The 72,089-nt window shown below is 47.6% G+C and overlaps 1 long non-coding RNA gene across 2 annotated transcripts; it reads left to right on the forward strand.

The window, feature by feature from the left end:
• Nucleotides 1-20,144: 20,144 nt before the first annotated feature.
• LOC306665874 lies at nucleotides 20,145-39,901 on the forward strand. 2 transcript variants are annotated; one of them, XR_013765129.1, is made up of 3 exons: nucleotides 20,145-20,295; nucleotides 27,031-27,108; nucleotides 39,770-39,901. It is a non-coding gene; the product is annotated as an uncharacterized lncRNA (long non-coding RNA). The 2 variants fall into 2 exon arrangements; XR_013765130.1 differs by having other exon boundaries at nucleotides 20,146-20,295; nucleotides 27,034-27,108.
• The last annotated feature ends 32,188 nt before the right edge of the window (nucleotides 39,902-72,089 follow it).

A 72,089-nucleotide genomic window follows, 5' to 3' on the forward strand; every position in this document is an offset into this window, starting at 1 on the left:
GAAACTCTTCTGTCTTTCCTTGATGCCCACATTTTTCTTGTGCTGGTAGGAGTGGAAGGTTTGCTTCTCGCCCTGAGGAATTTGTCTTATTAGAGCTGGCTTCTCATCTGGTCCTTTGAGATAATGGGAACAGCTACCCATTATTGAGCGCTACCCGTGTGGGTCTCACGTCGTCTGGAATCCTAAATCACCCTGGGAGGCAGGCGTTATCATCTCCTTTTTACAGACTCTGCAGCTGGGGCTTCTAGAGACATGAGTGGCCCAAGGCCTCACAGCTGGGAAACGCCAGAGCCCCGGAGGCAGCTGGGACCTGGATATTTCTGCTCTATTTACTGCTCCTGGATGTTTCGGTCAGTTCCTGCCACCAGTGTGTGTCCCTGCCTCCTAGATTTAAGTGACCCACACGTGGTGCCCTTTGTCTAAGTCCCTGCTAAGATGCCCTGGGAGCTCCAGACAGCATCTGGTAAGGGTGAGCCTGAGCAGGCTGTGCAGAGGGAGCCTGGAGCCAGGCTCTTCGGGCAGGAACTCCTCCTTCCAGCTGTGGGACCTCGAGCTCTAAAATAGGGAATAAAACAAGAGCACTTCTTTATGGGAGGACTGTGAGGAGCGAGGGAAGGACTTCTATGAAGTTTATAGTGCAGAGATCAATCAATATTAGCCATTATTATTACCATGAGTCTCCAGGCATGGTCAGCGACGGCTCCTCCTTCACCTGAGGCAGAACTGAGGCACACGTTGGCAGACCGAGGGGTGTGGGAGCAGGGTCTCTGTCCCCTCCTGACCATCACTCCTGGCCCCCGGGCCCCTGCTCCCACCCTGACACCTTGTCTCCCGAACACGCGCACTTCAGAAATGCTGCAGGCGTTGCCAAGAAACCATCTTCTCCATCTATTTTAGAACCCCGATAAACTTTCTGTTTAATGTTTTAAAAGGTTAGATACTAAAGGGGGACATGGTTAAGTAAATTACGGCACATCAACCTGATGGCATATTGAGCAGCCATTAAAGTGATAATTATGGAGATTGTGTAGCAACATGGAAAACACTTATGGATTCACACAAAATGGAAAAAACAGAATAAAAAGTTACACAATGATTGCCACTAGTCAAAAACATGTCCCTACCAACAATCACCAGGGATTCCGTAGCATTCTTTTTACTTCTTTCATTGTTGCTCTATTGTTTCTATAATAAATACATAAAAAACAGCAGTGCGGTTGGAATCGTGACTTTACAAATCAAAAAAAAAGGCAGAACCCTACAATCTGTGTGCCTTGTAAAAGGCTCCGGTCCCGGGTCACTGGTGCTGCTGTATTTACATCTGTGTAGGTCTCTGGTGGGCGTGGAGGGAGAAGTTTCTTTTTTTTTCAGGTAGAGCAGGTAATTCTCCTCCGGGCACCCCGTTACAGATGCTCGTAGGAGGGGCCAGCTCTCAGAGGAAGGTGCCACCTCTAATGTTTCTTTTGGCTTCTGTGTGGGAAGGGTGAGGGCAGACACTGGGAGGGACCTGCAGCCTTTTCTGCCCTCCTGCCTGATGCTGGAGGGCAGGTGGGGAGCAGGGAACGTGCACTCTCAGGCACCCAGGAGACAGGGACCCCAGGAGCCTCCGGCAGCTGAGGTGGGGGCTGGCTGCAGGGTGGGACTTTCTCTAGAGATCCCCAAGGGAGAAAAGGGCTCAGGACCGCCATTTTTTTCTTCCTTCCATTCCTCTCCTCCTCCCTCCTTTCCCTTCCCTTTCTCTTTCCTTCCTGTCATTTAGTGGCTGTTTATTGTGCTATGACTCTGCAGAGAGACTAGATGTATTGCCTAATTTAGAGAGGCCAAAAGACAGTTTCTGCCCTCCAGAAGTCTAACTGGAGGGACAAATCTGAAAACAAACACCCTTGATAGGTTAGAATGTAACTAACCCAAGGTGACAAGGAGAGGAATTAACTCTGCTCAGAGGACTCAGTGAGGCTTCCCCAGTAGGAATCAGGAGAGCAGGGGGGGGGGGGGCTGCCGGGGGAGGGCCAGCACGTGCGGAGGCGTGGAGATGCGGGAGAATGGGGCTCTTGCCTCCTTGGACCTGTGGCCTCTGAGTTCCGTGTCCAACAGGAAGGTCATCAGATTGCATGTCCACCCTCAGCCAGACTTAGGATCCCATCATGGCGCTCCATCCAGGAATCTACCAGTCACTGTGGATTCATTTGGCGGTTTCCTTAGGATCTGTGGATGTTGGAGCCTAGGAGCTCCAGACGCTCCCGACCAGGAAGCCGGCTGAAGTCGAGGTGAGTCAGTTCAGAGTGTGGGTTCCTCTGTTTGGGTCTGCTGCTCTCATTCCAGAGGTGAGCAAATGGTAGCCCAGAGAGGGGAAACTGGTGATTTAGTCAAAGTCACAGCAAATTACTGGCTTTACTTCAGTTCTTCTGGCCCCAAAGTCTGTGCTCTTTGAAGTTCATCAGGCTTCTCTCCCAGGGAAGGCCAGCCTTGCCTCTTTCCCCTTCCATGCATCAGTAATTCCCCACTTACTCTCTCAGCTTTTCTCAACTTCAAGGATGTGCAGCCCTTCCCAATACTCGAAGATGTGGCCAACCAGCCCTTCTCCTGCCCCTGACCTTCAGAGTTGCATTCCTTCACAGCGTCTATCTTTCTAGGCGTCCCATCAGGATAATGCCGATCCCTGTGGTCTGCTTGGGGATCTCAAGGTCATGTAGCCCGTCCCTTCTCTACCTCCTTCCTCTCCCCTAAGAAACTGGATTTAGTAAGACCTTATGACTAGAATTAGGAAAAGTGGCAAACTGGAAAGAATCTAGGTATCCTGTCTTCCAACAAACCAGCCCTGTAGTTACCCAGAGCGAACCTTTCCTGATTCTGGCCTCCTTTACTTTATCTGGCCATGCTGGGGTACTAGACAGTTTTGAACCATTGGCTGTCAGGCCTTGAGGGGATTGGAAGTCATTGGTGCTAAATTTGCATGAGACTACAAGTAAAAGGATGGGGACTAGTTATTGCAGATGACCCTGTGTGTTAATCAGCTTTCATCAAAAAGTGACAAAAAACCTAAGAAAAACAACTTAAGGAGGAAAGATTTATTTTGGCTCATGTTTTCAGAGATACCAATCCATAGTCAGTACCAGTCTAACTGGCTGCATTGCATTGGGCCTGAGGAGAGGAAGAATATGAAGAAATGGTACAACAGAGCAGAGCTGCTTACCTCATGGCAGTCAGGAAGTAGAGCGCAGAGTGGGTAGAAGGGGTCAGAGACAAGGCACGCCCTCCAGGCATACCCCCAGTGACCGCTTCCTCTAACCAGGCCCCACCTCCTGCAGTCTCCACCACCTCCCAGTAATGTCATCAGCTCTGAAACATCAGTGGATTAATCCACAGATGAGGTCAAAGTCCTCATGACCCAATCCCTTCCCAAAGGCCTCCTCCTCTGACCACTGCTGTGCTGGGGACTGAGCCTTCAACACATGAGCCTTCGGGGTCCATTCCAGATCCAAACCATAACACCCCACTCTCCTCCATCTTGATCCGGATGCTCCGAGGGTACACAGTAGTCACCTGGGGGCATGATGTGGGCCAGAAGTCGAATGTCGGGGCAGAAACAAGGCCAATTTGGACGACAAAGAGCTTCTGGGCCACTTGCCACTTGCTTTCCTGCTTTTCCACCTATAAATCCGTTCAACTTGCTTTGGCATTTATGTGGTTTCAGAAGGCTATTATCTTGTCAACATTGTTCTACGGCATTGACATTATCTCTTAATTACACAATTACTTTGTTATGTACTGTAGACCTAGTAATAAAATATTTGAAGTGTTCAAGCACAGACAGGATTTTAAAAATATGATTTGAGTCAAACCATCTTGTAAAAATCACTAAGTGTCACAGAGAGGAAAAACCTCAGCTCATTCCCTCACTGAAGGGAGAGACTAAGGCCCTCTGTTGGTCACGTGGGAAGGACGGGTTCTGCAGACATGGAGCCCGTGCCAGACCAACCACACAGCGACTGAGAGTAGAGTCAGGGTGAGAGCTTGGGTCTAGTGGCTGCCGGGCCTTTGAGCCTTTTCGTTTTTCATGAGTAGGTTACATGACTTTCCTTCGCCCTGTCACTCGCCAGGTTGTCCAGATCAGTCAGTGGACATCACGCTTGGAATCCAATCCTTAAAGAACTGCTGACTCTAAGGACCGGGTCCCACCTCTCAAATGCTTAGTGATTTCAGAAACATGATAAACCCCCACGGAGCCAAATCTTGCCTCTGTGTTAAGGAGTTGTGTCCCTAACAAGCTCCTGTTTATTAGAAGCAAATGGTCAAATGGCTCACCAAACCATTTGTGCCATTGGAAACGATTAGTTTATTAGCTAGGTAGATGAGACCGAGGGAGCAGCCCACAGGAGGGGGAGGTGGTTAAGGGAGAGGGGACATATACAGAGTGATAGAGTGGGTGATCTGGGGTAGGCAGGGTGATTTGGAGCACCATTGGGGGGTGGTGTAGAAAGAGTTTCCAAAGGGATGGGATCTACCCTTGGTAAAAATTCTCCTGTTCCCATTGTTTATGACTCAAGTCTGAACCAGGCACAAGCAGGCACTTGGCATGACTCGCTGCTAAGATTGTGGAGGCCTTCAAGATCAATTACTTTCCACCTCAGAGTTTGGTGGCAGCCCCACAATTATTCCTTAGCTAAATCTCCACAGTTTTCTCAGGAAAGGAAACTTATTTTCCATCAGTTGGGGATTGAATTGTGTCCCCCCAAAAATATGGTGATGTCGCAGTCCCTCTTAATTCTGTATGTGACCTTACATGAAAATAAGATCTTTGCAGATATGGTCAAGTAAAGATGAAGTCAGTCATATTGAATTAGAGTGGGTCCTAACTCCAGTGACTGGCATCCTTAAGGAGACATGGGGAATTTTGATGTACAAGGAGATTTCTGTGTGATGACAGAGTGATATCTTGGTAAACCATGGAGAGCCTAGACTACTGGCCACCACCTAGGGAGCTATAAGAAAGGATTCTCCTCTAGAGACTCCAGAGATGTCAGGGTGGAGAGTGTGAGAGCGAGCAGGCTCTGCTGACCTTGATTGTAGACTTCTGGCCTCCAGAACTGTGAGTGATTAAATTATTTTGTTGGAAACAACCCCATGTGGTATTTCACTATTGCAGCCCCAGGAAGTTAATATGTCACCTCTGGAAATTGCCTCCTCTGGCCCAGAGTTCTATCGAGTTGCCTTCTTTCACTCTAAAGACCTCAGTGTTTCCCACCCTCTCCATTCCTTCCCTATCTCCTTTTCTGACATTTGTGTGGGGTTGTTTCCCTGCCCCCAAGATCTTCTACCCATTCTCCATCTACTTTAGCCAGTTTTCTGGCTGCTGTGGTCAAAAGACCTGAAAAGAATACTTTTAAACACTTTTAAAGAATTTTGGGGCTCATAGTTTCAGAGAGGTCTTAGTCCATAGATGTAGCTGGTTCCATTGCTCTGGGCCCAAGGTGAGGCAGAAGAAAGAGTGTGATGGAGGAAAATGGCTCAGGACACGGCCAACAGGAAGCAGAGAGAGTGACTCCACTTGCCAGGTACAAAATATCCCCCCAAGCACACCCTCAGTGACCCACCTCCTCCAGCCACACCCTACCTGCCTACAGTCACCACCCAGTTAATCCCTATCAGTGGATTAACACACTGATTATTAAATGCAATCATTTCACCTCTGAACTCTCTTGCACTGTCTCCCACATGAGCTTCTGGCGACACCTCACATCTGATCATTAACACTAGCCAAATCCTCTTGTTCTCCAGGCCCAGCCCAGAGGGCCCTTTCAGTAACTTCTTCCTTTCAAAGGGCACTTACCCCTTATCTGCTGTGGTGTTTTTTTGCTTCTCTATTTAACTCCCACAGCAGAGGGGGAACCAAGAAGGTGAAGGTGAGAGAGAATGTAGAGAAAGACTTCTTTGGTTCCAGAATTCTGCTGTTGTTCAGCCCCGCTGTGGCTGGGAGTGCTGGCAGAGAGGACACATCACTCTCTCAAAGCTTGAAGCTGTTTCTCCAGATGAAGTCCCTAAAACATCACAGTTGCATTTTAAGGGTAGAGGTTGTTTACTCTCTTCTTTCTCTCAGTCATGGTGTTGCTAAGTGAACCAATAATCAAGCACAGCTGGCTCTACCTCTGAGCCCGATGGTTGCTTTATTTACCATTTTCCATTTGGATTCTATTAGAAGGACAGAACTGCTCCCACCTGGGAACATCAAAAACCTGTCCAATGTCAGAGTCCATCCTGGGAACATTTCCTCTGTGCCTTCTTACAAGCCTGTGGAGGTGTGGAGAGGCTCAGAGAGATGCGTGGAAGCACACCTTGACCCCTGACCTCTGCTCTGATCATTGTGTTTGCTCATCCAAAACTGGAGTTGACTCATTAGGACTGGACTTGAGCTGAGGTTCTGCTCCTTATCTGAGGACCCCAGTTTGGGGAGCCAGGAACTAAACTGAGCTACCAGGATCATCTCTCAAAATTATGCTACAGAATTAGGCCACCAATTCTGCTGTCTCCCTCTCAGCAGGAATTCTCAGCATCTGACATTTGCACACAGGGCTGTTGGTGACAGAGCCTGTGCTTCTGCCGTGATACCCATCAGAAAAGTGAATATCCATTTGCCACCTCTCTGCTCGGTGGCTCAGTTCCAAATCCTGCAGGATGCCTGGGGAATGTAGGTTTTAGCTTTGCAGACTCGTACCTGAAAGAGGGGTTTAAAACAAGCAGCTCCAGTTTTGGATCCCCCAATTGGTCCACATAGTCATTCAAGATTGAGAAGTACTGGCTTAGACCCCAGTGGATGTCGGCTAAGGCCACACTTGGAATTAGCTGGGGAAATTTGAATACTTCAGATGCTAAGACCATGCCCAGATTGATTAAATCATAAGCTCTGGGGGCCAGGCCCAGGCCTCAGCATTATAAGAAAACTCCCTGGGTGATTCTAACATCTCCTTTCTTTGCTGGTGATTGGCTTTCAGGTGAGCATGGGCTTATAGGGGCCTAGTGGGGCCCTCCTGAGAAAGTTTCCTTGCTCTTAGGACAAATATCCCATTAAGCAAAGCCTTATTTCAGCCTCTGGGGTCACCATGTCAGGATGTGAGGTCTGGAACAGCTGCCAAGGATGTAGAGGCAAAGTCCTACTACCTGCTGTCTCCTTGTTACATGAAGAGTATAGTACCTGTTTGAGGTTCAGAATTTTCTGTTAATTGCAGAAAACTCCTAACCAGTATACCTTTATTCCTTCATTTCTTCATTATCCACCTAGGCCCTTCTACACTCAAGAATTGAGAGAGTCACCATGCCATGAATCATGATTGTTTCTCATGATCCTTATGCATCCCTTATGGCTCACCTCGAAAATATACATGCCTACGTTTTTCCTTCTCTGTGAATCTGCCATTGCTGGCATCCCTTAATTTAGCACCATACCTACTTTTCATACTGCATTGACAATGTCGTCAATCCCAGACTCAGCCACAGGACCTGGAGCACGATGTTTGACCAGGAAGCTGCTATTGAACCACCCCAAGGGCAGGGGGACTGTGAAGGCAAGTTCAAATATGGGGAGAAAGAACACATTTGCTGCTGTTTAGGGGTAAGGGCAGAGGAAGCAGGCGGGACCTGAGCCACAGGAAGGGGGACAGCAGAAGGGGAAGGAAGACCTAAGTGGAAAAGGACAAATCCCTGTCTCTTTCCAGTGGGCCCTTTCTCTCATCCCCCAATTCCTCGATTTCTTGTCCCAGAGGTCACTGCACACCAGAATCATACCTAACCGGAATGTGAAGCTTCCATGTGGGTTTAGTTGGTTGGGCTTTCTTCTTGTTCTTTTTATAATCATAGTCTAATTATGCAACTCTCTCTTCCCTTTCTCCAGCTCTCTCTACTCCTTTGCCCTTTCCTCCTTGATTTTCACACCCACCATGCTCTGGGCCCTGTCTGCCTCCTTTGGGACCCGGTCATCTCAGCCAGTCCATTGGTAATAAGTTTCCCTGGCCACTTCCTCTCAATAGGTTTTCTTGAAAGCTGTTTGTAAATCAAACGCAGAATCTAAGTTCCAAAATAAGTCACCAGTACCAGTCACAGGAGGTTGAATGTGGCAGGATCCATACAATGAGAAAGATGGGAGGTGAGCCTGTAAAGAGATTCTGGGACCTTTCATTTAACTGCATCTTATTCTTTGAGCGTTTGCTCTGACCACTGATGTATAATTCTCCTTGCTGCAGATTATCCTTCTCAAAGCAGAGCTTCAAAATGTGTAAGTATTCAAGCAGTTGAAAAATCTTCATGTCACTTTTGATATTTCAAAGAATATTTTCGATAATAAATGATAAAGCTTTGTATGAATCTTTTTTTTCCTTGGCAGTACTGGGATTGAACCCGGGGCATTCTACCACTGCTTATATCCCCAGTCCCTTTTTACTTTTTATTTTGAGACAGGGTCTCACTAAGTTGCTGGGTCTGGCCTTGAACTTGTGATCCTTCTGCTTTAACCTCCTGAGTAGTCAAGATTACAGGTGAGTGCCTCTGTGCTTGGCCATATGAATCATTTTTTGAAAAGGTAATAGATTAACTTGGTAAAAACAAAATAAAGATACAAAGAAATTTACCATGAGATGTAACCCTCCTCCCATCCCTGTCTTTCCTTTGCCCTAGCCCTCCAGGACACCAGTCATTACCAAGGATTTCTTATGTGCCTTCCAGGAATATTTTATACATGCTCAAACAATACACATCTATATTTACTATGTACATATGAAATAAACAGTATGCCCTGTCATTCACCTGCTCTTCTAAACTTGAATGCCTCTTTAAAAATCAACATTTCTGGCTTTTATTTATTTTCTTAAAGTGGTAAACCATTAACTCTAGATAGATTAAAAAATTAGGGTGTATGTTATACTTTCTAGAATAACCATTAAAAAATAATATAAAGAGATGTGCCTAAAGGCTAAAAGGTAAATTAAAATATAATCCTAAAAGTATTCAAATAATGCAAAAGAAAGAAGGAACTGGAAATGGTCACAAAAAACAAAGGGGAATGAAGACTAATGGTAGCTCTAAGCTCAATCATGTCAGTTAGATTATATAAAATTACATTAAATGTAAGTGATCTAAACTCACCAATTAAAAGACATTGTCAGAAGGGAGATCAGTGGAGTGGAAGAAGGGACTGGAGGAGGATGGAAGTGGACGGAGGAGGGATTAGAAGGGGGGGAACTGTTGAATCAAATGACATAATTATGCTATCTATATGACTCAGTGAAGTCCAACTTTATATATATATGTGTATATATAGCACTGATTTAAAAGAAACAATAAATAAATGGAAGAAAGATCAGTGAAGAAGAGGAAGGGGAACAGAGAAAGGGAAGAGGGAAGATAAAGTGGAAGCAATGGAGCTTGGAATGGAGCAAATTATATTCCTTGCATGTAGGAATATACCAAAATGAACTTCTTCACTGTTATGTAGAACTATAATGCATAAACAAAAACATTTACAAAGGGGGGAAAAAGAGATTATCAGATTGAACAACAAAACCAAGAAGTGCCCACTGTATGTTGACTATAGGAGACACCCTTATATAAAGACACAAATGTATTTAGGTTAAAAGTAAATTATGAAAAAGATATATCATATAAACAATAATTAATATATAACTGAAATGATGTAAAATGGCACAGTCACTGTAGAAAACATTCTGGTGGTTCCTCAAAAAATTAAAAATGGAATTATCATATGATCCAATAAATCCACTTCTAGAACTCTAGCCAAAAGAATTGAAAGAAGAGCTCTAAAGAGATATTTGTATGCCCATGTTCATAGTGGCATTAGTCACAGAGGCTGAAGGGGGAAGCAAACTGAAATGTCATTGACAGATAGATAAACAAATAATTAGACTATTATTCTGCCATGAAAAGGAAGGAAATTCTGATATATACTATAATATGGATAAACATTAAAGCCATCGTGTTCAATGAAATCAGCCAGTCAAAAAAAACACAAACGGTGAGTGATTCTACTTATATAAGAAAAGTGTTTTGAGGGAGTATTTTTAAAAAGAAAGGAGAAAAGTAGAACAGTTGTTATAGGAGCAGAAATTAGACTGGTCATTACCTGGACCTGGGGTCGGGGGAGAAGGAACTGGATGGGATTCTGTTTAATGGGTAATGTTTCGATTTCACAAGATGAAAAAAAAAATTCAGAAATTGGCTCCACAGCAATGTAAATATACTTAATGCCACTGAAATGGTTAGGATGGTATATTTTATATGATCTGATTAAAAAAAAGATAACTGAAGTAGTTAGTTTAATATCAAAGTAGACTTCAGAACATGGAAAATTACCAGGCAGAAGAGGAACATTACAGAAGGATAAAAGGACCAATTCCCTAGAAGACATAACAATTCTAAATATGTAGATATCTAAAAAAATAGAGCTTCAAAATACACAGAGCAAAAACTGATAGAACTGGAGGATGAAAAAGAAAGTTCATGTTTATCATCAGAGATTTCAACATTCCTCTCTTATTGATTGATGTAATTACATATAAAAGCATTGGCTGTGTAGAAGATCTAAATGACCTTAGTAAACAACTTGATCTAATGTACATTTTGAGAATACTCCAGAGCAGAACAGATTCTTTTTTAAAAGTGACATTCCTGGTATCTTCCCAACCTTGCCTTGATTTTTAACTCTTCATTCATGGAGTTCTCTTTTCCTACTTTTCTATTCCTGTTTTCCTCCTTCCCCATCCCCTCCTTTTCCTACTTATTTTCCCTATGTTCCTTTTCCTCCATTCCTAATTTTTTTCTTTCTTGTACCTAGCACCAATCTATCTGGCACTAAAATCATAAAATTAGATATTTCCTATTCTTAATTTAAAAGCAAACTAATCGAATGTTTTCTTTCCAAATAAAAAAAAAATCAAACAATTTTATAATAAGTCCCTTTTTACATAAGATGTTCCAGTAATTTCTCCCCTTAGACGCTGGTCCTGGATATCTGCCACCGGTTACTTCGGAAATCACAGCAAAACCATTGGGAACTGTGATTGTTGGGGAAGGAAGGTTTCCTGGAGGAGGTGGCATTTGGATCCAGGCAGAGAACTTAGATTGCTAGAGAGGTGATCCCAGGGAAACTTCCTTTTAGTTTGTCTTGATGTCTTCAAAGCATCATAAATGATCTGACTGTGCATATGGCCTCAAAGGAAGAAGCGTGTGCTTACAGATGTCCCTCTGTAAGCACAGAGATGTTTCTCCATTGTACCTTCCATAGCACTTACAGTTTGGGGCAAGTCCCTCCTTTCCTCTTAATTGCCTTTTCCCCTCACTTTTCAGAGCCAGTCTCCATGATAACTGTAGGTTTTTCCTTCCTGGAACTCTCCATGTTAACCTAATGCCTCATTTTGTCTGGGATTTGTGATTAGCTTACCACTTCTCCTGGATCCTGCCAGCTCATTGCTGGGTTGCCCATGGATGCCCTATAACCTCTCTGTTTCTTTCTCACAGGCCTTGGACCAGGACCCCATTGTGAACTGGTGACTTGCTGCTTGCTTCTGAGATAACCTGGGGACTTCCTCCTATTGCTCTGTCTCTTTAGGTGAGTGACACTTTCCTCTTGGAGTGGGAGGATGCTTTCTGAAGCATGCTGTGCTGCCTGTGCTGCTTGAGAAAATGTGGGCCTGTTTGCAAATGCCAGCATAGATGGTCATGCCATGTGTGCATGTGGGTGTCAGAATTTATGGGAATGTGCCTATATGTGCCAGAGGAGGACATGCCCATGAAATGGTCTGTGGGTTGATCTCTGATCAACAGCGGGTGCTTGGTGTTACAAAAGAAAGACAAATGCAAACCCATCTGAATCCTCTGCACAGCCCGACACTCCCTTCAGGACTGCTCTGTCCCGTGGATTGCTTTATAAAAGGTTCACACAGACTCTGAACTAGGAAGTGAAGGGATCTAGAGGCCCTCTTCTGCTCCCAAACTCTTCTTCTCATGAGGCTTGGAGTTTTGCCTTTTGGCATTGCTTAATTTTATTAGGAAATGTCCCTTTAAAAGTGCCTACAATTTTGGAAGGAGGAACCCAGAGCCAGAAAGATGGAATATTATATAATTAATCCCCTGTTATAGTTTAGACATGAGGTGTCCCCCCAAAACTCATGTGTGTGACAGGTGTTCAGGGACTGAGACCTCTGAAACTGTGAGACAAATAAAATGTCCTTCTCTTTTTGTTCTTGTCAGATCTTTTGGTCACAGCTACATAAAAACTGAATGGAACAAAAATTGATACTGAGAATTGAGATTATTGTTGTGATTAACCTGATCATGTGGTTCAGAAACCTTTGGAGCTTTTTGGAATTTGTGGGAGGAATTTTGAAAAGTTTAGAGATGCAAGCTGGGAAAGTATTCAAATGTCCAAGTGGAGTTTAATGGGTGATTCTAGTGGGAGCTCAAAAGACCAGAAAGCTGATAGGACTGTGGACAACAAGACTGGGCTTGTGAGGTTTTCAGAGAAGAAGAAATCTATTGGAAATTGGACTAGAGGTCATTCATGTCACATTCTGGCAAAAAAAATTATCTACATTTTTCCCATGTCCAGAGATTTTCTGTGAGGCTGTATTTAAAGGTGATGGACTAATTAATTTGGCAGAAGAAATTTCTAGGCAACACAGCATTCAGGCAGTGGCATGGGTTCTGCTGGCAGCTTTTGGTTGAGTTTATTGTGATTTGGAGGAACAGAGAGCAGAGCAGAAAGATTTGAAAAACTTGCAGTTTGGCTAGAAAAGCGCAAGTAAAACTGTAGTTAAAGAATGTGTGGTTATTAAAGAGATTACAGCCACTAAAGAAATGCCAAATACTTTTAACCAGTCACCATAGTGAGAGTAGAGATAGAAATGTGTTTGGCAGACAGGGTTTACCCCATCACACCTAAGGAGTTTACAAGTGGAGTAGACAGCTGTGACCAGTGACTCCTTTGGAGCCTGAAGGAATGCACCAGAATCTGGAGCCAGACCCTGAGGTGAAGTGGTGTATGATTGACACTCTATTTTGATGGGGCACATGAACACTAGATGCCCTGGTATAACTGGACTCAAAGACCAACTTCTGTGAAATCTCTGACCTATGGTTTTTAAGGCCACTAACTCCCCTCCAACATCATGTAAACCCCTAGACAACAGACACCCATCAGCAACCCTCTCTTGGGGACCCCTTCCACTGTGGGAGCTCTGCTTTTTATTACTTTAATAAATTCTGTTACTTTGCCTCCACCCTTTGTGTCTGGGGAGCTTAGTCTTTGAGTTCACAAGACAAAGAACCAAGCAATCCTGGCTTATCAATAGGAAAGATGACTTGAGGGTATCTCAGAAATCGACAAGACCACACCCATCCCAGACTCAAAGATGTAAGAATAAAAATCTTGAAGAGACTAGGAGAGCATAGAAAGGTTTTTCACCATGCTCAGCCACCCGAGAATTCAGAGGCTGCTGTAGCCTGGTCCCAAGAGGCTTGGCTACTGCTCAAGATGGTGACAGACCTTGGTGTTAACCACATGGTGTGGTACCTGCAGGAATGCAGGATGACAGAGTTGGGGTCATTGAGGTTTCAAAGGAAGGCCTGGGAAGCCAGACAAAGTGCAGTAAGTTTACCCCTGAGAGTGTGGTGCATGGAGATGTGAGAAGGAAGCCAAAGTTGCAGTGGAGACCCCCTCTCCCAAATTAAAAGACACCATTAATGGGGAACGTCTGCCTAGGAAAGTTGTAGAATTTGAGCAGAGACAAGTCAAGAGAGGGACTGTTTGGGCTGCAACCAGCAAGGCTGTAGGGGTGGATGTACAAGCCTTTTGGAGAGAACATCACAATGCCATGTACCCTCGATGCTGGATGTGGAGTTGCAGGACTTGTTTTCCCAGCTGGGTTTTGGTCTTTCTTTGGCCCCATCCCTTCTTTCTATGCCTCTATTTCTCCCTTGTGGAAAGGAAGTGTTTACTCTGTGCTATTATATCTTGGATATGTGTTACTTACTTTTGATTTTTAGCAGGGCCTCATTCTGAGTTTGCCCTGTGTCTCAGAGACTTTGGGCTTGGACTTTTGGGAAATGCTGGAATGATTAAGACTGTGGGGACTCTTGAGAATGAATACATATTATGTGCATTGTGAGATAGGCATAGATTTGGGGGCCAGGGGCAAAATATTATGTGTTAGACAATGCAAGAGAGTTTGGAGGTGAGATGATTGGGCTAAGGGAGCCTTGATCTAATCGGTGCATTAATCCACTTTTATGGATTAACTTGTGGTAACTGTAGGCAGGAAGGGTGTGGCTGGAGGAGATAGGTCAGTGGGGGTGTGCCTTGGGGCATATATTTTGTCCCTGGTGAATGGAGCGTCCCCCTTCTCTCTCTCTCTCTCTCTCCCTCTCTGCCCCCCTCTCCTTCCCGTTCGCCATGTCCTGAGCTCCTTTTCTCCACCACACCCTTCTGCCATGGTGTGCTCTGCCTCAACTCGGTCCCAGAGCAATGGAGTTGGCCATCTATGGACTGAGAACTCTGAAACCATGAGCCAAATAAACTTTTCCTCCTCAAATTATTCTTTTCAAGTCTTTTGGTCATAATGACAAAAAACTGACTAAAACATCCCCTTTACATTTTACAGGTGAGGGAGGCAAGCAATGTGCTGGTGATGCTTCTGAGATCACTTGGCAAAGGGGTGGCACAGCTGGGTCTTGAACTCAGGGCATCTGACTCCTGGTCGAGACTCGTCACCTCCCTGGATTGCAGGTCACCACCATGGGTCCTTCACAATGTGCCACAAATGTGCTTCACACTGGCGTCCTTACTCAGTAGTGCCAGTTTGGGGAATATGGTGGGCAAGACCAATTGAAATAGAGGCAGTGGTGATGATAATAAGTTTGGATTTTTCCACAACTTGGGGTAATAATTTTTCTTTCAGATCAGTATTGTTCAGTGGAAATGTAAGTTGAGGTTCAGATGTGAACTGTACATACATGCTGTTTATCAAATTTTCTACCATCGACATTAAAATGAAAAGAAAAAAAAGAAGCTTGTAAAACATTTCATTTTTACCTTTAAAAAAATTTTATTTGGTGCATAGTGTACATATTTATGAGGTTCAGTGTGATGTTTTGATATATGTATGCATTGTAAAATGATTAAATCAATCTACTTAGCATAACTACCACCTCATGTACTTTTATTTTCTGTGAGAACATTTAAAGTCTACTCTGTTTGAAAATTTGAATACACAACACATTATTGTTAACTACAGTCACTGCTGGACAACAGACCTCAGAGGCCCATCCTTCCTCACTGAGACTGCACACTTTGACCAATATTTCCCCATTTTCCTCCTCCTCTCCATGAAACGTAAAATTATTTTTAATATTATACTGAATTTAATCCAATATTCTCTAAAGGTCAACGTTGTAAAACATATTCCAACATGCACTCTGTATTAACACATATTAATGAAGGCCTTGGTTTGTTCCCACCAAAACTCATGTTGAGCCTTGGTCTCTGATGTGTCCCGTTGACTGGAGAGGTGAATCCAATGGGGGGCAGAGCCTCATGGTGGACACATGCCCTTCTCACCGAGTGAGTGCTTGCTTGGTGGAGCCAATCTCCTTGCCAGGGGTATAAAGCCAGTCTTCCCGCCCTGCCCTCTGTCTTCCAGGTGTGTCTGTATGCCCTTCCACTTTCTGTCATGAGTTCAAGCAGCATGAAGCTCCTTCCAGAAGCCATATGGAAGCATGCTCTTGGACTTCCCAGCCACAAGAACCATGATAAATGGTTCTCCCTGATAAATTCTGTCACAGCAACAGAAAACAGACAATGATATATTTTACTTTATTTTGTCATTGAGTCTTTGTAATCTACTGTGTGTGCTGTGTTTACAGCTCATCCCAATTTGGACTAGCTGCCCCAAGAACTCAGCAGCACCGTGGCTAGCGGCCCCCATCTTGGACAGCAGCTCTAGACCCTCCCTGAGCAAAGCCCAGGATTCCGCATCCACTGCCCCAAGGGAATGTGGACGTCCTTCCCTCCTCCAATGGCATCCTCACGGGCCTGAAGCATGGGAGCCATGCAGGCTAGAGGACTTCTAATCGCATTCCATGGAGTCCTCCGAGCCTCTAGCCAGGGGCGGGTGGTGCGAGGGCGCGTGGAGGCTCCGCGCTGTTTGCTTTCAGCTGGGTGCATCCTCCTCAGGCCAGGGCCGCGATGAGCTTTTGCAGATTACCTTATCGATGTTAACCGGACTAACCCCCAAAGGGCAAACAGCTTAAAGATAGCCCGACAAAGAAATCACAGATTGGAGATAATGCCTGTAAGGCAAGCACACGTGAGCGCCCGAGAAGAGGCTGCGCTGACATTTTCCTGCTCCCCCGACAAGCTCTCGGTCAGTCACGTGGTGCGCTTAGAACAGCGGCAACCACCTTTCAGAATTATCAAGAAGGCTATCTGAAATGGGAATGTATAGCCACTGCCATGAACAAAGAACTTCATCCTAAGAATATTTTATGGCTCGAGATATTAGCTTGTGATAGTTCTAATTTTTCACATGTTTTTATCAGGTAGGCAATAAATTTGTTCCATAGTGTGTGGAATCATTTAGAAATACCTTCAGATGTTAAAAACCGTTGTTCAAGTCACGCCTCTGCTAGAAACCTTGCTGAGGTCCTCAGAGCAACCCCCAAGCCCGGTGATGGCCAGCAGGCCCCCACTCCAACATACTGCCCCTCAGCTTTCGGATGCCATGTTCTCCATTTTCACTGCCCTTCTCTCTGCTCCAGCCACGCTGACCTCCTCTCTGTTACTCCCTTTATTATACACACACACACACACACACACACACACACAAACCATTTGGCTTTGCACATTTTTCAACTTTGTATAAACGGAATCATTCTGTATGAAGTTTTCTGCCATTTTCTGGATCAATCCATGTTGAAAGATTCATCCATGCTATTGCATGAACTGCGATTCACTCATTTATCACTGCTGCATAGTATTCCAGGATATAACTATACCCTATTCAAGAAGACAGCTTCTTGCCGTTTCTTATTTTTCTTCCCTTTTTCCTGATCACAAAGAGTCACCATGAGAACTTTGTGCAGATATGCTGGGGCTCACATGCCTGCATGTGGGTCACAGGTGAGCACACTGTCGCCAAGCCTTTGGACACTCAGTGCCTTTGTGTTGACTTTTCCCTGGAACAACCTCACTGCCCTTCTGTTGCCTGCCAAACTCCTGCTGGTATTTGAAGACCAGCTCACATGTCATCCTGAGGAGCCTTCCTCCCCAAGTCTTGACACCATTACCTGGTACCTGATCCACACTGGGATGCTGCTCTACAGTAATGATGGTGGTATTTCTCTCGCTTAACCTTGGCTCTCTTAGTGCCTTCAAACTGCTATAATGAAATACCAGGCACTCATTTCTCACCGTGTGGAGGCCTGGGAAGTCCCAGACGAAGGTTCTGGCAGAGAAGGTATTTGGTGCGGTCCCCCTCTTTGGCTCATAAATGGCATCTTCTTGCTGTGCCCTCACATGGTACAAGGGGCAAGGGGCTACTCTTCGGCTTCTTTTTTGAGAGCATGAGTCTCATTCATGGCCTTGTGACACAGTCACCTCCCAAAGGCCCCACCTCCTAATACCAGCACCTGGGATTATAATTTCAGCACATGGACCTTGGTGGATACATACATTCAGACCAGAGCATCTGCTTAACCCCAATTGCTGGGTTAAGGTGAGCTGTCCACCTTCTGTGGGATGCACAAGAAACCCTTCCAGAGGGCAGCTATCTTTTCTGCCTGCTCCTGCCCCCCAGGAATGATACACTTACCAGCAGCTGTCTAGCTTTCTCCCAAGCCCACCTAGGCTAATTCCACCTGTGACAGTAGCTCTGTGTCTCATTAAGTGTAACACTGAGCTAGGCACAGGGCTCAGGCCTGTAATCCTAGTGGCTCGGGAGGCTGAGTCAGGAGGATCTCAAGTTCAAAGTCAATCTCAGCAACTTAGCAAGGCCCTGAGCAATTTAGCAAGATCCTGTCTCTAAATAAAATATAAAAAGGGGATGTGGTTCAGTGGTGAAGGGCCCCTGGGTTCAATTCCTGGTACCAATCCATCCATCAATCAATCAATCAATAACAAAAACAAAGCATGACACCTATCAATGAAATACAGGTGTGGAAAGAGCCAGCATTGTTCCCATACAACCTAAGTTGCATAGGAAAATCTGAGGCAGGAAGGAGTGTGAGACGCAGATGCTAATGAGATGCTGTCATCTGGCCCCAGGGGTGCACCCTCTTCAGACAGAACTAAAGGGCAGAGAGCAGGGTGACCCCGCCTTAGCGCCCAAGGCCTGAGACAGAGTAGGAGTGGATGGATATATGTTGGCCCTCAAAGATGAATGAATGAATAAATGTCAAGGTTTTAAAAGGGGAAATAAGCTTCCTAAATGTGAGTCGTGAAAACAAACTGCTGGAAAATTAGGTGTGGGTGGAATAAGTGTAAAGGATTAGAAACGACCTGTGACAGTCTTCAAGGATTCTACTCCTGGATTGCTTTAGCAAGTGCCCTTAATTCTTCACTGCGATTTAAAGAAAAAGAGACTGGTGAGCCATCATCTACACATTATGATTTTTTTTTTTTTTTTTTTTTTTTTATGCATGGGAGATGATGTGGAGCTTCATCTATGAGACCCACATTCAAAGGAAAGGCTTTGGCCTTTTAAGTGGTGGGAGAATTCGTTCATTCGTATGGTTTTTATTTTAAAAATATTTAAGGGATGTGTGTCAGTAGGATCCTAGCAAGAAACAAAAATGGCACGCTCACATTAGATACTTTGAAGATAGTTTAATAAAAGAATTGTTTCTAGAACTGTGGATAGGAATGAGGGAGACCCCCAGGGATGGGGCCTCAGGGTAGCGGAACACAGAGCAGCTCCTGCCAGCAGCTGTGGGTCTGCGTGGTGGCAGGGTGCCCAGCACTGCAGGAGGTGCCAGGGAAAGTCCTGCCCTGACCTCCCACTCCTCTCTCCCTGTCATCTCCTGCTAGTGTCCCCTCAGGACCAATCCCACCAGGAAGGCAGAGGGCACGGAAGCCCACCAATACACTCTACGCAGGTGAGCCACCCAGGGAGACAGCTGATGGAGCACAGCAGAGAAGAACGTTCCAGCGTGGTAGTATTTTCTATGATGCTCCACACTGACATTTTTCTATTTTCTATTTTCTGATGAGCTGCGTGTGAATCCAAGTCCTACAAGGTGGGAGGGCTTCGGCTAGATTGTGGCTCTCTCGAGGCAGGGGCACCTTCTTGTGCATCGCTGGATTTTTGAGTCTGGCCTGTGAGTTTGCATATGGAAAAGACTCAATATTAAGTTGAATGAATACCGATGACACCGTAAAAACAATTATTTGTCAAAAAATCGGAGACCTGTGAGCTATTCATTCATTTAACAGATGCGTAACCAGCATCCACTGTGGGCCAGACTTGCTAGCTGAGCTAAGAGGATGTGATGGTAAACAAGGGGGCGACAGGCTGGTGGGCAAGACTGTCAACACATTCTTCCCTCATCCCACAAATGTTTATGGAATAACAGGGGCCCTGTCTTAGGTGCTGAGGGTCCCCGTGAAGGAGATGAGGACAGTCTTTGATCTTGTGTTGGACTGCATGTGTTTTGCCCAGTCTGGTTGTCTGTAGAGCTGAAGGGACGCATAAGAATGACATTTTTGAAAAAGCAAATTTAGTCCGTGGCTCCCGATAGATGAGAAGCAAACAGAATACCACTTTAGGTCATGGAAAGACAATCCCCTGGGCTGGATGGAGGCCAGAACTTGGAGTGAATGTCCCTATGGGGCCAGGTTGTCCTTGCTAACCGCATCTGATCCCTTGGCCTTAGATGATTGGGATTGGTCCCAAAGTAGGAGGATCTGAGTTCTTCACATTTTTCCAATAAGGGCACCTTGCACACAGTAGGCCAATTAACTTCTGTGGAATCAAGTAGACTCTTACCAGTCTTTTACCAAGAAATGGTTCTTGGGAGACAAAGGGATAGTTGGCAGCCCAGGGAAGCCCTGGCCGGGGAAGGGGATCACATTGCCTTGTTTACATGCTCTGGATGTTTTTAGAGCATGTGTCATTTGGCTCTGAATGCTAGAGCTAGTCTTTCTGGGAAGTCACAGAGTGGACCAAGCCTAGCGTTCCATCATCTCACTACTCCCCAAGATCCTGCACTTCTAAGCTCCGAGAGTCCGTCTTCCTCTCATGTGTAAGTACCAAGTTGCAGAGAGAGGTTCCCTCTCAAAGGCTGGGAGGCTGAGTTCTGGTCCCACTTCCCTCCCACCTTGGCATGAGGCCCTCAGGACCCTGTTGGATGGAATGATCTTTTTGGGTCCCTTCCAACTTGGCCATTCCCTCTTCTGAGACCTTTTCTCCTCCCAGGACTGTGGCTGCTTCCGTGAGGTTGTCCTCTCTCACTGGTGCATCCTTGGCACCAAAGGAGCTGCTGTGAATCAGCAGGATTGGTTTCAAACTCTGGATTGGTTTTAAGCCTTGGTCTTTGGAGACAGCTGCTTACCCAGTGTGGTTCTGCAGGCTTGGGGAAGGGCCTTTCCTCCCTACGCATGTCCCAAAATACCTCCTCCATCAGCCTTTTGATGTCTGGGATTGCTTTGCTGTGGACAAAGCCTTTCATTCCACAATGAAGGATCAAAAATAGAAATGAATGCACATGTGTTTGGCATTGCCCATAACAAGCTGTTCTTGGCCTCCACGCTGTGGCTCGTGCTGTTCCCTCTGCCAGAAATATGCTCCCTGTGGCCCTGGTCCCCTCCGACTGATCCTTGAAGAGTCTGTTCAAGCATGTCCTGCCCTAGGGGAGACTGCAATTGATTTATCTTGATTGCAGGCAACAGACTGTTCATATTAGCTCAAGTAAAGACTGGTGGGAGACAAGTGTGGCAGGGACAGAGTCAAGGAAAGAGATGGGGCCCTGGACCTTTGTGAGAAGGAAACCTAATGGTTTGCTTCTATAGTTTGTCTCCCCCAAATAGACCGTAAGCTCTTGGTAGTAGGGACTACGCCTTATTCGTTTGGAAAGCTCAGACCTAGCACACAGCCCAGGATCTCGGATATACTCCATTGACATTTACTGAATGAAAACATAAATCACTGAATCCCAAGTATGGATAGAAGTGTGGACTTGGTCTCTGAGGAACTTGTAATCTAGTTGCAGAATTAGAAAACAAGTGAAAAGTTAAACAAGATGGGCTATAAAAAGTGCAGAATAATGGTTAGGAACTGACACAAAGCTTGCAAGATGAATGCATTAAAGGCCTCTTAGGGGAGATAAGCTTTAGTTAGCAAAGAGTCCTGAGGTTGACGTTCCTTCACACTAACCTGCAATTGACTAACCAGACCTATTTCTGAGTGCAGAGTTCAGATTTTCAATGGGGAAAATTATGCGAACTTTGAATTGATGCATAATTTCATATACAATGTTGCAATGGGTGACTAGGGATGGGGGAGGGGCTGGCCCGCAACATCAGGTGTGTTAGAGTCCGTGCTGACTCCCCAGGGACCCAGCAAGCAAGCAAGACCCTCCTAGCGTCTCATGGGGGTAGCAGATCTGACAGGGAGAGCCAGGCTCAGTTATCATGAGCTACCTACAGTGCATGGCCAGAGAGGCCCTGGGTGCTGTCCGACTCCACAGTGAGGAATGAGTCCTTCAGATGCCTCCTCATTTTATTGACTCAAATCCAAGGCTAAGAGAGAAGAGGCCTTGGTGGTGGAACTTGCTTGGAGACTGGGTCCTAAATGAGTCTCTGCCATCCTCCCTTCTGTATCTCCACTGGTCATGGAGGAAGCGGATCCCAGTGAAACCCACCGAGGCCAACCCCTCGAGGACACAGGTGCGGGGAGACCAGCCCCTCAGGGCTTTGCGGTGACCTGACTTCCCACGTTTGCCCACACCATGTTCACATTTTGTGGGTTGAACAGCCCTTCCTGAGGGGCCTGCCACGTGTTGGGCACTGTCCTAGACAGTGGGCAGTATGGGTTTAGCAGTAAGAAACAGAACCTCACCCACTCGTGGTTTAAAGTGTACATTTGTTATTCTATCAGTAAGGAGGAAGTGCTGGCTGGGGCTCCTGAGGCAGCAGATCAAGGACTCCACGCTGCCTTCAGAAACCTGACTGCTGGAGTCCTCCTCCTCTGCTATTCTCTGTGTGTCTCAGATGGTGAGGTGGGACCCCAGCCTGGCAGCCTCTCAGGTTCGAAGGCAGCAGTAAGGGGCTCAGGAACCCACGCTTCTCTGTACCGGGGAGGAATATCATCTTTCCTAGGCGTGCCCAGTCCACTTCTGTTCATATTCCACTGGCCAGACCTGGGTCATGTGACCCTAGATCTGTTTGCAGACCAGCCACAGGCAAATGGCAAGGGTCTCAGGCTAGTCTCGGCAACCCAAGATGCACTGCTGGGGGAAGGGCATCTCTGTTAGGAGCGCTGGTCTGGAGCTAGAGCGCCCCTGTTCAAATCCTGACTCTACCACTTCTTAGTCACATGACCTTGGGCTAGAGCCCAACCCCACTGTTCTTCAAGTTGTTCCATCTGGGGATAATAACTCCTCACAAGTTGATGTAAGGATTAAACATGTTCCTGTGTGTAAGGAGCTCATGGTGTCAGCTATTAATATAACCACCTTCCCAGGCTCACTATAATCAGGATAAGGGCTGACCACCCAGAGGCCACCCTCCAGTTTGCAGACAAGGAAACAAGTGATGTCTAAATCCTGTGCCATGGGGCTGGAGAACGGGACTCCAGTGAAGGGTAGATGTCTAGATGCTGAGGACACCAGGGAAGCTTCTCAGAGGAGGGGCTTCCCAGGCAGTGGCAGGTGGGTGGGAAAGGAAGACAAGTACAAACAGCTTATTGCACCCAAAGAATGAAGTGGGGGCCGGGGGTGCTCCAGATGTCTGTGTGACCAGGCTGGGGAGGGCCTCCGGCCCCGATCGCAGGAGCACTCTCAGGGGAAGGGCAGTAGCACCTTTTCCTACCAGATGTGTGACTTAAGTTGCAAGTAGCTGTAGCTTTGCTGGTTTTGCTGCTTGGGATGGGTGGGTAGGGAAGCTATGGAGATGCAGGTGACAACCTGACTAGGGCAGGTATAGGAGGGCTGGACAGGAGGGAAGTTCCTTCAGCAGGATGTGGTCATCAGATGTGGGGGGAAAGGGGCAGCCCAGCAAGACCCCAGGATTCTGGCTTAGGTTGTCTGAATCAGTGGGATGTGGGGAAGACACAAGGGATGCTGGGGGCTGGGAGAGGGAGGATGCAAAGAATATAGGGGTGAGGCATTCCATTGGCCAAGTGGGTGCAGCTGGGCTATCAGCAGACCAAGTCTGGAGCTCAGGAGAGAGACCCATGCTGAGGACAGGGTACTTCAGAGCTGTCAGCATGGAGGAAGTAGATAAATACTTGAGATAGATGAAATTGTCCTGAGAAAACAGAAGCAGGAGCAAGAGGGCCAACCCCCAGTGCTGAGCACCATGCAGACTGCCAGCAAGCTTGTTTGGCTCCGCGCTGTGTCGCGCCTGATGTGATTCAAGGCCTGTGGGCAGGATCTGGTTGCTGCGCTATTGTTTAACACTCAGCCTGCTGTGTGGATTTCTGCACACCTCCTGCTGTTATTGAAATTTGCAGCCCTGATGGAGGCTGAGAAGAGAGGTAGGCTGAAGATAAGGACCTGAGAGCAGCCACCTTCCTGGGGCAGATGGGGATAGGAGCAGCTGTAGGAGAGCGAAGGGAACGATGGGGAGGGTGGGTGCTGGAGAAGGATGGCCCAAGCCCAGGGAGGCCACCAAGCCCAATTCATGTGACTCTAACCCTCAAGGGGACTAAAGATCCTGAAGACATATCACATATGTCTCTTCTGTCCTAACAGAGTCCCAGTGATAGGTGTTTATCACAACATAATTTATCGCAATAAATTATATTAAGAATCTATATTAAATTATAGTAAGAATTAGTTATCTGAAGTGGAGTGGATGGGGAAGTAGGTTATCTTCCTGACTGTACCCTGTGGGTGGTGTTCATGCCAGAGGGTGTGAGGGTGAGAACTGGCTGTTTGACTCTATATGTTGACAATGGGCAGTTTACTCAATGACTGAGTCTGACTCATCTATCAAAGAGATAGAGAGAGAGAGAGAGAGAGAGAGAGAGAGAGAGAGAGAAAGATTGAGAGAGAGAGAGAGCCAATATCTCCTGTAAGGATTTGGAGAGGCTTAAATGAGATACTGCATGCTAACAGAATGTATGGGACCTGTCCAGCCACAAGTGTTCCCAGTGTGGTCCCTCACCCCTCGTCCTGTACCCAATACATGATTGGAGCTCTGGCATTGCATTGTGAATGAAAATGGGAAAATAATTTTGCTAGTGGAAGAAAGCCTGGAGAAGTGCAGGCTTGCAGAGAGCATAGGGAGCAGCTTGGACCAGGATATGGGACAGATAGCACCACGGTGGGGATGGCTCCCCACGGACTCTCAAGGGCAGAAGCAGAAAGCAGTGGAAGACAAGACTGGCCTCAGGAAACCTGGCACAGAGAGGTCCAGAATGGAGGACAAAGCCAGTACTAACCCCCAAGTCTGGGTTCTGTGACTTTTCTGTGTCTTTGCAGTTTCCAGTCTTGTGGTGTCTGCTCCTCACACGCCCCGTGTTTTTAGGTCATCAGCATGATGGAAAGAACATGGGTACATACTGGAGTCCGAGGTCTCTGGGCCCAAGATCCTGCTCGATCCTTTTACACCCTGTGTGATCTTGTAAAAGAGGTTTCCTCCGTCTGCGTCTCGGTTTCCTCGTCTGTAAACTGGCTGGCCCATTCATCTGATTACTGCGTGGGATAATTAGCGTGCGAAGGCTGAGGGTGCTGTGCCTGGTGCTCGGTAGGTGTCAATCATTACTTTTGTCTTGCTTTTCCTTGCGCCTTGAGTAAGGCAGTTTTTACCACCCTCAAGAAGAGGGGTGACAGCATTTCATGACCACTCAAGAAAGTCTATTGTGGGAGGGAAAGAGCTGCTGAGGGGAGAATTTGGGGACCTTATTTCTGGTCCCAAGTCTGAAAGAAAGGCTGACCCTGGGGGAGGGAAAAGACAGCAGGACATCTGCTGGAGGTGGTGACCGGCAGCTGTGGGTCCTTATCTCCTTCCAATGACAGCCTCAATCCTTGCCTTCCATGTCCCCTAAGACCCTGGGTTGGGAGCAACCCTGGGTCTTGAGCATTGGCCCTCCATAGCACCTCCTCTGCTGCCTCCCAGAGGTCACTTCCGGGATGGCCAGCCCAGCCAGCCCAGCCCAGTTCTTCCAAATCACAAATAGCCTTGGCCCTTCTTGTTCCATCTGGCCCAGGGGTCAAACCTAGACTCTCTAGGCTCTAGAGGAAGGATCTCACAAGGGTCTCACAATTGAACGGCACGTGGCAGTTTTAAGAAAGTGTTCCTATCCTCCATATTGCTGGGGGGTAGCTTTTTTACAGAGAAAGGAAATGGAACCTCAGAAAAGTGACCTGTTGAAACTCGCCTAGTCGATGAATGGTGGACCCAGCACTAGAACCCAGGAACTCCCAAGCAGGGGACATTCTGTGTGATAAAATATTGGGGGCCCATGTTCCTTCCCTTGGACTTATCAATGGGCCGGTGGTTTGCTGCAGTTTGTATGGATATGAGCTTCACTCCCTGTTTTTGGTACCGGGAGAGAATCTGCCCTCTTTCCTGGACCTTTCCTCTTGCAGCATCTTCTTGAGCCCCACACCCGTGGACACCTCCATCAAATCCTCTGGTTGGGGGAAGTGAACAAAGCTGTTGGCAGCCTGCTTAGTGGCATGGCTCCCTGCTCGAGGGCTGCGCTTTTCCTGTGATGCATGGTGATACCCATCTCCGCAGACATCCCGTCCCCGTCCCCTCTCATAGCATCGCCACAGCGGCAGCCCAGCTCCAGTGGCAGGGAAAAAATTGCGTCTGTTGCATTCCATTAAGGAGCAGGGAGAAGTTACCAGCATCGATTGAAATTCTCAGGTAGAGCGAATCCGGTGGCATTTGAAGAGGGGAATTTAATTTGATAGTTTATATTCCACTTAAGTTCCTCCTCTCTCTGACTACCAGTAAACAGCTGCAGACTGCCACAGCTGTCTCTGCAGCGGAGAGGAAACCCAGCGGGGTGGGGATGGGGAGGCTTCGGCAGGACCCCACTCCTCCAGGGAGGAAGGGCAAGAGGCGTCTGGCTGCAGGAGACCCCTGTATTCCTTTTGTCCTTTCTGGGCCTCACTGTAAAATAATGGGCTTGGAAGAAATGAGCGTCAGGGTCTCCCTTGACCTTGGACTTCACACTGTTTCAGGGGGTTTGGTGGTGGAATGGAGGGAACCGAGAATTCGGGATAAAAAAGCCAGGGCTCACCGTAGTCCTTAGCTTCCCGCAGGACCCTGGGCAGTCACTTGACGCTCTCTGAACCTCTGAGGATGATCTGAGGTCCAGGATGCTGGGAGGTGGAATGAGAGAATGTGGAATCAGCATCTGAGGCCTGGAGGCCCGGCCGGAGGTCAGTAGGTACTGTCATCACTGTTTCTGGAACAGAGGAGCCCCCACAAGCCCTGCTTGGTCCCCTTGTCTGAGGCCGGGGCTCTGGTTGGCTGGGCAGCCCCTCCTGCCCAGGAAGGCAGGCCTACAGGTTGGAAACTAGCCAAACTGTGTCCCCTACCCCCAGCAAAGCTCTTCCTCAGAAAGGACCTATTGAAGGGGCAACGGGACCTCTTGGTCCCCAGCTTGACACCCGGGCTTCCTCCTCCCTCTGGCCCCGGGGTTGGTACTCACCTCAGGAGGCAGAGAGCCAACCCTGGGGAGTGAGGTGAGGACGGCCCGAGCGATGGCCCTCAGTTGCCCCCTCCGTGTCCAGGTGCCGTGCTGGGGCGGGTGCCCTGTGCTCCCGGGCATCTCTTCATCTCTTCCTCTGTTCACTTAGCAGGTACCACAGGAGCATCAGCCGACGCGGGAGCCGGGTCCGTTCCTCCCGCCTGGCTCCGTAGCTCCTCACCTGCAGGTGAGTCTGCGGCAGGAATCCCGCTAGGATCGCTCTTGAGCTCACTCCTGTGAACATCTGGACCCTGTAGGAAGGAAGGGCCGGGACATGCTTAATGCGGCATCTAGCTCCACGCCCCGCGGTAGGGGCCTCCCCTGCTCCTCACGGTCCTGTGGGTCTGAGATATTTCCCAGGATGGCAGCCCCATGCTGACAAAGTCCCTGGCTCTTTCCAGAAGCATTGCTTTGGTTAAATATGGGGAAAAGAGGGCAGAGAGGGGCTGGTGGCCTTGCTCGAAGGCCAGTATGCCTGCTCTGGCAGCCTCGATGGCGGCGTCCGGTCTCTTGTGTGCAAGGCTCTTGCTGCCTTGAGTGAGCATGAGCTGGTGGGCCGAGTGTGGCTTGGAGATGGGGAGTCATGAAGGGAGCGGGAGAGCCGAGGTCAGAATCAGCACAACGTGAGCTCTTCTCACCACCCACGGTGCCACCCCAGTCTGAGCCACCACCTCACACTCCAGGTCTGTGGGACTGCTGCTGGTCATGTCCCTGTTCCACCCTCACACCTCATGATCTGCACCCTGTACGTGAACCTGAACTCTTTCCTTTCCTTTCTCCCCTTGCTCATTCTGCTTCCCCACTCAGTCTCCTTTTGCATTTCAAGCCGGTTGCAGCCTGCCCCAGGCCCTTTGCACCTGAAGTTCTCTAGTTGCCCTTTCTCCTGTTTATTCAGGGACTGACTCAAACGTCGTCTCCTCAGACTTTCTCCGACCACTCCATCATTTAAAATCAGATCCCCTGTCACCATGATGTCCCCAGAGCTTAGAAAGATGCCTGACTGGTAGTTGTATTTCATAAATATTTGTTGAATGAATGAACATGTGAATGGGTGAAGTGCAGTAGCTGGAGGGGAGTGAAAATCTCCGCACCTCCCAGGAGCGCGAGGCTGCTGCAGGATGGAGAACGGGGCCTGGCCAATGCCTGGCTGTCCTCTGGGCCCCGAGGGGCAGCTGGGGTCACTGCAGCGAGGTGAGGATTGGTGGGGCGGGGACGGTGGGTCAGTGTGGCCCACAGCCCTGCTCTCCCTGGGGCCCTGCTGGACAAGCTCCTTCTCACGGTCCCATAGTGACAGGCTTGTAATTAGACTGACATCTGAGCCACAATTGTCCCTTGAAGCCAGTTCTGAGAGTCCAAGGCTGGCTCTCCACCCCATCCTGGCACTGGTGGCCTCTCCCTGAGGGTCTTGCCCAGGGTCTTTAGGATCCCGAGAGGTCTGAAGGGAGCCAGGTGGGATGTCTTGCCTGAGGAGAAACCGGAGAGACAGGAACGCCTTCCAGCTGGGGTGGCACGTCAGGTCCAGGTTGGCTGAGTGAGGAGCCCGGCTGGGGCGTCGCCTCCCTGTCTCCGATTTTCTCCTCCATAAACCCTCAGAGAATTGGACAAGATCAGTGACTTTTATATTAGGTCTGGCTCACGCTGGGGAATGCAGATGCCATCACTTGGATTCTACATGGAATGAGAGAGGAATGACCGAGAACTTGGTCAGGAAGGGCTCCCTGGGGCTCCTGAGTGGACTGAAGGGCAGAAGGCCCAGTGCCCTCCACCGCTTGGTCCAGAGAAGCCCCCACCTTCTGTTCCATGGTGTGACCCTTAAGATTTCACTTGCAGAAAGTCTTCTTTACTAACATTTGAGAAACTCCAGAGGAGACCGCTCCCCAGTGCCCCCCTGGGGCCGCCAGTGTCTTTATTCTCTTAAGAGCAGGTGTCATAAGACGTTTGGTTTCTTCCACCGAGTGGTGTCCGCGACAGCTGCTGAAGTGTACTGTGAGCGCGAGTTGGTAAGGGTGGGCGGGTGTGTCCCTCCAGGACAACCCAGTGCCTGCACCTGGAGGCACCCACTCCTCGCTGACTCCTGACTGGAGAACCAGGGGAGGCCTCAGCGTGAAGAAGCATTTCAGTGCCAGGAGGCACGACAAGGGCATCAGGAGCCTGGGGCCCTGTGTCAACAGCGAGGGTGGGATCAGCTCCCTGACCCTGGCAGCCTGCTCCCATCTGTCCCTCCTGCAGAGGCCTGGCAGCAGCAGGGAGCAAGAGGTCTGCTCCACTGCACCCCTCCCCCAGCTAAGGGACAGACGGTGCCTTGCCTGAGTGACAGCTCACTCAAATGGGAATGAGTCCTCAGGTCTTATCCATTATCCCCTGATCCTAGCATGAGACCGTCTCCGTCTCTCTGATGAGCCCCGTGGTCCCGCCTCCATGGGATGCTACAGCTGAGGCTCAGAGGGCATCAGTGCCGCCTGGAACCAAGAGGGAGGGGCCGGAGGGGACCCCGGGAAGAAAACAGGAGTCATGGTGCCGTACACTGTGCCATATGAAAATTTTTGTTTCACTGAGGTGACAGGAACCCTGAGGGCCACTCTCCTAGGAATGGCGCATCTCAGGTAGTGATGTAGAGTCCCCGAGCCCCTCTGGCTGAACTACCGAGAACACACGTATTCTCGTCACAAAACGTCCAGATCCAGGGCAGGATTCAAGGCCACAAGGCTGTGAAGGAGCAAAGGCAGGTCGCGAAGCTGGGGCGGATCTGTGGCCCTGCTGTGTGCGGGCAGGCCCAGGAAGCCTTTGGTGGCTCACCCTGCCCAGCAAATGCCTCCGTGTGGCCTCAGTGGGCTCGGGCAGGTGGGCCTCTGGGGCAGTCAGGCTAGCCGACAGGGTGGGCCGGGGCTGGTGGCCTGCACTGGTGGCTGGAGGGCTGGGCAGAGCGGGGCGTGCGTGGGGAGAGGGAAGGCGGCCTTCATGGAGGAGTGGGGTGCAGAGACCTGGCTCAAAGAGATGCCCCGTCTGGAACAGGGGCAAGTGCATTGTTGGGATGGGGACGGAGGACCCAGGCAGCAGGGCAGGCCAGGGCCCTGTGGCTTCAGAGACCAGGACAGAAGGAAGCAAGCTCCACAGAGGGGGAGTGTTCACTGTCTGTCCATCATCTCTTCAATACTTATGGCGACCTTGTCAATTAACAGGAGACAGAGAGAGAGAAAGAGAGAGAGAGAGGGAGAGAACCAATCCATCATTTTCCCACTTGGCAGATGGCAAGGTCCTGGGGGAGGCGGCTGCACAGTGTCTCTAGGTGCATCTGAAACTCCCCCCAGGAGCCATAAAATAAGGCTGTAAAACTGATTCCCAACTCCGTGGCTGCTCTGTGGGAGCCGGCACGGTGCAGGCTGCCCGCTTGCTGTGGCCAAGGGCCTGCACAGGCCTGCAGACTGCAGGTCCTCACCCTCTGGGCAGAGCCAGCTGAAGTGGCAGGAGCTCTCTAGGCCGTTTCAATACAGCAGTCTGTGCGTTTGGTAAGCTCCTTGGCACGATGGAGGCCTGGATCCAAGGCGGGATTTTATTTCTTCTCAGCCACCATGATCGGTTTTTTTACTTAATTGTCATCCTGAATGTGCCCTGTCTCTTTCTCAAGCTGCTTGCACAAATGTCACCCAGCCTTGGCTCCGTGGTGTGCTGTCATTGTTTGCCTGATTTCTCAACACCTTTCTTCTGTCTAAAGTGCTGCCTGACAAGGATTTAAAAAAAATTGTATGATCCTGATTTCCTTTGCCCTTTTATGCCTCCTTCTTTTAATAGGAGAGGAAATATGCCTTTGCTCTGCCTCACCTCGGTGGGCTGCTTCTTGCCAAGTCATAGTCGTCTCACACCCACTAAGGCTTGGGCAGAGTGGCGGGAGGCCAAGGCCCCCAGAAGGGCAAGCGTGGATCTCACATCCTCTGTCTGAGTGTGACCTGCCACTCCAGCAAACATGCCCATCCACGCAGAAGGCACTCGGCTGCTCTAACGTGACTTCCTGTAACCCAGACACAACCTCCAACACAGAGAGATCATGCACGGAAAAACTAAACTTCTCCAGAGTAGACTGTTTTCGGAAGTCAGCCATTTACTGCCTACCGCATATGTTTCGAGGCTTCCCAGGGAAATAATGCTTCTGTAGCTGTTAGAACATAAAAGAGCAAAAACTGTGAAGTAGGGGTGGGGGGCAGCGTCTGTGATAATTTGTAACAAAGACACTCAAAGGATTTAAGATTTCAACAATTTTACTGTAGTAAAAAATGTATTAATTAGGGTAGAACCTAGGCTGCTGCAATGAAGAAATACTCAAAATGCAGTGTGCACACTTTTCCCTTATGGGATCATCCAGAGATAGGCAGATGATCTGTGAGGGGCAGGTGACCCGACTCTGGAAGCCCATCAGGGACCCCTGCCTCCTCTAGAATGTGACCCTCACCCTCACGGTCCTTGCTGCTTCATGGGAACCACGTCCACGTGACACAGAGCACCAAAGGGCAAGCCCCAGAAGTTGTAGATGTCATTTCTTCTTCTATTTTTTTTTTTCCTGGTACCAGGGATTGAATCCAGGAATACTTAACCACTGAGCCACATCCCCAGCCCTTTTTTGTATTTTATTTAGAGTCAGGCTCTCGCTGAGTTGCTTAGGGCCTCCCTAAGGTGCTGAGGCTAGCTTTGAACTTGTGATCCTCCTGCCTCAGCCTCCTGAGCCACTGGGCATCATTTCTTCTTGACTCTCTTTGGCAAAGACTTGTCCTTGGAGTCACAGACAGCCAGCAGAAAGGGAGGCAGGGGAATGTGTGCTTGGTGGGAGACCAGAGCTAAAGCATGGGACATCATCAGTAGAAGGACAGGAGCATAGACCTAGGGACTAACGTGGAGATTCTACTCTAGGAAAAAGTTTCCGTGATGAAGCTTTTTCCAATGATCCAAACATACCTTCAAGTCGATCTTTAACAACAGCAAAAATCCTCCCTCTTCTCCCCTAATAGACCACTGCTGTGAATGAAGATGGCTTCAGAACAGGCAACTCATGTCCTTCAAGCTAAATGCCAAAATAATGCAGCCTCCTTGTTTGCTGACTGTCCCGAGGCCAGGATCTTACTTGCCTCTCCCCAGAAGCGAGGGGAACAATAAATAGCAGCACGCTAAAGAATACACATTTTATTCTGTAAAGGCATAAAAATTCTACCTGGAGGCTTCCCTGACAGGGCTTTCCAATCTTTCCTGAGATTTAATACAGGAGATAAATTCAATTTCAGCACTGAGTGGCTGCCCGTGGTGGGCTCGGGTAAACGGTTGTTGAATAATGCTTCAGGAAGTGGCCGTCTTCATAACATCCTGAGGTCTGATGGAGGAGGGAGTCAGCTTTCGGGAGCACGGATGGATTTCTTATCTTGTTTGTGCAGAGAATGGACGGTGTGGCCTCCATGGCACCACCACGCTGTGCCACACAGCCTGTCCCCGGAGCACCTCCATCCCCAGTTGGCATGACTCCTATTTTTCTATCTGTGCAAAGTCTTCCTTGATTTATTTCTCCAACACTTTAGTGGTTAAAAGTGGAGGGAATCGGGATCACAAACGCAGCTGGGTAGGGTTAATTTTTGACAAGCATTATTAAATGCTTTGACACCACTGGAGGCGTCTCCTGGGCTACGTTCTCAGAAGGTTATTGATTCAGGAAAAGAGTGAGAGAAACCCAGCAAGCGAGAAGCTGAGGAGACCGCCCTGGAGGAGTTCAGCAACAAAGGGGATGAACAGGTGGGCTCGACACCAGGAGAGCAGGAGGTGCTGGGACAGGGCAGGTGGGCTTCCTCCGTCCAGGTCATGAGGCTCTTTATTTATGTTAATTTTTACATTTTATTTGTTCTAATTAGTTGCATGTGACAGTAGACTGCATTTATACATTTTGATAAATCATACCTGAATGGAGTATAATCTCTCATTCTTCTGATTGTACATATTGTAGGATCACATGGGTCATGCAGTCATATATGGACATGAGGTAATAATGTCGTTTCACTCGACTGTCCTTCCTACCCCATACCCCTTCCCCTCCCTTCACTCCCCTCTACCTAAAGTAACTCTATTCTTCCGTATCCTCCCATCCTTATTGTGAATTAGCACCCGCGTATCGGAGAAAACATTTGGCCTTTGGTTTTGGGGGCTTGGTTTAATTCTCTTAGCATGATATTCTCTAACTCCAATCCATTTACCAGCAAATGCCAGAATTTCATTCTTCTTTAAAGCTGAGTAGTATTCCATTTTCTGTATCCATTCATCTGTTGAAGGGCACCTAGGTTGGTTCCATAGCTTAACTATTGTGAATTGAGCTGCTATAAACATCGATGTGGCTGTGTCACTGTAGTATGTTGATTTTAAGTCCACTGGGTATAAACTGAGAAGTAGGATAGCTGGGTCAAATAGGCACAGCCTCCAATACGGTGAGCAGTGCAACCCACCTGGCTTGGAGCCCTTGGTGGTTCCCACTGTCTGGTGGGCTCCTGGTCAACCCCTTCACGACCCTTCCCCAGCTCCCCAAAGACGCCCAGACACGTTTCCACGCCCCTTCAGATTTCTGATCTGCCAGAAAAGCCAGCTTCCCCTCCCTCCCCTCCCACCTGAGGGCCGTAGCTTTGGTATTCTCCTTTAATCGTTATTTGTTTGTTTATCTTTCCACTGGTTTTTCAACCCCAGGGACAGTTCTCACCAAGCCAATTGAAATTAATTTTGCAGGGACAATTCCACAAGACAATGTATCAATTGCTGTATTAAAAATCAAGATGTATTGCAACTCTACCCTCCTTCCCATCCCTTAATTTCTTAGTTCCCTCAAAGGCACAATCAAGTGTGTCTGGCATAATTTGTTCTTTATAAACCCAGACTGCTCATTGCATGTAGTTGTAATTTTAGAATGATTTTTGGCAGTGTTTTATTTCTATAATACTTTTCTTTATTGCACTCGGTGATTGAATCTTGGTGATTAAGGTGACAGGGAGGTGGACCTCAGGCCCAGGCCCCTCGCCGAGGCCTGCTCTCAGACTTCATCTATCCAGCCTCCTCTGCCTCTGGATCTATGATCCGGTCACAATGTGGCCTGCAGGGTAGGACCATCCAAAGCAGCTGGGGACACAAGCTAAAGGACTCTTTTCCAGGACATAGTGGTCAAGCTCAGAGGATTACAAAAGGCATGTAGAATAAGCGTCTGCATAGCATGGAGGATAATAACACCCATGGTGCTGGGTGTTGTGGGCTGAGCTGTTTTCTCTGTTCACGTGGAGAAGTTCTAACCCCTAGTAATGGTGGATGGACCTGACTTGGAAAGAGGGTCACTGCAGATGTAGTTAGTTAAGATGAGGTCATTAGAACGGGCCCTCGTCCCAGCCTATACAGCGTCCTTATCAAAAAGGAACAAGTGAGTCCAGTGCAGTGACTCACACCTATAATCCCAGAGGCTCGGGAGGCTGAGGCAGGAGGATCACGAGTTCCAAGCCAGCCTCAGCGACTTAGTGAGACCCTAAGCAACTCACTGAGACCCTGTCTCTAAATAAAATACAAAATAGGGCTGGGTGTGGCTCAGTGGTTAAGCACCCCTGGGTTCAGTCCCTGATACCGAAAAAGAAAAAAAAAAAAGTGAAATAAAAGAAATAAGTAGGCACAGACACGTGCAGAGGGCAGAACGCCAGGTGAAGACGAGGCAGAGACGGGGGATGGGTCTCACTAAGGCAAGGGACACCTAAGATCGCCAGCAGCCACCAGCAGTCAGGAGAGGCATGGGACAGAGCCTCCCTCACAACCCTCAGAAGGAACCAGCCCCACAGACAACTTGGTCTCCCCACTCCAGCCTCCAGGACCGTGAGCACGCAACACTCTGCTCTGGCAGCTCTAGGGAGCAAAGACAGTGGTTATGGGTGGGCCTCTGTAGCAGGCAGACCTGACTCTGAATCCTCGTCCGGCACTTTATGAGCCATGTGACCTTGGACAAATTAACATGACCTCTCCCACCCCTCCAGGTAAAGTGGAGCCATCCTAACACCTTCTTCGCGGTGTTTGGAGACATACTGGATGCCATTGGAGGCCCCAGTTCATTCTTTCAGCCAATGTGGAGTTGGCTACACAGCTTCCCTACCTGTGGCTCTGAGCCTGACAGTGTTCTCTAGGCCTTGGAAGTGTCTGGGCAGCAGAGAGGAGCAGTCACTAATGAGGGGCAAAAGCTTCCTCCTCTCTGGGAAGGACATAAACAGGGTACATGACACAGAGTCTCTCCGCAGCTCTCCAGGGGCCCAGGCCCCCGGTGCCTGAAGTAGTCACACTCACATACCTTTATGGGCTTTTCTGCCTGGGCTTCCTTGCTCCCCATTCCCTCATGTGACTCGTCAATCACCTCCCAGCCCAACTACCTGCTCCCAAATTTTCGCTTCAGGGTTTGTTTTTGAAGGAACCCATATGAAGACAGGCTGGTTCCGAGAGACGGTGTGTGGAAGCACTCACAGCGTGGCACATGGCGAGCTCCCAGTCCATTTCAGTGAGTGTGGCGCTCCATCTGTGCAGCATGAACGACGTGCAGTCGGCCTACGGTGTTTGGAAATGGGGGCTGGTCAAGGTATCGGGAGCAGGCAGTCCCCACTCAACAGCCCCATGCAGCCTGAGGGCGGCCATGCGGCCATCAGGAGGGCGTGGAACTGCATGGACACGCGGGCATTGAAAACTCCCTCTGGAAGTGTGTAGGAGCAATGTTTTAGTCACTCTTTGCCTGTACAGACTAGAGGAAGTGTGTGTGCAGGTCACCTCCTGGCAACTCCAGCTGTTGCCGCCCGCAGCAACAATCCTGCGGGAATTTATCGAAGGTGGACTGGGAATGAACTACTTCTATTACTTTATCTGGACTACTTCTTTGCTCGCTTGCTTATTCGCTAGTTTATAGAGGAAGATAGGCTTTGCTTAATTTTAGAGGTGCTACGCTTTCAGAGGTCTGCTTCTTAGAGGTGAGTCGCTTCTTGGAGGTGCGGAGTGCGGCCTACGGCGTGCAGCCTGCGTCCTGCAACCTGCGACCTGCGACCTAGAGGTGTGTTCTTAGTTCCGCGTTCTGCGATCTTCATTCTGCGATCTGCGACCTAGAGTTGTCTGCTTAGTCCTGCATTCTGCCATCTCCTCCCAGGTGAAGAGAATGTCTTATATACCTAAGGCAGCCAATCAGCTGAGGATTAAGTAGCACGGTTGGAGCATGCACCATGGTACCAATTAAGAATGAGGAACATCTGTTGACCACTAGCACAGAAGAGACATTAACTAATCAGGCAAAAGTAGATCACCCCGTGTTAACGCTAATTATGCGCCACCTCTTGGCCCAACGTCAGCCGCCATCTTAGGGCTACTTAAACATGTCTCTGCATCCAGCCTCAGTGCCCAGACTTGGCCAGAGCCAGGCTGTCTGCAGTAGTCAACATGCTGTCAGAGATTGTCTGACCTTTTGGCCCCCTGCCTGGCTGCTTGGACACTGGAAAACACACAAACAGCCCCTGAAAGGTGGAGAGAGCCACTGAACAAGTGATTTCTACCCTCCACACCCAATCGCTAGTTTGCTTTTTATTCTGTGCTGCCAGGATCTGCCTGGCTTTGTGGTGGAACGAACTCAGGGCTTGCTTTGAAGAACTCCTGTCTCTGAGGCAGAGAACACACTTAGAGACAGCTAGAAGGAGCCTCAGATTTTGTTTGAGTCAACCCACCATTGTCCATGTGAGCAGCTGACTGTGTTATCCCCTGCAGAGGGGTGATGACCTGTGGGGACAATTTGTTGTTGAGGGAGCTATCCTGTCCTTTGCAGGATGTTCAGGAGCATCCCTGGACTCTAGATTCCAGTCGTGTCTCCTGCTCCCAAGTTGCATTCACCATCAGTGTCTCCAGGCATTGCCCAACGTAGCCTGGGGGAGAAACCCTGCTGCGGAGGGGTCAACACACGTGTAGACCCCTGGGATGAGTATTCGTGGACAAAGCTAGACAGGGCCTGGCTTCCTAATCCCGGATGAAGTCTGCTTCCTTCGTAGTTGAGAAGCGGGCTCTGAGGTGGTATATATCTGACTTCAAATTTCATTTCTCATTCACCAGCTTGTGACCTTGGATATAAAATGAAAATCAAATCATACCATTGCCTTGCTTAAAAACCTCCTCTGGCTTCTCACTGATCTTAAAACAAAATCTGTGCTCCGTACCACAGTCTTCCAGAACTAAGCCTCCTGTTATTCCACTCTCCACTCTCCAGCGCTTTCCTGCAGCCACGTTGAACTCCGTTCTGTCCCCTGAGCACACAGAGCTGCTTTCTGTTCCTACACAAGGTTTCGTGCCCACGGTGCCCTGGGCTGGAGCATCCCTCCCCAGGTGGCTGTGTCTGGCTCCTCCCCTTGCTCACCTCTCAACTCAGGTGTCTCCTCCTCAGACAAGCCTTTCCTGGCCCCTCTTGCTTAGTAGCACCCACCCCTCTTGGTGGGCTTGCCCGGTCCTCACCTTCACGACTCTTCATAGCCTTGTGGTGAAGACTTAATGAGACAATCATAATGACAAACTTGTAGCAGTAGTAGGAATAAAGCAAGCACATGGCCTATAGTGAATGCTCAAGAAACAGTGATTAAAACTTATTTTTATGGCACAGTTTAGAGATCATCCATCATCCTGGCTTTTCTGAATCATCTCATCTCCTCTTCACAGGTGGGTTGTTCCCCACAATGTGACTCCCATGTTCTCAGCATAGACTCCCCCAAACTCACTTAGCTAGGGTGACCAACCTGTCCTGGTTTGACTAGAGCTTTCCTGGTTTAGCACTGAAAGTCCTGCATCTTGGGAAAGCCCCAGTTTGGGGAAAACTAGGTTGTTTGGACATTCTACTCCTGGCTTCCAACGTGACATCTAATTAGGGGCAACTGAGGCATTGGTGGGGCATGAGCAAACGGAGAGACCAGTCCAGGTGGTTTGGGTTCTTTGTGGGTGTGGTCTTGGGGTGTAGTGACTGGGACGGCAGCTTGCCCGACATGACACAGGCACAGGAGTCCCTTGGAAGGCCAGGTCCGGGCTGTCCCAGTGTTGGTTGCCAGTGGCTGAGCACAGAGGCTGTTCCTTCTGCAGTTCCAGTGATCTCTGACCTCCCCATATCCTCACTAAACTTAAACAACCTAGAAAGGATTCTGTTGTCGGCAACTGGACTCAACCAATACACACAGTAATCGTACAAGTAGTGGAGTGTAGATTCCAGCAAGCCGGCACTGTGTAAGAAAAGTCTCTCAGGGATGCTGAAGATGAATCAATACCTGGCCATCCAGGCGACAGCTTATTACCAGTGGCTTCACCTGATGAGACAAGTACCTCTGTCGGTTGCCTCAGAGGCTACGAGGACAGGGTCTGCTGTACTGTAGAGCAAGCTCTCCTGCTCCCTCCCTGCCCTTCGGTGTCCTGTGCCTCTATGTCCTGGGCACCAGGTCGGGTGGGCTGTCAATCACAGTGGATTGTGGGCATCATTGAGCTAGCCAGTGGGGTGCAGACACTCCTTGGGCTCGGGGGTGTGCTTGGGAAACTGACCCAATACCGAAGGCTGCCCTGGATAAGACTGGGAAGTCCCCAAAGGGGGCGTAGGTCTCGCAAATGGTCAGGACAATCATGGGTATCAGAATATCCAGACTGAGCAAAACACATCCCCAGAGGACGTTCAGTTCAGAAGGCAGGTGGGTCTGACCCAGCACCAGGAGCCCCGTCCATGCTCAGGGGGACGGGACCTCAGAGAGCTGGATTTGGCTTAGCAGAATGAGCTCAGGTGGACGCTGAGTAAATCAAAGCCAACGGGCTCCATCTGGACTTAGGGAAGAACTCAGATCAGAGGCAACAATTTAGATTCCTTGAGCGACTATCCATTATGTATCCTCGAATTAGCATGCATCCTCAGAGAAACGTGGTATTGCTTTGTACATACATGATTTTGATTTTGCACAAATAGTATAGTATTATGGGCTTTGTTCATACAAATTTAATACTAAGTTTTTAAACATTTGTTTTTTGGTACATTTATTACTTTTTATAACATATAGAATAACATGGAAAATCTTGAGTGTATCAATCAATACTTTTTTTTTCCAGTACTGGGGATTGAACCCATGGTGCTCTACCTCTGAGCTTCATCCCCATGCTTTTTTATTTTATTTTGAGACAGATTCTTGCTAAGTTGCTCATGCTGGCCTCCAACGTGTGATCCTCCTGCCTCAGCCTCCTAAGACACTGGGGTTACAAGCACAGGCCACTGCACCAGCTCAATACATTTTTAATAACAGATTTATTAAGATAAAATTCACACACTACGGAATGCACAGTTTCGATGTTTCAGAAGTTTTTAGTACAGTCTGAGGTGTGCAACCATTACCACTATTCAGAGCACAGTCATCACCCCCAAAGGAGCCCCAAACCCACCGATACCACTGGAAACCACCAATCTTCTTTCCATCTCTGTGGATTTGTCTCTGTACACACAGACGTTGGAAATTTCATATACACAGAATCATACAAGGGTGTGACCTCTTGTCTGGCTTCTTTCCCTTAGTGTAATATGTCCGAGGTTTGTCCATGGGGCAGCTCATGTCAGCCTTCACTTCTTTCTATTGCTGAATAACAAATCATTGTGTGGATAACCCACATCCAGCTCGTTCATGGGGATGTGAGTTGCTTTCCACATTTGAGCTGTTCTGAGTAACATTGGTATGAACGCATTTATACAGGTTTGGGGCAGACAGGTACTTTTGATTCTCTTGAGTAGATACCTAGGACAAGAATTTCTGGGTCTCATACTAATTTTATCTTTCATTTTTTAGGAACTGCCAGACTTTTCCCAAAGTGGCTGAACCGTGGCACATCCCCACCAGCAATACACAAAGGTTCCAATTTCGCCACCTCCTCACCGACGCTTGTTATTGTCCATCTTTTTATTATAGACATCGAGTAGGAGTGAGGTGGCCACTCATTGTGGTACTGACTTGTACTTCCCTAATGACTATTGATTTTGAATATTGTTTGACATGTTTATTTTATTAGCCATTTGTGTATCTTCTTTGGAGAAATGTCAACTCAAATGGTCATTGAATTGACAAAAATCAAGTCCCTGTGGAACTGAATTGACAAAAATCAAGTCCCTGTGGAACTATCACCTGCATCAAGGCATAGACATTTCTAGCACTCTAGAAGACTCTTGTCCAGTCACAGGGTGACTACAGACTAGGCTTTCCTACTTCATTGAAAAGGAACAGTACTTGACACCCTCCTTTTTTTCTGGTTTCTTTTACTCAATATGATGCCTGTGAAATTCATCAGGGATGTTTTTCTTTGTTCTTTTTCATCACTGTATAGTATTCTACCATTGGGTGGTTCACACATTCTACTGTGGAAGTTGACTTGGGTTGTTTCAAGTTTCAGGGTAAACACAAATGTATTCATTCAATACAACCTCACAGTACGCCTCAAAGGATAGAGTGGTTACCCAGAGTGGTTGCTATGGAGGTGGTGGGCAGTGGGGGTGGGGGCGTGTGGCCAGGCAAAGGGTCCTGCACAGGCTGATGAAGAGGCTGCCAGGGTGGTCTGAGAAGGATGTACCTTGAACTCTGCCTGAATACACAGGAAAGGAAGGGAGGGAAGAGGAAAGGAAAGAAGAGGAAGGAAGTCTGCTTCTGTTTTCCTGACGTGCTCAAGGACATTCCCAGAGGTCAAGGCAGCTGGTCTACTGGCCCAACTGCTGCCGTTCCCAGGAACCTCTGGTGGTGCTTGGGAGGGCTGGGCAGTGCTACTCCTGCCCAAGGGGACGGGAGTGAGCGCCCCTCCCTCCACTGGTTGGTCACCCCCACCCAGGAGGGCCTGGGCTTTAGGAAGTGTCCAGTTCATCAAGGTCATGGCCAAGATGCCTCCCTTGTTTGGGTCTGGCTGAGATTTATATAGTGTTTCAGGCAAAAGACTCTCTGGGCTTCATTTTCCTTTCTGAAGTTTAGGTTTTTAAAAAAAGATTTTTAAAAAGGCGGGTTGGTTGGGCTCTGTTTTCTAGAGAAATTCCCCAGTGAGAGTCCTGTCCACCCTCAGCCCTCCCCAGCAGGAGCTGTCCCCTCCTTCAGTCCCAGGTCTCTGCACAGGCCCTCCCTCCCTCCTTCCTGCCCACCTGTCTCATCTGCCTGGTGAGCTCAGGTCCCTGTCTAGCGGGAGAGGCTGGTGCAGAGGCTAGACAGAGAGGGTTACCTCAGGCACACGCTGTCCTGACTACTGCTCTGTGTGTGTGTGTGTGTGTGTGTGTGTCAGGGGGGGAGAGAGAGAGAGGGAGGGAGGGAGAGGGAATGTGCGTGGATTCTATTCAATCTGCCCCTGTCTCTTCCTGCTTCGAAGGAGTCCCTACTTCTCAGTCAGGTCCTGCAGCCCACGGGACTAGATTTTCTTTAGGGACAGAGCAGGCAGAAAGCAAATGAAGTCAAGAGGCAGAAAAAGATGCAAAAATAGTGACAAAAACCTCCTAGAGTACAGAAATAGGATGGATAGGGCAAGAAAGAGAGAGAATAGACGTGGGGATGAAGAGGGACCAGCAGGACAGGGAGGAAGGGTGGCCAGCAGACCCTGGCAGCGGGCCTCTTTGCAGGGACTGACTTCCTCCCCCTGCCATGGCTGGTCTGGGGACGCCTGTGCCGGGGGGTCCAGCTGTCACCAGGCTGGGCCTTGCTTGCTGCACCACAGCTCTGCCTGGCTAAATGACAGCTCGAGGAGGGGCAGGCACGTGAGCCGTGCCCTGGGAGAGCCCCCTTACCCTCTTCCTACACCTAGGCCAGCGCTCAGGCAGGCCAGCTTGGCTTTGGTTCAGAATCCCTGCTGGGGGCAGCCACGGAAGCACAAAGAATGGAGGGAAGAGGAAGCATGGTGTTAACTAGCCTTTCCCCGTGCTTCTGCTGAGCAGTGGTTAAGTTAGTTCACCCAGAAAGGCAGAAGCAAAAAGCCCTGAACTTCAACAGTAACGCTGCTGCCACAAGCTAGCCAAGGGGGCAGCATGGTGAGCCCAGACAGGGCACCTTCACGTGCAAAGAGCCAGAGGCTTCAGATCATAGACCCAGCTCCACCACTTACAGGCCATGGGAGGGTAGGCAAGCTACTTTAACTCCCGGACCTCAGTTTCCTCATCTGTCAAATGGAGCTAAAACTACTGAAATAATAGCCTACGAAGATTGTAGCTTTTTAATAGGCTTTTCCAACCCTGCTCCTGCTCTCTAGCTAATGTGCAATTCGTAGTCTTTCCCTGTTCCTATGAGAAGGCACCGGGGTTTCCAGTCTCTGGGCAGAGCCTGGGCACAGCAGCCAGGACCCTCAGACAGAGAAGCAAATCCCGGACAGCTCTCTGCAGCAGCTGGAGCCACCAGGGATGTTCAGAAGGCAGTCAGAGCCCTGCAGAAACACAGGGACACCTGGGGTCATAAAGGAGGAGGCATCAAGCCATTTGCTGTTCAACTCAGGTGTTCTGAGTTTTCTAATCCGAGGGGCAGATAAACTGAGGCATGCAGCAGGAAGTGACAGATTGGGCAAGGTGAGCCAATCTTCCTTCAGAAAGCAATTTTCCTGGTGAGAGAGGAAGGAGGAATCATGCCGTCACCATCAGCCAACCCGAATGTGGCACTAGAGGGGCAAGAACCCCAGGTGGGGCCAGTGCAGCATGAATCACCTGGTTAGGTCTGACAAGCAGCTGCCTGTCGCCAGCCGGGCCTCTGCCGCTGCACTCGCCCAGCCCCGAGCTACCATTCCTCACTCCTTTCTGCTCGCACGCTCTCTGTCTTCATCCCCAGCTGTCAATTCATATGTCTCAAAATGACGCCAGTTAAACGTCTTAAAGAACTCGAATTCATCATGTGGCAATGCCAGCTCAGAAAGCAGTGCTTCTGGGAGTCTGTGGCACTTCCAGGGCTTCTATCTCGGTGGCGGGTGGTCAGGGTCCCTGGTGCTGTTGAGGACTGACTTCCCATGCCTCTTGACTGATAGGCAATGTTATGGTTTGGATTGCGTTCTCCGAACCGTATCATGGACCCCGAGTGCATGTGAATGTGACCTCATTGGAAATAGGTTTTGTTTGTTGGTTTGGGTACTGGGGATTGGACCCAGGGCGCTCTGACCCTGAGCCACATCCCCAGCCCTTTGCATCTGATTTTGAGGCATGGTCTCACTAAGTTGCGAGTCTGAGCTCAAACTTGTGATCCTCCTGCCTCAACCTGCTGAGTTGCTGCCATTACAGGCGGGGCCACCACACTCGGCAAACACAATGAGGTTAAGCTGAGGTCACGAGGGTGGCCCTTTTGGCAGGACTGTTGTCCCCTTAAGAGAAGAGGACAAAAGAGGAAAGTTAGAGAAGTTGGGGGCAGAGATTGGAGAGAAGGAGCCCAGAGGCATGGGATGCCTGGCGCCACCAGAAACTGGAAGAGAGGAACGACCCTCCCCAAAGTTTTCGGAGGAGGCAGGGCCCTGCCAACGCCCTGATTTCAGCCTTGTGGCATCCAGAACACTGGAGGGGAAAAGCGTATTTAGGAGGAGAAGCTGGAGCGGGAGGAAGCACCTCTTCTTCTCTACACCTGAAGCTCAATCGTTCCCCGTCTCTGCCTCCCTCCAACTCCTCAGCCAGTGGATCCGGTAATTCTTACGTCTTGGCAGCCTGCCTCCAGGTGCTGGAAGCTGGAGGCTGGAGGGTGGAGGCTGCAGGGCTGCGACTCATCAGAGTTGGTTTCGCCTTCGCTGTCCTCTTGGCCTCTGGCAGGAAGTGTACTGAGGGGCGAGAGGTGAGCTCCCAGGTCAGAACTTTTGGACACAAAGTTCACAGGTCATGTGACCTGAAGAATGCTATTACCTTGTCTAAGTCTGCTCCTCCTGTGAAAAACTGGGGAAGTAACGCTCCTTCTTCACAGGCTTCAGTGTTAGCGAACTTTCCATTACTATGACAAATACCTGAGATAACTGACTTATAAAGAGAAAAGGTTGATTTTGGCCCATAGTTTTAAAGAGTTCAGTCCATGATCAGTTGGCACTGTTGCTTTGGGCCTGTGGTGGCACATCATGGTGAGAGAGCCTGGTGCAGAATAAAACTGCTCAATTCATGGCTAGCAAGCAAGAGAGGAGGAGGAAGGGGCTGGGGTTTCACTGTCCCCTTCAAGGACATGCCCCCAGTGACCTGAAGAGCTCCCGCCAGGCCACACTCCTAAGGATGTCACCACCTCCCCATAGGATCACCCTGGGGATCAAGCCATTAGCACAGAATGTTGGGTGACACTTAAGACCTGAGCTAAGCAGTCTTTTGAGAATTAAATGAGATGATACATGTCAAGTGGTTATCACTCATATTCATCATAGTCATGACTATTATTAGTTGCTCAGGAAATAATGTGAGTGAGTCTCAGCGTGTTACAGGACAGTGTGGCACATGCTGGCCAAAGTTACCAACAAGGCATTCTGAGAAGACAGAAGAGAGCGGGGCTGTTTCTCTTCAGGCCCTGGGGAAGGCTTTGTAGAATGGTAGTGTTTGAACGGAGGCTGGAGGAGCAAGCAGATTTCACCCAGTGGAGTGAGGGTGAGGGTGTGCCGGTGTGCAGGTGGAGAGGGGACCTTGGGAGGCGGGAAGGGCTTTCTCCTACAGGAAAGCACACTAAGCTGCAGCCAAGAGATCGATAGGTTTGCAAAGCCACGTGCGTGCAGCATACTGTATGTTAGGGTTTGGATCTGAATTGTCCCCTGAAGGTCAAGTGCTAAAAGAATGTTTCCAGCCTACGGCACTGTTAGGAAGTTGTGCACCCTCTAGCATGTGGCATCTCGTTGGAGGAAGTAAGTCATTGGGGACAGACCTTTGAAGGCCATATTTTGTCCTTGCCCTCCCACCCCACTCCTCCTCCTGGACACCGTGAGGTAAGCAGCTTCACCGTACCACATGCTCCTTGCTATAATGCTCAGTCTCACCATGGGCCAGAAACAACAGAGCCAAGTGACAATGGGCTGAAACCTCTGAAACCCTGGGTCAAAAAGATCCTTTACTCTTTTTAAGTTGATTTATGTCAGGTATTTTGTCACAGTGACAGAAAACTGACTAATACACTATGTGTAGTGTGTGATAAATGGGACTGAGGATGGGTTGGGTCTGGACAGTTGTGGCTCTGATGTCAGAGTCAGGAGGCTGATTTTTATTCTGAAGACAGTGACTGCTATGAGAGTAAGAACAGCACACTAGAGCCTGGAGGCAAGGAGGCCGTGGAGGACGAATTAACCATTCCAGTGTAGAGGATGGTCTGACCCGGTTGGGATGGGGAAGAGGCAGGGGCTAGGGCAGATTAGAAAACAAAAGACCTGTTATTGAGGGGACTTAATAACTGGTTGGGGATAAGGCAAGGGAGAGAGACATCTAAGAGGATTCCTTTGCTTCTTGTTAGAATTATCCAGAAGGACAGCAATGGGGGACACCAGGAGCCACATGCCTCCTCACGCCCACCCAGCACCTCGCAGGACCTGCATGAGGTGGGGTGACTGCATGCCATTCATGTGCTGGGAGATCAGGGGAGGAATGGCAAGCTCAGAGGGGTGTTCACAGTATGGTTAAGCTTAAGCCACCCAGGAGACTATCCCATGGGGCTGTCCAGGGGCTGCTGGACATGCAGCTTTAGAGAGAGGTGCAGATGGCGATGCAAGCTTGGGAGCCAAGAGCTGCAAGCAAAGACAAGGGCCACACCTGTGCTCAGAGCCCAGAGATGGCTCAGCAGCCTGTGGGCTCCATGATTTGTCCTAATAATTATAGAGACAATCGCAAATGTCTAGTGGCAAGGGTGAGTGATTGAGATAAATTCATCCTCACCACAACCTCCAGAAACAGGAATGTGCAAACACATCTCCCTCCTGAGGGACAGACAGGAAAAGGGACAGGAAAAATCACATGCTGTCCCAGCCGGGGTTAGGGGGGTGATCCCCAGAGCTCCCTCCTCCTTTGTCTCCTCTTAGAAATGTCAGCATGAAGACTTTCCTCATTGAGCAACAACTTGAAGAATTCATTTTTAAAATAAAATGGATTTTAGAGTTGGGAAGCCCTGCTGGCCATAACGAGGCATGTTTTATGAGACGGTTAATGGGTGCATGGAGGACAGGGATGATCTATAAAGACATTCATGGATTCTAACCCAGGCAACTTTCACAGACCAATTGCATGTGCCTCGAGGACAGCGCCAGCATTAAGGACGCACAGTCACCCCACCCTGGAACACCAGCTTCAGGCCACACCTCCCGGCCTTCCTGTGCGGATCACACAGGTGCCTATGAATTCATGTTGCTTGCTAAGTGCAAGTGCTCAGGAAAGTTCTAGGAGCTTTGGCTGCTGGTTGCACTGTTCCACTCCTCTTGGCGCCCTGGCCGGTTCCCTGTTTGAAAAGCCTTTGCTCGTCTCGTTGTGCAAACCCTTTCCCAGGGGAGCAACCGCTTCCTCGTGCAGCCTCCCCAGCCTCAAGTCCCTCATCTGGCCGCTGCTGCCTTTGGTCAGTGACACACAGTTTGCACTAGACTGGTGTTGCCCAACCGAGTTCTGGGCCCAACTTGGTGCTGGTTGGTAACTTTTTTTTTTTTTTCTCACTAGATAGTTCCACTGGCAGGCAGATTGCCAGAAAGGACTCCTAGATGAACAGCACTGTCAGCATTGGCAGGGTTTCTGGGTCTGCGCTCTCTCTCTCTCTCTCTCTCTCTCTCTCTCTCTCTCTCTCTCTCTCCCTCTCTCTCTTTCCCCCAGAGGCTGTCTCTACAGTTTCCAAACATACCCTGCTCATGCACTGGTACGGTATGGCTCAGGCTGGCTATTCCTGATAGGAAATCGGGAACAGAGAAGGGACACACCAATGAGGTGAGAGGTTGGTGTACATACACATGGCGCCACCTCATTGATTATCTATTGGTAACATTTGTTCAGCAAATATTTACTGTGCACTTCCACGTGCCAAATACTGAGGATACGGATGACTAAGAAAGACACTCACACCTGCACAGGGCACACCCCGGGTCAGAGCAATGGAGGGCCAAATTCCCACACAGGCTCACTTGCACTGCAAATGCACGCATGCATGCACACACGCACACTCATATTCATGCATCTGTAGATGGGTTTTTTATTCCATCACTCACAAGAAAGGGGAAAGGGGAAGCCTATAGCCTGGACCCAATGCTATTTCCTTGGTCATCTCTCCTGGGCCCAGGGATCAAGTGTCAGATGAAATGACTTTTTAATGTCCGTCTGGGAATCTCAGAGGAAAAGAAGGTGGTAATAACAATCCCTTTGTAACCTGTCTGTCTCTCCAGCACTTGAGAAAATTGGATGCTATTAAAATCAATTTAACTCTAAAGGGCAATGAATGGTGGAGACGAGGAGCAGACAGAAGGCTGCGGCCTCAGGCGGGGCTTGCTGGAGTGCCACGAGATGCCTTGGGGACAGGCCTTCTTCCACAAGCATCTCTGAGGAGGCCCTTGCATGGCTTCTCCAGCAACTGGACGGTGACCCTCAGTCCAACTCTACACAGTTGGTTACCTCCAACCTTCCCCAACAGAGCCAGGAGCGGTGCCTCTGGGGGTCCTCAGGTGGACTCAGGTAAAGGGGCCATTAGGCCTTGTCTGGGAGCTCCAGGCCTGATGACAGAGCCAGGGTGCAGACTTCAGGTAGCTCCTGGCCCAGCCAGGGAAGACCTACACCGGCAGACACAGGAGACGGGAAAATGACATTGGGAGATCAAATATTTATGCAGTATAATTAGCATTTATATAAAAATGAAGAGCATCAAAAAAACACAGCTCTGAATCTCGTTCTGGGACACACAGACATAGTGTGCAGTGCAAACAGTCCTTGCTTTGCTCAATTCCCACGAGTTATCATGGAGATTGCAATCAGTCCCCCAGCAATGCCATTAAAACTTGATCTGTCGTGGTTTGGTGACTACAAGTGACCGCCAAGTGCGAGCTTTGTTGTTCCTTCTTCGTTCCCCAAGTCTCTCCATAGAGAGCAGGGAGTGTGGCAGTCCCAGATTCCTTTCATGGTAGGTTGGTGACTGGTCGTCCTGGGTCTGTGGCTCAGTTCACACACTGACAGCAACACATACAGCCGTGTGGCTTGCCTGTCTCCTGGTGACAAACCCATGTGACGTTTCACAAAAAAACCAGCCAAGATGCAAAGCTCAGCAAAGAGACAGAAAAGTGGTCACGCCGGAACTGGAACTGAATGTAAATGGAGCTATGGAAGAAAGAGCCGTCGTGGGAACGGGGACGCTGCCACCACCAGAGAGACTGCGGATACACAGCTCCAGGAATTTCATGAAGGGCAACTTGGTGACATTAACGAGGGAAGCGGTTGTGACAAAAAGGATGAAGATGTCCCAGAGGAAGGGACATCAGCAGAAACTGCACGTTAAAAGAACTCTCAGAGATATTGTGTGACATCAAAGTGCAAAGGATGAAGTGCTGGAAATTGATCCAATCTTGGAGAGGAGGATGGCAATTTGCAGAGCACAGAAGAGATGTTTGTGGGCTCCCAGAAGCCAACTAGGTCCCCAGCCACCTCTGCTGTTGTTGACTGGGATGGATCTTCAGAAGAGGTGGTGGGGGCCCAGGTCGGCAGCACATGGAGCCCGTGATTGGAGGCTGGCCTCCATCCCACTGGGGAGGATTTGTGCAAACCCAACAGAGGGCTAGATAACGGGTTTCTCCTGTTCTTCTTAAAGGATAAAGGGAAAGCACATTCTAACCTACAGGAGCTCCTGTTTCTGCCCTCCCACCTTCTTGCTCCCTCTGACCCTTGGCTTCCCGAAATCCCTCTGAACACAGCCTGTTCCTGAGGACAGACAAGGCTGCAATGGCCTCTCGGAAGCCTGTCATTCATCCTGGGTATTTTCCTCATCTCCGTCCCTCCAGTTGTAATTTAGTCTCTGGTGCTGCTCTCTTCCTGGATGATTAGAACCCGAAGGCAATCAAAGAGAAAGGAAATTTCTGCGAACAGAGCAGGGAGCCGTGGGCTTTGGGGACATCTCTCTTCTCTAGAGGGAGGAGGTAGATTTTCTGAAATCTCTAATGAACACAAGGGGGAAAGGCGTCTCTCAGAAGATACTCCAGGTTGGAAACACCGGCCTGGAGCTTGTGGTGATCCTCCTGCCCCGGGGGGTTGTGGATGCACGGACATGATCACGCAAACCCACTGAGAAACAGACACCCGCACCTCAGGAAGTCCATGTGGGCAGAAGCAGCAGCCCTCTTGTGGGAAATGAGGTGGGAGCACTTATTGCAGTCCTGGGCCTGGTGCTGGGTCACGGTTAACCCGCACACCCGCTTCTTATGTATGATTCACATTTCACAGGTGAAGACGGGGTGGCAGGCAAGGCTACTCAATTTGCCCGGGACCATACAGCCAGATAGAGCCACCCATGACAAATGCTGACATGTAGGAGGAGGTACAAATAGTTTGCTGGAGTCACCAAAGGCCTAGTTCATAAATCTGTGTGGTCTTTTATCTCCATGGCTCTGTAAGTTGCCATGACTGAGCCCAGCAGAAGAGAAGCCCAGAACGGAGTCCTGGACCAGAACAAGGCAGCTCCGGTTCTGTAGCAGCTCAGCCTCTCTGACCCTTGATCTCGGTCTCCACCTCCGTCAAAGGAGTCAGTGAGACCAGCTGGCTTCAGAAGGCTGCCCCAGCCCCCGGCTCCCTCACGCAGCCTCCTCAACTCCGTCGGGTGGGGAGCGGACTGCGGTTATTGATGCTGCAGCTGTCGGGCCTGACTTTTCCAAGCTCCCCCTGCCTGGGCTGGTCGCCCCCATGCTTGGCTCTGTTTTTCAGCAAAGCAAGCCGTGTGGGAGTTCTAGCTGCCTGTCCCTTTTGGGCTCTCTCTTTTGGAATGTCTTTTCACACCTCCAAGTGCTGGGTGGGAGTGGATGAATGTCTCAGGTTTGGCTCTGATACGACATGAGCCATCTTCTCTTCCCCTGGGTGCCATGCTTTAACTATAGGACCTGAGGGTTGGCTGCGCAGCTCCGATCCTCTGAGGCTGCTGGGCTGTCTACCCGGTGGTGACCCACCACTTCCAGCACGAGAGCCCTTCCTCCCTGTGCAGAAGGCCAGAGGAAACTCCTCGTTTGCCAGACCTGTCTCTACCCAGCCAATGGAGGGGGCCAATTAATTCTGTAGCCTCAGGCAAGACACATGTCCCAGCTGGGCCTCAGCTTTCACTCTTGTTAAATGAAAGGATTGGCCCAGACAGTCCCCCAAGATACTAACGACCCTAACGTTGTGCCATTTATTCCCTTTGTTTGCTTCATGTCCTTCCCAGTGTCCTGGCCTCCCCTGTGTCTTATAGACATCATGTCTGTTGGACAGGATGTTGAGCTGCTTCAAACACCCCACGGATGGCACATCTCAGCCTGCTGAGATGAATGATTTCTTTTTGGAATCACTTGCCATTAAAGTGTGATTAATGCCAAAGGTTTGTTTATGCAACAACCCTACGAAAAAGGCGGAACGAAGAAGAGGCAGCCTGCGTTGCTCCCACCATGGGGAAGGTGTCCCACAGCTCCCGAGGACGATTTTGGAGAGATGGGTGGCTGGAGTTTCACACCTGGTGGATTCTTTCTGCTGGAATATTGCTTCAGTTAATAATTTCTACAATTTGTGGCTGATGAGACTAAGAGGCCTTCCAAATTTCATCAAGGAGCCTGTGGGGCTTCCCTAAAATTTCATTAGGAGGAGACTAATTTAAAGATTAACTAATGTAAGAGATGCAGTTATCTAATTAATTGTAGCAGGCCCATGTGGTAATGGAGCAGGAGAGGCTTCTGGCAGCGGCTAGAAACCAAAAGGGGGAGAGATGAAGAAACAAGCACCGTGGTTCCTGCTGCCCGAGTTCAGAGCGAGAGGTGCTCTTTTCCAAACAGTGAGTTCGCCAGTCCCAAGAGCAATGCCCTTGATGCCCTTGGAATTGAGGCCTCTCCCTATTGATGCTGAGAATAACCTTGAGATGATATTCAACTTCCTTTCACTTACTTAAAATTCCTCAATAGCCTTTTAATGAAATTTAGTCTCTGTGCAAACTTGCCCAACAGGAAGAAGTACTTTGTGTAAGTATTGCTTTTAAGCTGCCAGATGTCTCTCCCAGCATAAATAATAACATCAACTATGTATTACAGTGCCTATTAGGTAAAAGGTGCTTCACATACAATGAACTGTGATTTTTAAATAATATTTAAATCCTGCAAAGACAGGATTCTTATGTCAGGGGTTTTGTGTATAGTCATGTAGATTGCCCCACAGTGAAGCTGGGGGCACTATTCACCTTGGAGTTTTGTGAATGGTATCTTCTGGAGTATTACAGTGCTCAACCTATACTACTGTGCAGGTTAATAACAATACAAGAGTGACATGTACTATTCTAAGTACTTGCATATATGTCACTGCATTCGATACTCTTCCCACCATCAAGGCTGGAGCCGTGTATTACCCTTGTTTCACAGATAAGTAATAGAGAAGGTTAAATAACCTCGTCCAAGGTCACATAGCTAGTAAACATCAAAGCCCAATTTAAATCCAAGCATGTCTGGTTTTCCATCAATCCACTTTGCCACTAGGGAAATTATTTTCACATAGGCTACATGGTGCCCAGGTCAGCCTCTGCCTGGGACTGCTGTGCATCTGTCAGCACACGATTGCCCCGAGTTCCTACACCCGTGAAACTGAGAGCCAGGCCCTCAATATGGTGATCCACTTGGCAGACACTCTGGAGGACCCAGGTGGACCAGGGGCCACTTCCCCTGCATATCGGTCACCACCTTCTCCGTGCACTGCCCTGCCTTCCTGAGGAACCAGCGTGGGAAGGAAGTGGAGGAGAAATCTGAGGACCACTCCTACCCCAAAACCTGACACCAAGGTGACCAAGAAGGGCCACACAAGGCAGTCCTCAGGCTATTAGACATTAAATGATGCCTTCTGGCTGAATTCAGCACATTGTGTGCCAGGAACAGGATGGAGCCATGGTAGTCCTTTCAAGAGTGGGTTCTCACTCTTCTGTCCTTTCAGTGTCATGCGTCTGGCCACTCGGGAGGGCAGAGGAATCACTGTGCCCTTTAACTGAGACAAGACACTGAACGATCCCTCCAAAAGACAGGCACACCTGTTCACAGGAAGTAACAGGTGTGTGCCATTGCTCACTTCCTGTCCATACAGGTGAGGCCCTCTGCTGCCCCTGCTGGCCAGTTTTAGGCTTAACAGGCACCTTTCAGGCAGGGAGGGCTTCCTCCATGTTCACATCCCTACCAGGGATTCCAAGAAGTCTGTTGCTATGCCAACTTGCCCCAGTATCCCTACTGCCCATTTCTGAGTGCAGGTGGCATCCTGTCATCTTGTCCAATGGCCTGGGGACAGTTTGATTTGGGAGAGAGCATGGGAAGGTGTTTCAGTCAGATCAGACAATTTCATGTCCCCAGGCCACCTGAACAGGGTGGAAAAGAGCCAGTGGCGCAGTGAGATTCTTACATCCAGGTAGCCTTTTCTGCCCCAGTGACACCTGGGGATAATGCCCATCTAACTTCCCCAGACACATCTCCCCTGCCCCCTGCCATGTTCCTCAGCCCCTTCCCACACAAAACCATGTCATCCTTGGCCCAGCAGATCCTCCTGGAAGCCTCCAGCCCTGCCCTGGATTAGACTTGGAGGGAAGTGGACTGGGGGTTGTTTAAAAGGGTTGACGTATGAACCTAAGGACCAGTTTGTGAACAGAAGAACTGATTCCTTGGACAAACCTCTAAACTCAAGATTTTGTCTCTTGATGGAAGGAAAAAAATGGGGTATAAGCAGGATACAGGAACCACCATCCTTATTCATCCCCAAATGCTTAAGATAATTCTAAAGACTCTAACTTTCCTTAAATCATTTCCAGAATTTTCTGGGGCTATTTATGTTAATTTCACTTTTCTTTTCTCTCAAAGGTATTTTGTCATAATTACCTTGCCAAAAATTTAGAGTGTGTGTATTTTTAAACTTTCACCAAGATCTTAAGCAGAGACACCCGATTCCTGTGTCCCTGGTCAGGACTGTCAGAATCCACTTCTGAAGTGGACTTGCTTCAGCAGCCCTCTGGGTCTCAGAGAGCTGTGCAGATGGTACTGGCCACCTTTTGAGAGAATTCTGCATGAAGGTTTCAGAGTTGGTGTTGGATGGTCCAAGTTGCAGCCAAGCAGCCCAATATATATACTTTGAAAATACAATATTTGGAATAGATTGCCTTTGGACAGGGCAGGCACCCTCTTGTTTGCCAGTCTCACCATGACAAGTTATCCTTTTGCTCTCTGATAGGTTACTGAGTGGCCTGACTGATCCTCAAGGACATTCATTTTGTTTGCCCCTCTGGACGAGAACTGGTCTCCCTTTGGTAGATGGTGGTGTGTCTCAGGCTTGCTGTTGACACATGTGTACTGAGTCCCATGAAACCCTACTTGCTGAACACAGATCTATATATATGACCCAAGACACAAGGTGTTCATGAAAAGGTCAGAGAATAAAGAAGAATTTGCTTTAAACAGAGACTGATTCTTGTCCATATTATTATACACTGAGATAATTACAGGGGGAGAGATTACTGATTTAGGGGTTGCTTGGAATCAGTCAAGCTATCTTCTGCTTGATCTCTCCAGGAATTTGGGAAGAATCATCACTAACACTGTCCCCCAGATACTGTTGAGTGTGGGTCTCCTCTGGGCTGCTCCAACTGGGCTGATCAGATGACAGAGTTCAGGTGTCAGAGGTGGGAGGAGGGGCCCCATAAGGTTCGGGAAGTGCAGAACAGGGCTCAGCCAATGATGTATTCAGACCTGGAAGGGTGAGCCAGCTGAGAAGGCCAGCAGACAGCTCCTAGACCTGGGGCTCTTTCAGTGGGGTCTGTGGATAGAATACAGGGGTCCGTGCACATGGGTGGGAGAACAATTACACCTTTAATTCCACTAACTTCTAACTGCATCTAGCATTTCCATATTATAAAAGTAAACAAATCACAGCAGTGTTACCCAAAGCCCTCAAGGGACAGGAGTTATTTCATCATGTTACAATTTTTGCAGATATTTTGCAATATTTACAGATGATTGTTATTATCACTGTTCTAAATTATTTACTAGACCTGCTTCTAGATCTCTAGATTTTCTTTAATGGGTTAAGCATGTTATCACTGTATTACAAATTAAAAATATTTTGACACTATCTTGATAGTATCATGCTTTTTAGAATTGTGTGTGTGTGTGCGTGTGTGTGTGTGTGTGTGTGTGTGTGTGTGTGTGCGCGTGTTTTAGCTTTGCAATCCTAAACATCTTTCTTCGTCCATCGAAAACTATTTGGAGCAGAGGTCCCATGGCTTCACCACAATGCCACAGAGGTCCTTGTCACAAAAAAGGGTGGTGACTGCTGCTCTAGATTTCCTTTTAAAGGAGAATCATCTTCTATAACTAAAAGGTAAAGGCAGACGAGAGGGCAAAGCCCGAGACTTTCAGTTTGGGCACACTGGCATTTAGAAGAATCTTGGGATAGCAGTGTTTAAACCAATGGTGTAAATTCTAATGGTGGACATCTCGGGCATTTGTAGAAGAACACTTTAGAGTCAGGCTTTAAAATACCCCTGTAAAAATGCTGCACAGGCAAACATCCAAGCTGTAGGCACCAAAGCTTACTGCCAGTTCAGTTGGGGTCAGAAGCGTGATGAGATGAAGTAGTTAGGATGGGATCTCCAATCATCCCATGGCAGGGTGCGGGGAAATTATCTGTGAAATTCCCCAGTGAGTGGGTCTCCCGATTCTCTCTCAGGGATGGAATGGTGGAGACCCTGACTTTCACCTTGAATCCAGCAAGCCTGGGGCTACAGCATCCTCAGTGTGAAGGAAGCCCCTCCTCCTTTGGGGGCTACAGCTGACTGAGTGGAGCCCCTGAGAGAGCCCAGGAGCTCCCCACCAGCATGACTCCTGCAGTATCCCCACAGAAGGTACAAGCAAAATAGAAGTTTGGCCAGAACATCCTGTAAAGGACTTTTTTCCCCCAATCACAGAAGCGACTCATTGCTGGGTCATAAAATCAATTTAGTGGATCACAACAAGCATTAAAATATAGAATAGAAAATAGTGTGTGTCACACTCAGGTTAAGCATTATCTTGTGAAACTGGCTTTTGTTTTATGTGTGTGTGTGAGAGAGAGCAGTGTGCTGCAATGTGATTTATTTCTTACTGTGGCTAGCAGCCAAAGGGTTTGAAAAACAGTGCTGTCAACATGCCTCTGTAGCTTCACAGAGAAATCACAGCAGTGGGAAGAGAGTGTGAGACAGGGAGTGTATTCTAAAAAATATGATTTATTTTAATGAGTATTAGAAAAAAATTAGCATACCAAACCCCTAGAGTCCAATATATTGCTTAGGATCAGGACCTCAGCTTCCCTGGACCCCATGCGTAAGTGGTGCTTAGGTGCATACAGACAAAAATGCAAAGAGCTGGTGGGCATGACTGCAGCCTGGGAGATGCTGAGAAGGGAGAAGAAATGAGCTAAGCAGAGTATGATTGACAGGGCAGTCCTCAGAGTAGATCACAACCTACGTGCTGTTTCGTTTATTTAAACTCATTTTGTAATCTCTGAAGTGGGCATATTACACTGGTCTGGTTGACCCCATGGGATGCTCTTCCTGATCAAATGAGAAAATGTGGGTGACACTATGTAAAGAGCATCAGGAATTATTACTGTCAATGGAAGGTGGTGATCTTCTCTTCTACAGAGATTCCTAACACATTTTTAGAGAGGTTTGCACTACAGTAAGAAAGAGTATGGGCTGGCAGCACACTGGCCCTTCCGCTTTTTTTCCTCAAGTTTCTTCCAGGGCATTTCCAGGTGGAGACTCGAAATGGGGTGGCAGGTGATAGAGTCAGTGCAGCACATGGCCTGCAATTTGGAGATTACAAGAATGAAGGCCCCATTGAGCCAGTTGTTCCTCTGTCAGTGCTTTGTTACCCTGTTCCTTTGTTACTAGGTTCTGCTTATCCTGGTGTTGTCTACAGAGTTATCACAGGGGAAGGTATTGGTGTGCAGCTCACTAAAGCCCACACCATGTGGGCCCTGCTCCACCATCAGCCTCCATGGGAGGCTGCAGGTTCCCCTCAAGAAGCTGGGCAGAGGAGAGGATGAAACACAAGGAGCATGGGAAGGGTGGAGGCTGAGAAGTGTGGAAGTTGGCTCCTCTCCCATGAGAAAAAGAATGAGATGGTGTTCAGAGCTGAATTTTGTCCCTCCCCAAAACTCATGTTGATGTCCTAACCCTCAGGACCTTCCACTCTATATGTGGAGATAGGTTTTCAAAGTTCTATCAAGGGAAAATGAGATTCCCAGGGTGGGCTGTAATCCAATACAACTGGTGAACTTATAAGAAATGGACAGTAGCAAGACACACACAGAGGGATGACCACGTGAGCATGCAGCAGGAGAAGATGGCCACTATAAGCCCAGGAGTGAGGCCTCAGAAGAAACCAACCCTGCTAACACCTTGACCTCAGACTTGCCAGCCTCTGGAAGCATGAGAAGTCAGATTTCTGTTGCTCATGCTGTGTGACCTATGGCATTTTGTTACAGCAGTCCAAGCAGACTAAAAGAGATGGTGGGTTTTGTAGTGGAGGGAGGTGGGGAGCTATGAGATGGGCTATGGGCACACCAGGAGGCTGAGGGCCCGTGAAGGCCAGCAGCTCAGCTACAGGCTTAGGAGGAAAGATGAGCCGGCACAGGAGCCTGTGTGTGACAAGCAGCTGTGCAGTCTTGAGCTGTAGACATAGTTGGTTGAGACTAGAAAAGGAGACAGCTTACTTCAGTTGCTGTCAGTTTGGTCCCTGGGCCAGCAGTATCAGCACTGCCTGGGAATTCGTTAGAAACACTGATCCTTCCAAGACCTGCAGATCAGATCAGAAAGTATACAATTCCTAGAAGAAAACATGGGGTCAACACTCCAACAATAGGCACAGGCAACAATTTTCTCAACAGGACCCCTAAAGCTCAGGAAATAATATCAAGAGTTAATAAATGGGATGAGAGCAAAATAAAAAGCTTCTGCACAGTAAAGGGAACAATGAAGAACGTGAAGAGAGAGCCTACAGAATGGGAGAAAATCTTTGCTAGCTACTCTTCTGACAGAAGATTAATATCCAGAATATATAAAGAACTCAAAATACTTAAACCCCCAAACTAAATTACCTAATTAATAAACGGGCAAATGAACTACACAGACACTGCTGAAAAGAAGAAATACAAATGGCCAACACATACATGAAAAAATGTTCAACATTTTAGCAATTAGGAAAACGTAAATCAAAACTATAACAGAATTTTATCTCACTTCAGTTAAAATGGCAGTCATCAAGAATACAAACAATAATAAACGCAGGAGCAGATGTAGAGGAAAAGGATCACTTTCACACTGTTGGAGCGACTGGAAATGAGTACAACCACCATGAAAATCAGGATGAAGTTTCTTTAAAAACCTAGGCATGGAACCACCATATGACCCAGCTATGACACTCCTTGGGATTTATCCTAAAGAATTAAAGTCAGCATATTATAGTGACATATGTATGCCCATGTTTATAGCAGCACAATTCACAATAGCTAAACTATGGAACTAGCCTAGGTGTCTGTCAGTGGATGAATGGATAAAGAAAATGTGGTCTGTATACACAACGGAGTTTTATTCAGCCATGCAGAAGAAATGAAATTATGGCATTGCAGGAAAATGAATAGAACTTGAGAACATCATGTTAGGTGAAAGATGCCAAATTCAGAAAAAGAAGGGTGATATGTTTTCTCTCATATGTTGAGGCTAGAGAGGAAAGGAAAAGGAAGTTTGGGGGATCTCATGAAAATTAAAGGGAGCTCAGAATAGAGGAAAGGACCAGGGAGAAGGAGGATGGGATTGAGGGGGAAATACTGGGGAATGATATTGGCTAAATTAAATAGTTGTATTGTGCATGTGTACAAATATGTAACAACAAATACCACCTTTATGTATAATTATAATGTACCAATAAAAATATGGGGTGGGCAGAAAACAGAAATGCAGATTCGTGGCACTACCCATAAATGCAGAGTCAGTAACTCTGGGGAGAGGCCCAGCAGTTCATGGTGTATCAAGGCGAGAGTTGCCCACTGCATCACTGTAGAATGCTGGTTTTAAGTCCTCTGGGTATAAACTGAGGAGTGGGATCGCTGGGTCAAATGGAGGTTCCATTCCAAGTTTTCTAAGGAATCTCCTTACTTTCCAGAGTGGCGGCACCAATCTGCAGTCCCACCAGCAATGCATGGGTGTGCCTTTTCACATCAACTTTTTGATGATTAACTGAAAGAGCTTGTGAGGTTGAGTCCTGCAGAGAGGGGGTCAGGGAAAGTGGTTGCCATGGGAATTGGAACTGTGGTGCTGAAAGGTCCTTGGAAATGCAGACGGAAAGGAGAAATACAAGCAGTTGAACAATTTCAGTTCTATACCCCAAATGCCCCTCTCAGTCAGAAGAATAGAGCTGGGGGAACACAGGACCTTGGCACTTGGCTCATCCAAATCTTCTCAACTCTTTTTCTTCCCAAACCTTTTCCCAACCATATCCTCACCATCTAATTTAGAGATAGTCTTAAATGATGATGTTGGTCTCTCTAAGACGGATACAGGAGGCAGTAGGGATGAAGGAAGCGGGGAGGAAGATAAGGGAAAGGAGAAGCCATAGAGGCTGTTATTTAGAGTGCTAAACACTGTAAGGTCAGTTTCAGAGGTCACATTAGTAAGTGTATTTTTCCTCTCATCACCTAATAACTGGGCTCACACAGGTGAACCAGGAGAGGACTATGTAAACACTTGTGATTCTCTTTACATGGGACAAAGGTAACACATGTCAATGCATTTTAAACTATGACTCCTTCAACTAATCTCAGGTTTTTGTTTCGGTACCAGGGATTGAACTCAGGGGTGTTTAACCACTGAGAAACCTCCCCAGCCCTATTTTGTATTTTATTTAGAAACGGTCTCACTGAGTTGCTTAGGATCTCGCTAAGTTGCTGAGACTGGCTTTGAACGTGGATCCTCCTGCCTCAGCCTCCCAAGCTGCTGGGATTACAGGTGTGCACCACTGGGCTTGGCCTTATCTCATTTTAAAGTGATAAGGACATAGTGACCAACATAATGACCAACTAACTCTGAGAAGGCATCTTCATGCAGAGCTAAAATGATTCAATTTTAGAATGCAGCTTTCTGAGATTCTGGAGAAACAACTACTTAGAATATTTTTTTCCATCTTCCAAGGTACATACAGCAAGTACTGGCTAGAGCACCCCCAAACAAAAGATGTCCTTTGTGTTTCCTACTGATCTGGAGAGAACATCCGAGTTTGAGGACTCTGGCAAAGGGATCCATCTACTAAACATAGATGGTGAACTTGCCACATCAGGGTGATAACTGGGACCCTGGTTAACTTTCAGCCCTTCCTAACTGCCTCAAGGTGGACTGTGACAAAGGTCACATTAGTGGTTAATGTTGGCCAGGCACCTACCACGAGGATCAGAGACTATGCAACATATGTGACCCCATGCTTAACCAGAGATGGGGGACTGAATGACTTCCCCTCGTCAAGAGGCTAGGGAGCAGCCTGGTCATCCCAGAGCCTAGCTTTGTAGCCCTCACAGCATAAGGTCTTGACCAGCACGCCACAATCCAGTGAGCACAGAGAGGCATTCATCCAGAAAGACGGAGGGGACAAGAGGAGCCTCAGAAGTCACAACACTGAGAGACATGAGCCAGGTTATGAAGTGGTTAGTCTGACCACTCGCCCAGGTCACATTGACCTGATTACTCCAAGGAGGAGGCTGCTGGAAAGCCAGGGTCACTTGGAAAAGAGCAGTTTAAGAGACCCCAGAGACCAGGCTGGGGCATTTAGAGGGAAACCAGCACAGACAAGCTCCGACTGAGCAGGGCATGGGGATGGCAGATGAAGTGGGGGCACTGAAGATGTGGGACTCTAGAACATGAGGTTTCTGGCCTCCTTGTGCCTCCAACTGCTCTGTAGCAAGGAAGGTCTCCTCCCCTCTCCTCCCCTCTCCTCCCCTCCTACCACATTCTTTCCAAGCCTTCCCACTAGAACCCACCCTAACCTTCTAACCTACAATGGTGTAACCTTGACTCCTCCCCGAATCCTCTCGACCTTCACCTCACCTTCCTTTGACCCACTATACCAGCCAGTGGTGCCTGCTCTCTGCCAGACAGTCCCTGCAGGGACCACCAGGGCCGGCCCTTCACACATCTCAGGATGCCTCTCACTGAGGAAGATCACAGTGCCTCCACTGCTGTGCACACACAAGGCATCTGCCTTGAACTCAGCAAGTCAGAGGCCCACAGCGACACCTCAATAAGCCACGGTGACTACTGCCTTCGAAGTCCTGCCATCACAGAGACATTCCAAAGCTGAATTCTGTAGGTCAATGACTTCTGCTTTTGTTTTTATAATTATCAATTTCCACACAAAGTGCAGCCATCTGTCGCTCCGTTACCCACCTTTTTCTCCCAGGTGCATATTCCTGGCCCCTCTTATAATGAACCTCCTTCCCTGACCTGCAGTCACAAACCCTCACTCCATCATCAAAGCCTCATATCTTTAGTCCTCTGGTGGAGACTTCGCCCCCCCCATCCACCAGAGTCCCGTGAGCCAGAGTGAACTCTGCTGTCACAGGGCACAGGGAGAATGGTGATGGTCACCCTTTCCAGGCTCCACCGTGCCTCCCACGGTCTTTCATCCCTGGGGCCAACCCTCCTCCGGTACCTTTCCTGCTTCCTCCTGAGGAATCTTGCTCCACTAACCCACCTTCCTCCATGGCTTCCAATGTTCCTTCCCATGTGTCCATCCTCAACCCAGGAACATTGCTCACTGCTCTCAAAACCCACCCTCAAGGCCCCCAGTGCTGACCAGGATGTTTATTCTCAAAACTGCTCTTCCTTAGCTTCCACTCAGGTCTCCTTTCCTCATGGCTCAGTATCACCAAGCTCCCACTGTCCCATTACTCCACTAAAACCCTTCTTGCTGAGGTCACCAGTGCCTCCTAAGGGCAAAATCCAATAAAGTCTCATCCTAGACCCTAGTGTCCACTGCCTTCCTTTTGTTGTTGGTCACACTGCTTATAAACTTTGATCAGCTATCCTGCGCTTTCTGATTTCTTTGTGGTGTCTTCTTTCCAGGTCTTGGGCCTTAGAGGCTCATAGGCTCCTAAGCATCTGTCTTAACAGTGCTCTGTGCAGCTATAGATGGTGCTGGTTTTCTCTCCTCTGGGTTTGCCAGTTCCCATAAGGCTTGTAGGCAGGTTGGAGTCCCCACTGAGCCTGGTCGTGTGGAATTTAGTTGTGAAATGAAGGAAAGCTGGAAGGAGATGAGAAGCAACACAAGAGAGACACATGTGTTGGTCAGACTTCAAATCTCTCTCAAGATGGGGAGCACAGAGCATGCTCAGTTTTACCTCCCCAAATGGTAATACTCAAAATACTGTCAGTTCTACAGATACTTAAATCTTTTGAGTAACACTGCCTGCCTCATGACCTGGGAAAACTTCAAAGTTTCTTGGAAAGAACTTTCAGAAAGCTACAGGAGAAAAGAAAAGGGCCGGAGGAACCTCATGGAAGTAGAAGATCAGAGTAGAGGAAAGTGACCAGGAAGAGGGAGGAGAGGCAGGGAGGTGGAGGTATAGGGAACGGGACTGACCAAACTATGTTATGTTTGTGTTGTGGCTTAGATGTGAGGTGTCCCCCAAAAGCTCCCATGTGAGATGATGCAAGAAGGTTCAGAGAAGAAATGATTGGGTTGTAAGAGTCTTAACTCAATCTGTGAGTTAATTCCCTGATGGGGTTAACTGAGTGGTAACTGAAGGCAGGTGGGTTGTGGCTGGAAGAGGTGGGCTTTGGGGGCGTGGCTTTGGGTGTGTATTTGCATTTGGCAGGTAGAGATCTCTCTCCTTCTGCTTCCTGATCATCATGTGAACCGCTTCCCTCCAAGCACCCTTCCGCCATGATGTCCTGCCTCACCGCGCACCCTGAGGAATGGAGCCTGCTGTCTATGGTCCGAGACCTCTGAAATCATGAACCCTCAAATAAACTTTTTCTGCTCTGATTGTTTTTGTCAGGTCCTTTGGTCACAGCAGTGAAAAAACTGACTAAAACAGTGCATTTATGAATAGGTCACAAGGATTCATAATTAAAATATAATTAAATTAAAAGGCATCAATTAAAGCATCAATTAAAAAATAATATTCAGAGGTGGTAGTAGAAACAAAAGGTCTGAGGCCAGCCAGTACTTCCCATAGCCTCTCGAAGGGACCCCTTTGGACTTTTCTGGTCAGAAGGGTTCTCTGGAGAAGTTTCCATTCTCTTAATTCCCCAATCATATCACAGGGATCCTGTATTTCACATGGCTCATCTCACACTGCTTGGTTTCTTTTGCCTCCTTGGAATTTGCATATGCAAAAGGCCCATCAGAGACAACTCTCATCATAGGCAGGGATTTTCAAAGACTGCTTGGAACAGAAGAAAAAGCCCTTATGTATTAAAAACACCCTCAGGCGTCAAAAAAATGGGTGGAAAGCATAAATAATTTTGAAAAAGCTGCCTTCTTCTTAAAGATTTGAACAATTTGTCCAGTCACTATATGTCAAAGAATTTATGTCTGAACAAGCATTTCCTGGAAACACTTTAACCAATGGTACCACCTCTGGTAGCCTGAGTGATAAAGGACAAAAATGAAAAATACGGGAAGCTTTACTGAATGCATTTGTTCCTTGAGGGTAGATACCTTTTTGTCTGTCATAAATCATGGCTGTCCCCAACCAGTGTACATTCAGATCTTGTTCTTGTGCCTAGTTCTTCCAAGCTTGCCTCTAACTATGATTTTTCCTCTGTCTCACTTCCAGCTCCTTCTTACTCTAGTAGGGCTAGAGACCCTGGCAGGACAAGGGAAAAGCCAAAGCCCGAAGCCTTCAGGCATTTGTCCGTGACTTTCTCTACTACCCCTCTGGGCTTCCTGGTCTGCAGACTCTCTATTGCCTTCTGTAGAGTGGAAAGTTTTAATGTCCCTCATCTCTTTACAAATTAACACAGAAATTCTGCTGACGGGCCTTACCCTTTCCAAGGTTTAAATCCCAGGGCTCTTGAGCTGTGACAATTTAAATGAGCAAGATTTCCAAAAACTGATGAGTGAGGTTTTAAATGTCTCAGAGAAGCATGCTGGCAAATCCTCCTTAAAGACTTCTGTAGGACAAAGTGGTTGCTGAGGGGTTGCCTGCGGAAGCGGGTGTGTGCATGTGGGGTGGGGTGGCGGGAGGAGCTGTGGAGAGTAATTACAAACCATAAGCTCTGAGAGAAATCTTAGGCCATCATCTTCCAAAGAGCACATTTTAAGGATGAATGAAACAGAGCTGAGGAAGGTGAAGTCACTTGCCCAAAGTCACGGTGTTGACTTTAACAGATTTCCTGACTCCAAATCTAATACAGTTCCCTCTTCCCCAAGGCAATGGGGTACAGGTGTAAGAATGACCAAGCACTGATCAAAAAGCCCTGCCCAGCTCCGTGGTGAAGGCGCTGCCAGGCGTGGGCACACCCTGCTCACGCCTCTGTTCGGTCTCCTTGCTGCCCTTTGCTGTTCTACCTGAGAGTCTCTGGTGGCTCCGTCTCTATCTCTCCCACCACTCAAAGGTTAAATCTACTATAAGAGGTTCAGGTTATTTAGGGGTAGACTTAACTTTTGTAGAAGAGAAGGAGAGGAAGTTTCAAGCTGTATACTACATTGCAAGAGCAGCTAAAATATACTTAGTTACTTCTATTTCTGGAAAACATGGAGTAGACATGCTTTTTCCTATTCCTGGATACAACACCCTGGATATTGTAGATGAAGTAAACTTCTGAAATTTCTGAAAGAAAGAGGGACTTAGGTAGATGGGCTAGGAAACTCAGGTTGAGGAACGACATGGAAGTGGTTTTCTTTCTGCCTCATGTATCCCAGACCTGGATTAGAACAAGCAGGCAGTGGAGATGTCAATCATCACAGATAAAAAAACAAAAATCCCCACAAAAACCCCTGCTGTCTTTAGCCAAAGGACCAGGAAAGGGGCAGCCTAGCAAGATGGAAAACTCTTAGATATTAACCTCTTAACTCCAAGCCAGATGCCTCCAAAAACCTATTTTGTGTAATAGTCAAAATTCAAACATTCAATTAAAAATAATGACTTCTGTCAAGAAGTCAATCAGCACAGATAAAAAAAACAAAAAGCCCCACAGAAACCCCTGCTGTCTTTAGCCAAAGGACCAGGAAAGGGGCAGCCTAGCAAGATGGAAAACTCTTAGATAATAACCTCTTAACTCCAAGTCAGACACCTCCAAAAACCTGCAGTCTGACTCCTTGGCAAAGACTGAGCAGGGATTTAGATCTTAGTCCTCAGCCAGCAGTAAGAGTGTGCCCCAGCATCCTCACCAGGGGGGCTCAGAGGAAGCCAAGTGAGGAGTTCTCATTCCCTCCCTACCTGGTGATCAGGAGTACCTTTGCCGTGGTGTCAAGGCACATGTTACCTGGGAGCAGTAACGGTACCACCTGCTGATCCTCTCACTCAGAATGAGGTTGGTGGAGGCCTGGGGGCACCTGGCAGTGGGATCACTGCCCCCCAGCAGTAGGTGGAGCCCCTCCTAAGTGGCAGTAATGAGATCACACCCTTCATTCTCACCAGCGTGGAATCAATGAGGTCTGCTAACACAGGAGGCATCGATAAAATTCAGTTTCGTGTAATAGTCAAAATTCGAACATCCAATTAAAAATAATGACTTCTGTCAAGAACCAAGAAAATCTCAACTTGCATGAGAAAAGAGAACCCACAGATGCCAGCATTGAGGTAACAAGGGTATTAACAAGATCTGATGAACCGCCCATCAGACTTCATGAAAATAATTTAACCGGAAACAAATAAGCAATGGAAAGTACCAGTCAAGAAAGAGAAAATCCAAAGAACCAGATGGAAACTTTAGAACTGAAAGAAATAATTGAGACTAAAAACTCAATGAGTAAGTTAATTTGAGCCTGATCTCATAGAACTGCACATCTTCCTAACCTCTGACCTTGATGAACTTGATCTGTTTTTCACTGATATGATTATGAGTTACTGTCATCATGGTTTTCAGAGACTGACTGAAATCCTAATTGCTTTTATGCTAATCACTTACAAAAAAGTCATGCTTTGCTGTCTGGCTTATTGTTGTCCTAACATGATCCTTGCCCTATGTAGGCCTTATCCAGTCACCTGCCATCTGCCACTGTGGACCTCTGGGCAGCTCTGCTGCTGAATGCCCTTAACTGTCCACATCCCACCTGACACAGAAGAAGGACTTTGGGTTACTTCCCCAAAATTCATCCCCTTTCAGCAGAAAACAGTTTGGCGATGTCATTCCCATCTTTCCATAGAAATGGAATGTAGAAATTGTCAGCGAGGAGATGTAAAAGTGATCCCCTTTATGCTTTGAATATAGCCCTAGCTGCTTAAAACAAGAACAAAAATGAAACCAATGGGTAGGTTCCAGAACAGAATGGAGGAAACAGAAAAGAATCAATGAAATTTGAGGACAGAATGACAGAAATGAATCGATCTGAACAACTGAGAGAAAAGATTGAAAAAAAAAAAAAAAAAAGGAAGGAAGGAAAAAAGAAGGAACAGAACCTCCTCAGACACCTGAGGATTATAACAGAAGATCTAACATTGATGTCAACGGAGCTCCAGAGGAAGATACTGCTATTTATAAGACTGGAAAAAAAATTCTTGAATTTGGAAAAAGATAAACCAACAATTCAAGAAGCTGAGCACCACAAACAGAATATCATCAAACTTAAAAATTGCAAAGAAGTAATTGTGAAAGTAACAAGAACTTCTATAGCCTCATCTATAGAAGAAAAGCAATTTGAATGAGACAGAATTCTTGCCAGAAGCCAGAAGGAACGGGCATAGCATTTTTCAAGGGAGAGAAAAGAAAGGGCAATACAGAATTCAATGCCCAGTAAAAATATCCAGGAAAGAAGGAGAAGAATGAAAAGAATTTATTGTCAGCCCACCTACCCTAAAAGAGTGGCTGAAGGAAGTTCCTGAAATAGAAAGGGAATAATAAAATAAGAAACCTGAGCACCCCAGGAAGGGAAAAGGATGAGGGAAATGGCAAGAACGTGGTAAATACAGTAAATACAATGCTCTCGCCTTCTTGAGTTTCCTGTAATAGATTTGATGGAGCTGTGCTTGATGTGGTTCTCAGTGCAGGCAGATGAAAACTTCAAGACCATTATATACAGGAGAGGGTACAGGAACCTGGAGGAAATAAGTGTCCACACTTTAATTCATAAAGGATGGCACCAATGGACGGTGGCAAGTTGTTTACATTATGTTAACATCTACAGCAACTCCAAAAGAAAAAATTCTACAGGAAGATACATTCCACAAACACTAAATGGCATTCTGAAAAATGTTCATCTAACTCACAGGAGGTCAGGAAAAACGAAACAGAGAAGACAAGAAAATAAAATGGCAGACGTAAAGCCTAAGATGCCCATTATTGCACTAAAATGAATCCTGTAAAGGCATCAATTAAAGGACTAATTGGTCAAGTGGATAAAAATATACAGTGGGACTACAGGCTGTCACTTAGGAAACTGACTTCAAATATAAAAATGTTGGTAGGTTTAAAGTAGAAGGACTGAAAAGGAGATACTATGAACATACTAATCAAATGCAAGCAAGAGTAGCTATATTAATTCTGAAAAAGTAGATTTCAGAGCACAGAAAATTACCAAGGACATCAAATGATACTAAAAGGGCCAGCTGGCCAAGAAAACATTACGACTCTAAATGTGTATGAACCAAAAAACAAGCTAGCCGGAAAAAAGGTGAAGCAAACGCTGATGGAACTGAAAGAAGAAAGAGACAACATCACAATCCTAGTTGGAGATGTCAGCGCCATCTCACAGAACAATAAGACAGAAGCCTTCATGAACTAGAACTACGTCCCCAAGGATGCAGAAGAACTCACCGGACCAACAGGGTCCAACGTGAGTATGTGTTTATATCACTCCATCCAAGGAGGGCAAAAGATATTCTAAAGTGGCCATAAAGTACATACTAGGATAGACCACATCCTACGGCACCAAAGTCACCTCGACAGAGTTAAAGGATTGAAGCTGTAGAGAGCGCATTCTCTAACAGCAATGGAGTTGAACTAGAAATCAAAAACAGAAGATAAAATGAACAACTCCAAACACCTGGAGCAACATACTGCTGAATAGTCAAAGAGGAAATCTCAAGGCAAACTGTATTCCATAACATACATCTAGATATATTAAGGCAGCACTGAAAGGGAAATTTATAGTGCTTAAAATTACATTAAAAAGGAGGAAAAATCTCAAATCAATAATCTAAGCTCCCACCTCAATAACCGAGAAAAAGAAGAGCAGAATAAATACCAACCAAGCTGAAGGGAAGAAGTGATCCAGATAAGAACTGAAATCAATGAACCTGAAAGCGGAAAAACAACAGAGAAAATCAGTGAAACAAAAACTGTTTAAGAGATTAATAAGATAGACACATTTTAAGTAAAAATAATGAAGAAAAAAGAGAGAAGACAAATTATCTATACCAAAAATGGAATAGCAGGTATCACTACAGACCCTGCAGACATCAAAAAGGGTAATATGAGAATACTTGGAACAACTCTACACCATTTGACCTCTTAGATGAAATGGACCAACTCCTCACGAAGCATCAACGATCACAACCCGCCCACTAGGAAACAGGTACTTTGAAGAGCACCGTACTCAAATTGAGTTTGCAAGTTAATAACTCTTAAAACAGAACTTTCCAGGCACAGATGGTTTTACTGGCAAATTCTACAAGTGTGTAGAGGAATTGATACCAATTAACACCAATCCAGACTAGGTAAGAAGAGGGGCCATGACCTGGGTACTTTAAGAAGTTAATATCATGTTGATGCTAAAGCCACACAAAGATAGTGCAAAAAAATTTAAAAAGCTCATAATTTCTCATGAAAATTCTTAACAAATTATCAGCAAATAGAATTCAACAATATATAAAAAGCCAGCCTCAAAAGGTCAGTTATGGTATAATTCCATTGCTATAACATTTTCAGGCTGACAAAATAGGAGAGAAAGAGAACAAATTAGTGCTGCCGAGGGTTCAAGGTGCGGTAATGGTGGTGGGGAGCAAGAGGCCAGACTTCGTGGTGATGAAATTGCTCCTTCTTTGTCTTTTTTTTGCAGGGTGGGGTGGGTACTAGGGCTTGAACTCAGGAGCATTTGACCACTGAGCCACATTCCCAGCCCTATTTTGTATTTTATTTAGAGACAGGGTCTCTGTGAGTTGTTTAGTGCCTCACTTTTGCTGAGGCTGGCCTTACACTCAAGATCCTCCTGCCTCAGCCTCCCAAGTCACTGGAATTTCAGGCGTGCACCACCATGCCCAGCCAAAATAGCTCTTTCTTGACTGATGTTCCCGTCAGTCTATATACACCATAAAACAGCATAAAACTGTACTCACGTTGTACCAACACGTTTCCGGGTTTTGATATTGTGGAAGATGTGGCCAGTAGCAGAACTGTGGGTCCCACAACACCTTTGCCCAAGTCAGTATTTGTAGCTGCTCCTTCCAGTTAATTCATTAGAACTCTGCCACACTGTCACCAAGGTGCCAAAGAGACCATTGGTTGGCACTGAGCTTCTTAAATCCATCTTCTTCCTGCCCTCTTTGGCCTCTGGAAAGGAGATGGCGAGGTTGCCTTGGCTCACGTGAACATCCTATGTATGTCCAGGATCTTAGGCCAGAGTTCCGGTGCTGGGTCTCGAGTCCCAGCAGTGAACTTGGAAGGTGACAAAGCCAACATTGTTGGCTGGAGAGCAGATACAGGAGCACGGCACACCAAAGCCACAGGCTCCAGGTGGGCAGGAAGCAGACCAGAGACCAGGAGCAGCAGGTGCAAATCAGAACCCAATTACTTCTAGAATCAGTTTCCCTCTCAGGGCCTGATGGCTCTAGGAATGCAGGGCTGGAAGTGACAGGCTGCTGCAAGGCCTTCGCATTCATTTCCGCCAAGCACCCTGTGAAATCTTTACATGCACGCAGCACTGTGCAACCTGACAGCAGGCTCACCAGACACGCTGGCATCTGAGTCTCCTGGCCCGGCTGCAGGAAGCAACCAGGGCATAGCTAGCAACTCTGTGGGTGACTGAACCAGAGTTACCACACAAGGAGAGTGTTCCTGAGGAAGTGGAGCAGGTAGCCAAGGACTTCCTTCCACCTCAACCACGGCATTCACTCTGACCACGCCGTGTTCCTAAATAGAAGGGGGAGCTAATTCACAGCGAGTTCAAACAGGCTGACCTTGGGGATCTTTATTCCACAAGAGCTGATTCACTCCAGCGCTACATTTGACCAAGATGCTGAGACATTCTATTGTGCGTGTATTTCCATTAAAATTGCTTCTTAGAAGTCAAGCTAATTATACACCAGGATATGTCTCTGATATCCTGATTCATTCAGGAGCAATTTTATCCCTTACATTATAACTCAAAGCCTGTCTCTGTGTGGGAATTCCACTGTTATAGTTTGGTCCTGGAATATCCCCCAAAAGCTCATGTGCTGAAGGTTTGGCCCCTAGCTTGGTGGTGCTCTTGGGAGGTGGTGGAAACTTCAGGAGATGGGGCCTTGTTGGAGAAAGTAGGTCACTGAGGCTGTGCTGTTGAAGGGTGTATTTTGTGCCTGGCCCTTCCTATTCTCCTGCTCGCTCTCTCTCTCTTTCTCGCTCTCTGCTTCCTGGTCTCCATGAGGTGAGCACACTACTCTACCACATATTCCCACCCATGATGTTCTATCTCATCACATGCCCAGAGACAACAGAGCCAAGACTATGGACTGAAACCTCTGGAACTATGAGCCAAAATAAACCTTTCCTCCTTTAAGTTGATTTTCTCAGGTATTTTGTCACAGTGATGGAAAGCTGATTAATACACATTATCGATGTCCTTGATCCCCATAAACAACCACTGAATTCCTGTGGTGGGGAATGAGGGACACATGGATACTTAGTTTTAACAGCTGCTAAACTGCATGGTGGGGCAACCAGTTGAAGCCTAAGCACACCCCAAGGGCTTAGCCTTCTCTGTATAGCAGGTTGATTCTGTAAATGATCTCATGACAAGGTAGACTCAGTTCAGTGACTGGTGTTCAAGTTCTTTATCTCCTCACTTCAATAAAAACTTAAGGCTCATTTTGCAGAGATGAGTCCCTCCTCTCACTAAGCACAGGAAATGAGAACTGGCACTTGTACCAGAACTTGGAGCTCCGAACTTGAAAAAGGTCCACCAATGCGCCAGGATCTGGAAGCTCTTCAGCATCTTAAGTCAGCCCGAAGCAAACGTGTTCTGAAGGCTTAATAACAAACGCCAAGTCTTGAGGATAGAGTTAAGAAACCACTACTGCAGCAGTTCTCCAGGAAATATTCAGTATGTTACTTGGAAGTGTCGCAGTTACTAATCACCAACTCTTTTATGGCATTTTCAGCCCATGTGTACATCTCTGATCTTAAAATTCTGGGCAAATTTATCACATAAGGACTAGTATTCGAGCCAGATGTGGTGGTACATTCCCATATCCCAGCAGCTTGGGAGGCTGAGGCAGGAGGATCATGAGTTCAAAACCAACCTCAGCAACTCAGCGAGGCTCTAAGCAACTCAATGAGACCCTGTTGTTAAGTAAAACAAGGGCTGGGGATGTGACTCAGTGATTGAGCACTGGGTTCAATGCTTAAGGACTAGTATTTGTATATGATCCAAACTGTGAAGTGTGTCCACACATACTACGCTCAGTGGACCCTTAACTGGTCCTACGAGGTCACAGTAAGATCAACACACATTTTCGGAACACAGATTCCACTGCAATGGAGCACAGACAGCCCTTTGGATCCTTCTCTGCCTCCAAAATACACCGTATTCATTTCTCAAGGAAGTGTGCCAAAATGCCAAACCCAGACCTATCCATATCTATCGCCAATTTATGGAGTTTTATTTACAAATAGTTCTCATTTAATGAGACAGTCATGAAAATCACTTACATTTATTTCCTATGATTTCTTTTTAATAAATGTCACCAAACAACTGAAATTAATCAGTAAGACTTTCTAATGAATTAAAATATACCCCATAATTGGTGTCTCAAAAAGAAATACAATTTCTTTTTGTAGCTTTAGACTCAATAGAAACCAGAGAGTTAGAGGAAAGAAGCTAAAATACAAAGCCTGGAGCTGGGTGGGCAGGAATACACTTCAGTCAAATAGCTCCAGGCGACGGCTCAGAGCTCCGAGCACTTCTTCATCTCGGGAAGTGGAAGGACTGTGTTATTCTTCTACCTGATGTTTATTTCTCAGCAGTCTTCAGAATCCTCGGGAAAAATCAGGGGGCCATGGGAGAGGGGAACGTTGGTTAAAAAAAAAGAAAGAGAGAAAGAAAAGAAAATTCGACATTTCCTTTGTTAACCCTAGAGTAGGAAAAAAGTCTGTAACTGCATAATGGCAGTAAGCAGAAAATTCCAAGTTTATATTCAATTGCTCATCCAGGAAATCATCATTCACGAAGTGTAAGAAGTATGCCAATTATGTATTAAGTGCTATTTTACAGCCATTTCAAAATCTGACTTTAAATATTTCTCTAGAGGACAAGGGTGTAGCTAAGTGGTAGGACTCTTGCCTAGGCCCTGGGGTCCATCCCCAGCACCACAAGCAAACAAAATTCAATGTGTAAATGAATTTTTTTTGGAATAGCTAATTCATGCTTAAGAAGTCAAGGTTGTTAATGGATGGTTCATGATTGAAATGTTGAAAGTGTACAGAGAGAAGCCTTCCTGACATTCAGTCTCCTACCTAGAGGATACTTGTATTCAGTTCTACTGTGTAGGAATAAAATATATGAAATGGAGGTGAGCATTTATAAAACACAGTCTTCTCCCTCTTTGTACAAATGAATGCCTGCTTTTAACTTGGCTCTAACTTT

This window comes from Sciurus vulgaris (assembly GCF_902686455.1).
Source record: "Sciurus vulgaris genome assembly, chromosome: 7".
In the NCBI taxonomy this organism is placed as follows: Eukaryota; Metazoa; Chordata; class Mammalia; order Rodentia; family Sciuridae; genus Sciurus; species Sciurus vulgaris.